At 52.1% G+C, this 58,804-nt stretch overlaps 16 protein-coding genes across 16 annotated transcripts; 8 read left to right on the top strand and 8 right to left on the bottom strand.

Moving 5' to 3' along the window:
* Window positions 1–3,942: 3,942 nt before the first annotated feature.
* Window positions 3,943–5,436, top strand: UHO2_00001 (putative zinc metallo-protease; the record flags this gene model as incomplete). Its single annotated transcript, XM_041556621.1, has 1 exon — window positions 3,943–5,436. The coding sequence occupies one exon, from the start codon at window positions 3,943–3,945 to the stop codon at window positions 5,434–5,436; it is 1,494 nt and encodes a 497-aa protein (XP_041412555.1).
* Window positions 5,437–5,732: 296 nt separating this feature from the next.
* UHO2_00002 (uncharacterized protein) lies at window positions 5,733–9,446 on the bottom strand (the record flags this gene model as incomplete). Its single annotated transcript, XM_041556622.1, has 1 exon — window positions 5,733–9,446. One exon carries the CDS (start codon window positions 9,444–9,446, stop codon window positions 5,733–5,735), a length of 3,714 nt encoding a protein of 1,237 aa, XP_041412556.1.
* Window positions 9,447–11,061: 1,615 nt separating this feature from the next.
* On the top strand, window positions 11,062–14,124 carry UHO2_00003 (uncharacterized protein; the record flags this gene model as incomplete). Its single annotated transcript, XM_041556623.1, has 1 exon — window positions 11,062–14,124. The coding sequence occupies one exon, from the start codon at window positions 11,062–11,064 to the stop codon at window positions 14,122–14,124; it is 3,063 nt and encodes a 1,020-aa protein (XP_041412557.1).
* A 383-nt stretch (window positions 14,125–14,507) lies between these two features.
* UHO2_00004 (uncharacterized protein) lies at window positions 14,508–16,619 on the bottom strand (the record flags this gene model as incomplete). The annotated part of the gene is made up of 1 exon (XM_041556624.1): window positions 14,508–16,619. The coding sequence occupies one exon, from the start codon at window positions 16,617–16,619 to the stop codon at window positions 14,508–14,510; it is 2,112 nt and encodes a 703-aa protein (XP_041412558.1).
* Window positions 16,620–17,620: 1,001 nt separating this feature from the next.
* Window positions 17,621–19,203, top strand: UHO2_00005 (uncharacterized protein; the record flags this gene model as incomplete). The annotated part of the gene is made up of 2 exons (XM_041556625.1): window positions 17,621–18,303; window positions 18,456–19,203. The coding sequence occupies 2 exons, from the start codon at window positions 17,621–17,623 to the stop codon at window positions 19,201–19,203; spliced, it is 1,431 nt and encodes a 476-aa protein (XP_041412559.1).
* Window positions 19,204–20,682: 1,479 nt separating this feature from the next.
* Window positions 20,683–23,247, bottom strand: UHO2_00006 (uncharacterized protein; the record flags this gene model as incomplete). The annotated part of the gene is made up of 6 exons (XM_041556626.1): window positions 20,683–21,022; window positions 21,143–21,466; window positions 21,563–22,019; window positions 22,315–22,845; window positions 22,963–23,143; window positions 23,230–23,247. The coding sequence occupies 6 exons, from the start codon at window positions 23,245–23,247 to the stop codon at window positions 20,683–20,685; spliced, it is 1,851 nt and encodes a 616-aa protein (XP_041412560.1).
* Window positions 23,248–27,132: 3,885 nt separating this feature from the next.
* On the top strand, window positions 27,133–32,024 carry UHO2_00007 (Cys(2)His(2) zinc finger transcriptional activator; the record flags this gene model as incomplete). Its single annotated transcript, XM_041556627.1, has 2 exons — window positions 27,133–27,696; window positions 27,774–32,024. 2 exons carry the CDS (start codon window positions 27,133–27,135, stop codon window positions 32,022–32,024), a joined length of 4,815 nt encoding a protein of 1,604 aa, XP_041412561.1.
* A 1,050-nt stretch (window positions 32,025–33,074) lies between these two features.
* UHO2_00008 (putative MEF1 - translation elongation factor G, mitochondrial) lies at window positions 33,075–35,618 on the top strand (the record flags this gene model as incomplete). Its single annotated transcript, XM_041556628.1, has 1 exon — window positions 33,075–35,618. One exon carries the CDS (start codon window positions 33,075–33,077, stop codon window positions 35,616–35,618), a length of 2,544 nt encoding a protein of 847 aa, XP_041412562.1.
* A 442-nt stretch (window positions 35,619–36,060) lies between these two features.
* On the bottom strand, window positions 36,061–37,881 carry UHO2_00009 (uncharacterized protein; the record flags this gene model as incomplete). The annotated part of the gene is made up of 1 exon (XM_041556629.1): window positions 36,061–37,881. One exon carries the CDS (start codon window positions 37,879–37,881, stop codon window positions 36,061–36,063), a length of 1,821 nt encoding a protein of 606 aa, XP_041412563.1.
* Window positions 37,882–39,021: 1,140 nt separating this feature from the next.
* Window positions 39,022–39,366, bottom strand: UHO2_00010 (uncharacterized protein; the record flags this gene model as incomplete). Its single annotated transcript, XM_041556630.1, has 1 exon — window positions 39,022–39,366. The coding sequence occupies one exon, from the start codon at window positions 39,364–39,366 to the stop codon at window positions 39,022–39,024; it is 345 nt and encodes a 114-aa protein (XP_041412564.1).
* Window positions 39,367–41,565: 2,199 nt separating this feature from the next.
* UHO2_00011 (uncharacterized protein) lies at window positions 41,566–43,287 on the top strand (the record flags this gene model as incomplete). The annotated part of the gene is made up of 1 exon (XM_041556631.1): window positions 41,566–43,287. One exon carries the CDS (start codon window positions 41,566–41,568, stop codon window positions 43,285–43,287), a length of 1,722 nt encoding a protein of 573 aa, XP_041412565.1.
* Window positions 43,288–43,594: 307 nt separating this feature from the next.
* UHO2_00012 (uncharacterized protein) lies at window positions 43,595–44,290 on the bottom strand (the record flags this gene model as incomplete). Its single annotated transcript, XM_041556632.1, has 2 exons — window positions 43,595–43,935; window positions 44,020–44,290. The coding sequence occupies 2 exons, from the start codon at window positions 44,288–44,290 to the stop codon at window positions 43,595–43,597; spliced, it is 612 nt and encodes a 203-aa protein (XP_041412566.1).
* A 1,459-nt stretch (window positions 44,291–45,749) lies between these two features.
* Window positions 45,750–47,599, top strand: UHO2_00013 (uncharacterized protein; the record flags this gene model as incomplete). The annotated part of the gene is made up of 2 exons (XM_041556633.1): window positions 45,750–46,544; window positions 46,655–47,599. The coding sequence occupies 2 exons, from the start codon at window positions 45,750–45,752 to the stop codon at window positions 47,597–47,599; spliced, it is 1,740 nt and encodes a 579-aa protein (XP_041412567.1).
* A 334-nt stretch (window positions 47,600–47,933) lies between these two features.
* UHO2_00014 (uncharacterized protein) lies at window positions 47,934–49,846 on the bottom strand (the record flags this gene model as incomplete). The annotated part of the gene is made up of 4 exons (XM_041556634.1): window positions 47,934–48,014; window positions 48,111–48,386; window positions 48,478–49,605; window positions 49,706–49,846. 4 exons carry the CDS (start codon window positions 49,844–49,846, stop codon window positions 47,934–47,936), a joined length of 1,626 nt encoding a protein of 541 aa, XP_041412568.1.
* Window positions 49,847–50,988: 1,142 nt separating this feature from the next.
* UHO2_00015 (uncharacterized protein) lies at window positions 50,989–52,695 on the top strand (the record flags this gene model as incomplete). The annotated part of the gene is made up of 1 exon (XM_041556635.1): window positions 50,989–52,695. One exon carries the CDS (start codon window positions 50,989–50,991, stop codon window positions 52,693–52,695), a length of 1,707 nt encoding a protein of 568 aa, XP_041412569.1.
* Window positions 52,696–53,083: 388 nt separating this feature from the next.
* Window positions 53,084–54,703, bottom strand: UHO2_00016 (uncharacterized protein; the record flags this gene model as incomplete). The annotated part of the gene is made up of 4 exons (XM_041556636.1): window positions 53,084–53,247; window positions 53,327–53,423; window positions 53,519–53,606; window positions 53,691–54,703. 4 exons carry the CDS (start codon window positions 54,701–54,703, stop codon window positions 53,084–53,086), a joined length of 1,362 nt encoding a protein of 453 aa, XP_041412570.1.
* Window positions 54,704–58,804: the final 4,101 nt, after the last annotated feature.

The raw sequence follows: 58,804 nt of genomic DNA on the forward strand, positions 1-58,804 counted from the left end.
AACCCTAACCCTAACCCTAACCCTAACCCTAACCCTAACCCTAACCCTAACCCTAACCCTAACCCTAACCCTAACCCTAACCCTAACCCTAACCCTAACCCTAACCCTAACCCTAACCCTAAACTTGCCCACCTGTTGATTGCACTCCTGTCAATAGAGCTACTCTCTCCTGCTCTTCTCTCGATTGCGCTCCTCCAGCATAGTGTTCTGCTCTCGATCGAGCTCCTGTCGATTTCACTCCTCTCTTGCGCTCCTGTTGATTGCTCTCTTCTCTCTTGCGCTCCTGTCGATTGCTCTCCTGTCGATTGAGCTCCTGTCGGTTGCCGTCCTCTCGATTGCCGTCCTCTCGATTGCCGTCCTCTCGATTGCCATCCTCTCGATTGCCATCCTCTCGATTGCACTCTTCTTCATTGCGCTCCTCTCTCTTGCTCTGCTCTCGATTGCGCTCCTCCAGCATAGTGTTCGCTGCTTCGAATTGAACTCCTGTCGAATGCGCTGCTCTTGATTGTGCTGCTTCAGCAGAGCTAGCGCTCCTGTCCATTGCGCTCCTGTCCATTGCGCTCCTCTTAATTGCACTCCTCTCTCTTGCACTCCTGTCGATTGCGCTCCTGTCGATTGCACTCCTCTCTGCTGCTCGTCTCTCGATTGCGCTCCTGTCAATTGAGCTGCTGTTGATTGCACTTTTGTCGATTGCGCTCCTGTCGATTGCGTTTGTCTTGATTGCACTCATGTCGATTGTGCTGCTCCAGCAGAGCGGGCGCTCCTGTCGATTGCGATCCTCTCTCTTGCACTCGTGTTGATTGCGCTCCTCTCTCCTGCTCTACTTTCGATTGTGCTCCTGTTAATTGCACTCCTCTCTCTTGCGCTCCTCTTGATTGCGCTCCTCTTGATTGACTCCTGTTGATTGCTCTGCTCTCCATTGCGCTCCTCTCTCCTGCTCTGCTCTCAATTGAGCTCCTGTCGATTGCGCTCCTGTCGATTGCGCTCCTGTCGATTGCTCTTCTCTTGATTGCGCTCCTGTCGATTGTGCTGCTCCAGCAGAGTGAGCGCTCCTCTCGATTGCGCTGCAGCAGAGTGAGCGCTCCTCGCGAATGCTCTGATCTCAGTTGCGCTCCTGTCGATTGCGCTCCAATCTGCTGCTCGTCTCTCGATTGCGCTCCTCTGCATTGAGCTCCTGTCAATTGCGCTCCTGTCGATTGCACCCCTGTCAATTGCGCTCCTCTTGATTGCGCTCCTCTTTGCTGCTCTTCACTCGATTGCGCTCCTGTCAATTGCGCTCCTCTCCAATGAGCTCCTGTTGATAAAGCTCCTGTCGATATAGTTCCTGTCGATTGTGCTCCTCTCTCTTGCGTTCCTCTCTCTTGCTCTGCTGTCGATTGCGCTCCTCTCGAGTGAGCTCCTCTCTCTTGCTCAGCTCTCGATTGAGCTCCTCTCGATTTCACTCCTCTTAATGGCACTCCTCCTGATTGTGCTCCTGTCGATTGAGATCCTGTCAACAGACCTCCTCTCTCCTGCTCTGCTCTCGATTGCGCTCCTGTCGATTGGTCTCCTGTCGATCGAGCTCCTCTCTCCTGCTCTCCTCTCGATTGCGCTCCTGTCGATTGAGCTCCTCTCTGCTGCTCTTCTCTTGATTGCGCTCCTCTCCATTACGCTCCTCTCCAATGTGCTCCTGTTGATTGCGCTCCTCTTGATAGAGTTCCTTTCGATTGCGCTGCTCTTGATTGTTCTGCTCCAGCAGAGTGAGCGCTCCTCTCGGATGCTCTGATCTCAGTTGCACTCCTGTCAATTGCGCTCCTGTCAATTGCGCTCCTCTTGATTGCCCTCTTTTCGATTGCGCTCCTCTCTCTTGCTCTGCTCTCGATTGTGCTCCTGTCGATTGTGCTGCTCCAGCAGAGTGAGCGCTCCTGTCAAATGCTCTGCTCTCGAATGCGTCCCTCCAGATTGTGCTGCTCCAGCAGAGTGTGAGCTCCTCTCAATTGTACTCCTCTCAATTGTGCTGCTCTCGATTGCACTCCTTTCGATCGTTCTACTCTCTCTTGCGATCCTTTTGAATGCACTACTCTCTCTTGCTCTGCTCGTGATTGCGCTCCTCTCGATTGCACTGCTGCAGCAGAGTGAGCGCTCCTCTTGATTGCGTTCCTCTCTGCTGCTCTGCTCTCGATTGCGCTCCTCTCGGTTGCTCTCCTCTCGATTGCACTCCTCTCAATTGCGCTCCTCTCTCTCGCTCTGCTCTCTCTTGCACTACTGTCGATTGCGCTCCTCTCTCCTGCTCTGCTCTCGAGTGAGCTCCTGTCGATTGTGCTCCTCTCTGCTGCTCTTCACTCGATTGCCCTCCTCTCGATTGCTCTGCTTTCGATTGCGCTGCTCTGATGCTGCTCTGAGTTGTGCCTCTCCGACAGAGTGGGCACTGTCAAGCAGTGCGCTCCTCTTAATTACGCTGTCCAGCAGTGCGCTCCTCTTGATTGTGCTGCTCCAGCAAAGTGTGCGCTGCTCTCGATCGAGCTCCTCTAGATTGTGCTGCTGCAGCAGAGTGAGTGCTCCTCTCTCCTGCTCTGCTCTCGATTGAGCTCCTCTCGATTGCGCTGCTCTTGATTGAGCTCCTGTCGAATGCACTCCTGTCGATTGCGCTCCTCTCAATTGTGCTCCTCTCTCTCGCTCTGCTCTCTCTTGCACTACTGTCGATTGTGCTCCTCTCTCCTGCTCTGCTCGTGATTGCGCTCCTCTCGATTGCGCTGCTGCAGCAGAGTGCTCGCTCCTGTCGCTTGCACTCCTCTCGATTGCGCTCCTCTCAATTGCGCTGCTCTCAATTGTGCTGCTCCGACAGAGTGTGCGCTGTCCAGCAGTTCGCTGATGAGATTGCGCTTCTCAGATTGCGTTGCTCCAGCTGTGCGTTGCTCTTGAGCTGTGTGTTGCTCTTGAGCTGTGCGTTGCTCTCGAACAGTTCGTTGCTCTCGAGCTGTGCGCTGCTCAGATTGCGTTGCTCCAGCAGAGTGTGCGTTGCTCCAGCTGTGAGTGTGTTGCTCCAGCTGTGCGTTGCTCAATTTGCGCTGCTCCAGCGAAAATAAATTTGTTTGCGTTGCAGCACTTGAGCAGTGTAAATTTCGAGTGCGTTGGGGGTCAACGCAGTCGCGTGAATTTCGATTTTGGCAGAGCGCAATTGTGCGTTGCCCGCAAGCAAGACACACCGGCTAGGGCTAGGGTAGCAGAACACTCAGTATCTGATTGAAGGAAAATGTTTCATTTTCTGGACAGTACTGAAGAGAAAATGCTGACATGAGTAATGTAGAAAGGAGTTAAAACACTCCTCACCAAATATGCGAGGGTTTCATGGAGAAGTTAATCTGCCATGAGTTATGCGGACTCTAAGGATTATAAGTGAATGCTTATATCTGATGAGAACAATTAGAATTACACAGAATTATCTATATAACGGTCATTATATTGGTTAGGAAATTTTCAAAAGGAATGGTTACTGGTCATCATCATGAAAAGGACCTGAGAACACCATATCAAATTAATTAGATGCCGGGCAATTTTGGACGCGACTGTACTCTGTTTGAGATGCCAACGCATCTTCAACTAAACGACTCACTCGAGTTAGGCAATTTAACATTACTTTTTACCTCAATTTCTCAGCCTCTTTTTCCAACAATTTTGACGCGTTGTCAAGGGCGATAACTCGCCGTTGATGGAGAATCCTACACACTGTAGGCTGCACGAAGACTTTCGACACGAAGCCATCTGTCTCGCATCCCTTTGTTCTTGTTACCTGAACACGCCTGGTCGAAGTCGGTCCGGTTCTTCGTCACTACTATCACGTTCTATCCCCTAACGAAGAACAGCGACAATACTTCTCTTCCAAACGGTTACCACTTTCTGTTTTGGTAGTCTCGCATCAAGCAGCGATTCTTCCCGTTACACATCGCGAAAAGTTCTGCGACAATGCTGTCTTTCGTGCAGGAGAACATCGCACAATTGCAGTCGACGCTCGATGATCCGACAATCGAATGGAAGAAGCTTGTCCTGGCCCTTTTGTGGCTCGTCTACGGCTTCGAAACATTTCTCTCGCTTCGTCAATATCAGCTCTACAGCCTTGACACCCCACCAGCGACCTTAGCCAGCCATGTCGACCTCGAGACGTTCAAGAAGTCGCAGGTCTACGGACGGGATAAGGCTCGCTTTGGCTTATTTGCCTCTGCCTACAGTCAGCTCATTAGTGTTGCGCTCGTTTACTTCGACATCTACGCCTGGAGCTGGACCTTAGCTGGTACGATCCTGACCCGTTCTGGCCAGACCGACAGCGAGATCCCACGCTCAATCGTCTGGATGATGATCATGTTTATCATTCGAGAGATTCCCTCGATCCCGCTTACCCTCTATCGCAATTTTGTGATTGAAGAGCGACACGGTTTCAACAAGATGACCGCTCGGACCTTTATCACGGACACAGTCAAAGAATGGTTGCTCGGCTTTATCATCGGTGTTCCGCTCGTCTCTGCGCTGCTTTGGATCATCCGATGGGCTGATAACTCCTTCGTTTCCTACGTCGTCGTTTTCCTCTTCAGCTTCCAGATCATCGCCATGGTGCTATATCCAACTGTCATCCAGCCGCTTTTCAACAAGCTCACTCCCCTTCCGCAAGGTGCGCTTCGAGACCGAGTTGTAGCTCTAGCATCCTCTCTCAAATTCCCGCTCAAGCACATCTATGTCATCGATGGAAGTAAGCGATCTTCGCATTCAAACGCCTACTTCTTTGGCGTCATTCCAGGCGGCAACAAGCACATCGTCATCTTCGACACTCTTATCGAGAAGTCGACTCCAGACGAGATTGAGGCGGTCTTGGCACACGAGCTCGGCCACTACGCCAACAACGATCCGACCAAGCTGCTCGTCCTGTCCCAAGTGCAGATCTGCTTCACGATGAGCCTGTTCACCCTGTTCATCAACAATGTCTCCCTGTACCGATCTTTTGGCTTCCAAGTTGGTCCCTCGCTTCTCGAAAAGGCCGCCGGAACACCTTCGTCTCAGCTGCTCAACTATCTTCCTGTGATCATCGGTCTGGAGCTCTTCCAGCTTGTCCTCAACCCTACTGATGCTCTGATCAAGTTCCTGCTTAACTCGGCTGTTCGCCGAATGGAGTACGCAGCTGATCGCTTCGCTGCCACACTCTCGCGCCCAGGCCCCACCCGATCGGAGCTCGCTGCCGTCGCCGAATTCAACTCTGAAAAGGATAATGCAAGCGTCAAGGTCGATCCGCATCAGAAGGAAGAGTACGTTGAGCTTCTCGGCAAAGCGTTGATCAAGCTACACGTACACAACCTCTCGACCATGCACCACGACCCTCTCTTTTCGGCATACCATTATTCACATCCGACATTAGCCGAACGACTCAATGCTTTGCAAGCGTTACATCCCCAAATCAAGAAACAGAGGTGAGCTCGTTCGACTGGCGAGACTTCCGTATGAGCACATTGAGCCGCGGCAATGCGGCTTGTCAGAATGACGAGACATTGTTGCTCGAGCTCACGATCGATGCTTGCATCTTCAATCACTCGTGTACTGTACAGTACAGTAGCTTCACCTCTCACACGAACGTAAATGGTATCTCACATGCAGGACTTTGCCTGCCAACGAAAGCTGGATGGAACACATGTTGCGATGCTATCACGCAAGAGCGGTAAGTCTTTGAAATTCGAATCACCTTGAATGGCGGCATTACATAAAATACTGTTTTACCTGCCCGATGACTGAATAGCTGCCGCGTTCGACGTCGATGGACTCGACATCAAACCTCGTTCTGGCAGAGTCGAAGGTCTTGAGGCCAGCGAAGGATTCGGGCCACTAGACGGGATGCTGTACCCTCGCGTGTCAGGATCGTCCTTGTTTGAGATCGGTCTGGCTTGCTGCTGAATTGTCAAGGTGGAGAGATCGTTTCTCCGAGCTGTGGCTTCCGACCGATCGGGCTCTGTGACGGCAGAGAACTTTGACCGGTCCCAAACTGGCAAGGAGTGATTGGAGATGAGCTTACGCAGCACGCCAGAAGCTTCACGGCCGAGCTCCCAACGTGACGCTCGAACTTCGCGTTCGACCATCTCGAGAACACCGCGGGTATAACATTTGCAGTCGACGTAGGCGATATCGTCTGGTGTCTTGGTCGACATGCGCTCCAGGTAGTCGATACCCTCCGGCTTGAGAGGCGATAAAGAGCTAGGTCGCGCCGAAGCAATTTCTCGACAACCCATATCGCCTCCAATTTGTGTTCTTTCTGCCGATACCTGGCCTTGCAAGGCGCCCGGTGAGTGAGAGATCGATGTGTTGAGGGCAGCACTACCGCTCAGAGAAGCCGAATTGGGCCCGGCGGAGGAAGCCGTGCCAGCTGCAACTCCAACACCCGCGCCTGTCTCGGTGGCTGCTGGTCCGACACGCGGTGTAGCTAAAGCATGTCCGTACGCCCAAATGACTAGCGCACAAAGATACTGACTCCATCGGTGGTGCAATACTTCGTCAAGTCCTGTCTCCCTATCCGATACTTTACGAATGGCGGATCCACCCAAGAAGCCGGACCTACCTTCTGCATCTCGTAAGCCCGGGTAAAACGGTGTTGCTTCGCGTGGTTCGTCACCAGCCGCAAGAGATCCTCCAAACCGTGATGGCTGGACTGTGCCATACGACTCGGTGCCTGCACCTGACAAAGAAGTACGGAGGAAATTGACTGCGTACCAGACGGCGGCGCGTCCATCAGAGGTGCGCGCCCATTCTTTGACCGATTGTCTCGAGGCATTAAAAGTGGCACGATCAATGAAGCGCCCAAGAACCGAAGGGAGCCCGGCGTAGATCTGAATATCGATGATGTCGGCGAACAAGGCAATTTGAGCAGCAGTGACCAAGCTTGGTGTTGCGCGGTGGATCAGCCGAGTGCTGGACTCTTCATCTGCCTTGATGTAGGCGATGTCCATGCGGGCTTGTAAAGACGAGTAAGCTGCTGAGAGTCGGTCCTTCCAGTTACCGATGCCGTTGTCTGCATTCTTGGTGCCACCTGGCGAGTTTTCGGCACCGAGCAACACGTTCTGCTTCCATTGCAGGTCGTATGCGATACTCATGAGACCGTGTAGGAGCACAAAGCGCGGGAACGCATCGAGATCCTGCGGCGTCTTCGCAGGGCTGAGGCAAGCTTTCAGCGCCGGAATGAAAGGACCGGGAGGCTTGTAGCCCGTACGTTTGCGATGTCGGAACCATGCTTCGGGCGTGACCATGCTCCACTCCTCGTCGCCGCAGGGAAGATGCAGTTGGATCTGGAAGGCCGAGAGCGAGGGGATGTGTCGGAAAATGGTGGCATGCTGTGCGTCGAGCATGAATGCAAAGAGGGCAATACGCTTCTTCTCTTCCTCCCTGGCCCAGCTTCGCCATGAGCCCTCCGAGTCGTCGAGGTGCGATGGGTTCGGTGTGGAAGCATTAAAGACAGCGTTTCTGCGTGCAAGTGTTATGATGAAGTTGTGGAAGAGATGGGCCATTTCGTGTTGCGGTCGTGTACTCATGACCTTGCCGAAGCATTCGGTGAGGACAAGCGCTTGAAGCATGGGCAGCGTAGCACGAGCAGGACGGAAATCTTCGAGACTGACGATGGCACCCCAGATCTTCTGAGCGATGCGCACGGCGAGCTCATGAGCGGGGAGCCCGGCAAAGTGTGCGCCGATCACGACAATCGCGCTGAGGAGCATCGGATCAGTGGTGCTGGCGGCAAATGTTGGCTCATGGACGAGCGGATAGAGCCGATTGAACTTGACAAAGAAGAGGTAGATGTAGCACCTGAGTGCCGACGGCGTAAAAAGCGGAGAGTTGGGAAGCTCGCTGACTGATTGCAGGAAGATGAGAAGTCGGCGGTGAGCCACCGGATCGAGGTGATAGGTGACACGACTTGGGATGTCTGCCTGCAAGGCGGCAAAGTAGGCCAGATCTTCGAGCGCGTTTGGTGTCTCGACCTCACTACCCGACGTCAGAGCGGCTTCGGAGCCGATGGCGCGACCGAAGCTGGAGACATCGCCGGCACTGGCACCTGCAGCAGCGCCGTTTTGAGATCCATGCATATTGCCCAGAAGCCCACCGAGACCATCGGAGCTGCTGGGAGAGAAGCCTGATGTTTGAGACTGGGCGCCACGAGCGTTGCTGCCAGCTGTAGGCGGGCGACCGATGCTTCCACCCCAATTGGAACCACCGAACGGATCAACGCCGTCAAAGAGCCAGCCGTAGTGGGCCGCGTGGTCCATCATGGGAGGTGCAAATGGGAAGATGTCGTGGTCAGGTGGAGGCAGCGCAGATGGCGGCCTGGCGGGATTGGGAACAACATTGGTAGTATCGAGATCACCCATCGACATGGCCATTTCAGGTCGAGGCGCTTCGTTCATTGCCTCATTCCAGGCAGACATGTAGGATGCCGAAGGTTGCGGAGTGTAGCTACCTGCACTCTGATTGTTCGGCATAGTATCGCGCGGTGTTGCGATCCAGCCGAATGATTGGTGAGGCTGTGCCGTCGCTGATGGTTCTTCGCCGTTGATATGATCTGGTCGAAGGTTGCCATTCGCTGGATCGTCTGCCCAAATCGAGTCATTGCGATACGACGAGGCAGGATAAGGGGTAGTGTTCGAATGAGCGGCGTTGTTTGGCCCCATTTCGGCTGAAGGGGGTCTAGCATTGTCGATCGAGCTTGCTTGAGCTGCACGGTAGCTCGAAGCGGTTGCACCATAGTTGTGAGCTGGACGCGAAGTGGGAGGCGACATGGGGGGATTCGAAGACCACGTCGATGACGCTGCATAAGGTGCTGACGGGTTTGACTGCCCATGTGAGCCCGGAGAGTCGAGTGGAGCAGATGTGAAAGCGGACCAAGGAGAAGGGATCTGCTGCGGATTGGCAAGGGATGAAGGTTGCGGCTGAGGCGGCGGTAGATCTCGCGACTGGATGTTGGCTCTAGGGTCTGATCCGGGCTCCCTGAAGTCGATGTTGTCGAGCTTTGGACTTTCACTTCCTTCATCGTCTTCAGAGTCATTCCCTGCCGAGTCGTCATTGTTGTTCGATTTGGAGGGAGGCCAACGAGCCGTCTTGGATGTTGTGCCAGACCTGTGTCGCTTGTTGGCTGAGGCACCTGAGGATCCTTTGTTAGGAGAGGAAGAACGATTTGCATCGTCGCCGTCCTCTGCGGTACCATGCTTGTTTCGATTGGACCATCTGCCGAGCGTCTTGCCACGGAGTGCATGTCGTTCGAGATGACGAATGAGAAGGTCTTGTCGAACAAAGGTGCGATCGCATTGATTGCAGCAGAGGATACGGGCCTGATCGTGGTTGAGCTTGTGACGAAGGAGATGGTCAGGTCGAGAGTAGCTCTTTGTGCAGCCAGGCTGGTCACATGTGTACCTCATCTCCGAAGAGGAGGAGGCGGACTCTTTACGAGCCATGGCAGATCGAACAAAGAAACTGCCTCTGAGAGGAGATGGTGTAGTGGTGGGACGCGTCGACTTGTGAGCAGGCGAGATGGGGTCAGAGTGCTGCTGCTATTATATCCGCTCTACAGATGGGCTTGAAGGAATTTATGGGCAGGCACAGAAAGGTAGAAACGTAGGGTTAGGATACAGCGTGGGGACAGGTATGGCGTGCGGAGAGAGGAAGCGAAGGGACGAGAGTGACTGACAATTTGAGCTGGCCGACGGCAGCCCAACGACTTTGGGAGGAGAGCGTCGGAGGAAAGCGAAGCCGAAAAGCTAGTGGCGCCAAAGCTTGAGTAGGTGCCAGGGCAGTCAAGAAGCGGCCCTCGATGATGGTAAGGTGCGTGGGATGCTAGTGCAAGGCAAGGTCGCAGTTAAGCTCAGTGCCACGAAATGAAAGTTTAGTGGGACCTGTGTGAAGCGAACTGGACACAGCAAGTAGCAGATCACCGGCCCGACGATTGGTATGCGCAGATGAGGTCGTGAGCGCTACGACGCTCGATTAGGTAGACGCGAACGGCGGTCACAACAGAAGCATTACTTTAGAAAGGGCTAAGCGACGCAAAGAGCAGAAGTTTTATCGCGAGCGAGCTGGAGAAAGCGATGTGCAAGTATCAGGGCGAGGGGAAGCTTGGTCTGCTGATGGTCACGAGGTGACTGGATGTGAGTGGGCAAGACGCGGGCAATGACGACGTCGACGTGAAAGGTTTCTTCCGGGCTAGTCTCGGCAGATGAAGGAGTCGGACAGTCCAGGCCTGTTTGGCGACGAACAGAGGTGCGAGGGACAAGGTGATTGTGCAGCGATGCGACGGGTGTAGGTTTCAAGAGTCAAGAGACGAAAGGAAAGCAAACAAGAAAGGAAAGCAAACAAGAAAGAGCATCATTGTCACGTGCGCTATCTGAATTGCTTGCTTGTTGGCGAGCCAAAGGTTCGAGTCTCTGCGCCCTTTTCCCTGCGCCCTTTTCCCTGCGCCGTTTTCCCTGCGCCGTTTTCCCTGCGTAAGCTTGTTTGCTAGCCCGATTTCTCTTTCGCATCTTGAGTGGATCGGGCCGATTCCAGGTCAAGGCTCTCACACACGCTGCAGCATCGGATTGCGTCGGTCTCCACAGCAAGGGAGTGCTGTTTGGCCCTATCGTTGCTATCTATCCCTAGAGCAACGTTCAAGTTTCGGGAAGAGATCGCTTTCCTCTCCACGCTCATCAACCATCGTCGCTGCTCTTCTCTGAGCTGGCTGCTACAGTCGTCTTCACCATACTCGCGCGCACTCTCAGCTCCGTCTTTCTCACATCTCGGCCGCCAACGTGCCGCGGTACACCATCCCAAGTCTCGAACTGACCCGTACCACTGCTTGTTATTTCGGATCGTCATCGCCTTCCTTCGGCTCATATTGTTCCAAGCCGTCTTCTCTAAACCTTATCCGCAGGCTATTGTCGCCTCTCTGTTCACATCGACATTGATTGATCGCATTTGCCTTTGCTTCCGCCTTTGCATCCGGCACGATCACCTCGCTCCGCCAGTCTGTTGACGGCAGGGTTGCCGTTCTGCTTCCCAGTGCTCACAATCTTGCGCTGCAGACATTGATCGACCATGTCCAAGTTTCCCAATCATGGCCTCTTCGCTAGGACTGCTGCTGCCTCGACGCGCTCCTCCTCGATCATAGCCCATGCAAGCAGGCGTGCTCCACGACGCCGATCAGCTGCCATCACACCACTCGCCTCGCTTTTGCTGCCCAGCTCGAGTACCGCCTCTTCCTCTAGCGCCAGCACCAACATCAGTGCATCGCAACCATCTTCTTCACAAACGCCTTTCATTGGCCCTCTCACCCTAGCCGCTTCGCAAAACGCCTCGGCTCAGCAGACGCCCAGCAACACTGATACCCGCAACGATACTACCGCATCCTCGTCAAACCCATACAATCACCACGACCTAGATCAGCGATGCGCTCCCGAATCCTATGCTGAGCATGCTTTAAACAGCACGCGAGCATCCGATTCGCAATCCCGCGCTTTCGTCCATCTTCTCGAAAGCGATCTGACCTTTGCAGCATCCACACTTGCCTTGGCAGATGTGCCATTCTCTACATCAGCACACTCGCATCTCTTTGCATCGCCAAACACCCCCTCAGCCACTTTCTCAGCTGCAGCTCGTCATCTCGCAAGGGCGCAGGCCTCCGCTTTCCCGCTTCCTTCTCTAGACCGTGCGTCACCCCATCCCAATGCTTCAGCCTATTCATTACCCCATGCACGCGGCGTTCACATCTTCTACCCAAATGCAGCTGCATCCCATGCACTCAGCAGCGTGACAAGCTCGTCATTGGAGTCGCCTTACAATCTCTCTGGCCTCAATGGCCGCTCATTGCCGCCAAGCAAGAGGTCATTTCAAAGATCAAGAGATGCTTCACGGCAACCAGCCGATTACGTTCCCCTGTGGAACGCATCCACCGCCCCAGGGCCTTCCACTTATTCCCGCACTACCCAGCAGAGCGACTCGGCATTGCTCGAGGAGCGTCTTGAAAATCTTGCTCTACTTCCTCATGATGCTTCCAGCTCAGATCTTCTTCGCAACCCTGCCTTTGATGTTCCAACCAATCTCCTTGCCAGTGGCCCACTGCCTTCAGACTTCCGATCCAACAACCCTCTCGATCACGTTGACCATGCATCAGCTACGTCTTACAGGCACACCGCCTCAGCAGTCTCCCATCAAGCGTTTGCGGATTTCGGTCGTGGCCCTTCTCACTCGACGTGCGACTCACACTCGGATGCATATTTCTCAAGTCACCCAGGAACTGTCAACTGGACAGATAACGACAACAGGAGCTCCGCAAGGCAGTCTTCCTCTTCGTCCTCTTCCAAATCATCGTCGAGCTCATCATCTTCCAAATCATCTCGCTCACCAACCCCGACCATCTCAGCTCGTCCTCATCTCGCCACTTCCTCCGCCAAGCAGGACTCCTCGGGCAGTCACGGGAGCGGCTCGAGTACGCCAACGAGTAACAAGGGTCTTTCGCCTTACCAGATCGAGAACGCACTTCTCGGTCCGACATCGCTTCTCACAACCGCAACACATGCCGCCCGAGCCAACTACGATCAACGCCGCCGCGCCGCAGCCGCAGCACTAACCGAAACATCAGAAGCAGCAAATCAGCCACCACTATGGACAGCCTCTCTCTCTTCGCCCAAACATCGCAAGTTGCACTACGCCTTCCAGCACGGCGCCTATGGTATTCCGAAGCGCCATCCTTGGGCTGCTGTCCGTGGCAACGGCAACCGAGTTCAGCCAACGCCAGCCAAACCTCTTGCTAGGTCAGGTGCTGTTGGGATGCTCGCTGCAGCAGCCGACTTTCTCACAGGCTCTGCAGGCCCTTCTGCACCATCAGCACCGAAAGCGAAACTTGGCGGCGAGGCACTTGTCGCAGAGGATGGTCGACGTCTTGGTCTCAACTCGCCCATCCGCGAACATGGCAGGGTCGTCCAAGATCGCCTCCAGTCCGTTCAGGTCGGCGAAGATGCTTACTTCCTGCGATCAGATTCCATCGGTGTCGCAGATGGCGTCGGAGGCTGGGCCTCGCGCGCTGGCGCCGATCCCGCCCTCTTCTCCCGCCTTCTCATGCACTTCTGCGCCGCCGAGCTGAGCAAGTTCGATGACTTGAGCGCTGATGAGCTGGTAGCTCATGGCGGCAAGAAGCTCAAGGAATGGGAACAGCTCGATCCAGTCGAAGTCATGCACATCGCATGGGAACGTTGTGTCCGTGCTTCTCGTCGTGAAGGTATTCTCGGATCATCGACGGCGCTCCTCGCAGTCCTCAGAGGCGACGAGCTGCGCATCGCCAATCTCGGTGATTGCGTCCTGCTCATCATCCGTGCAGGCGAGCTTCTCTTCCGCTCTACCGAACAACAGCATTCTTTCAACTTCCCCGTCCAACTTGGTATGATGGGTCACACAGCAGAGAGCGTCACCATTGCTGCTAATCGCACCCTCGCTCGCGATGGCTTCCTTCAGTCTGGCGCCTCCGACGATCTGGATGACAATGCCCCCAACCCGCTTGGGACTACTACGCCTGCATCCATGGATGAAGCTCGAAAGGGCAAGCCCAACATCTCTCCCGCTGTCGATGGCGACGAAGCGGAAGAAGCCGAATGGGATGAACCACGTCGCGATGCTGGCCGTTGGTCCGTCAAGGTACAGAAAGGCGACATCATCGTCGTTGGCAGCGATGGGCTCGTAGACAACTTGTTCGATGAGGACATTGTAGAGGAAGTTCTCAAATTCGCTCCACCTCCTGTATCGCAAGTGTCCATCCCGGAAGACGACAAAGTCTCACTAGAGGATGGAAATCGCATCATCGAGGGAGAGGAGGACTATCGACTGCCGGATGACTTTGACCCCCAATTGGTGTCGGAAGCTCTCTGTTCCCGAGCCAAGGCTGTCTCAGAAGACTCTCGTGCTGTCAGCTCGCCCTTCCAGCAACGAGCCATGGAGGAAGGTCTCCACTATGTTGGTGGTAAGCACGACGACATCTCTGTTGTAGTTGCTGTTGTCGGGGACCCTTCCGAACGCCTCACCAAAGCCGGCTATTCTGTCGGATCAGAGCAAGGCGGCCCGATTGGCTCAGACCTTGGTCGAGGCGGAGCTGGACAAGTTCCGGTCTGATTGGCGTCCCCAGTGTCCTTTCGATCCGTATCTAGAGTCAGCCACCGCGGTTTCGCACCATCAAAGGAAGCACTGCAATCTCCTCCAGCATCTGCCATTGAAGCCGTAACTCGGTTTCCGGTATGACTGTTCCTGACGACGTAGTCACATGTACTTTTAGCCTCTACGCACCAAGTTTCGACCAGATCGACGCTAACTGCGACAGGTCTTCATGAAACCCGACTGCGATGACATGAGATCTCGGAGCAGAGTCAGATGTCAGAATCATTCTGCAAGCCAAAGGTAAGACAGTCTGGTGAGAAGACAAGAGAAGCTGGATTGCAATGCGTAATGACGAGATGAACGAACGTTGGGAGCCGAAAAGACGGGGAGATATTATGATACTACATGTAACCAGGGTTGCCCGTTGACGTGAGAAGATTTTGATTCTGTTGGACCCAATCGTAGACAGCTGAGCATTGATTGTAGTTTTGATCTCTTACTGGAAGTTTGGCGATCTGATCAGGCAAGACCTGGAACTGCATCAAGAGACCGATCGCCATGTGTGGCATCAGATGGCAGTGGAAAGGCCAGACTCCTACATTGTCAGCGACAAAGCGGAATGCCATCCAGCTGAAAGGTGGAACTGAGAAGACGTCCCTGCGCATTGGATTGACCCTGGCAGCCGCAAAGTTGGGCTGATCCTGAGCCTGGAAGTTGCCCGCTCCCTCGCCGATGAGGAAAGGTGAGTAGCCATGGAGGTGGAAGGGGTGGGAGCCTTCGTCGAGGTTGTTGATAATGACGTCCATCACGACGACGTCTGTGTTTGTGACAATCATCTCGTCGGGGTCGTTGTAGTAAGCATCGACACTGGTGTTTGACGATGAACGCTGGCTGGTCTCAAAGGTGTACGATTTCATCAGCGAGGCTTGAGCCGCCATCTCGGAAGTGAAAGTGGTCTGGTTGAAAAAGGCGTGCCAGTTGCTGTATGCGTCCAGGCCGAAGTTGACGACAAGTTTGGTTGTCATATTGGATGCGGGGGCATCGATCCTAGTGATGGGCACCAGCTGTGATGTGCTCAAGGTCTCCGTCACGTTGAGCAGAGTCGAGTTTGACGGGTTGGTCATTGGCTGAGCTGAAGCCGCGACGCTTTCGTAACGCATGATGGCGTACTGGTCCATGACGAGGAACGGATTGTCGTAGGCGAACATGTCATCCATCACCTCTGCGCGAACGGCATACGCTCCGACAGGTTTGTCCGTCTCAATGATCACCGAGTATCGCTGAGCGACCATGACGTTCAAGCTCTGAACTATGACAGGCTCGACTTCAATGCCATCCGCCTCAATCACGGTCATATTGTGACCGTCGACCGAGAAGCGGAAGGTGGCAAGAGAGCCAGCATTGATGACACGCATGCGGACACGTTTGTTGGCAGGGACCGTGAAGTTGTAGGCAGACTTGCCTTGCGGTGGATCCGAAATGCAGGTAGTGCCGTTGGGTGCGAGACCACAGTTGGAGAAGCCGAGTCCATTGATCATGCCATAGTCTGGTGTCGGCTCGTCACCTTGCTCGCCACCAGGCGGGCCGGCCTTTGATTTGGCAATAGCAGCGACAGTGAAAGAGTCTGCTTGATAGGCATCGTTTACCACGAAGATATGATCCTGGTCGTAGTCAGTTCTGACCGCAATGCCGTTGGCAATAGTGACAGTGGGAACGACACCAGCCTGGGAAGCCGCAGCATTGTTAGGGTTTGTCATCTTGAACTCTTCGTCATCACCATGAAGGATCAAGGGACCAAAGAGGCCGTCAGCATATGTGGGACCATAGTGCGAGTGCCACCAATACGAGCCTGACTGTTGAACAGTCCAGTTGTATGTGAAGGTAGTTCCGGGAGCAATGCCGCACTCTGTGATGCCAGCAGAGCCATCCATCTCGTTCGAGCCTCTCTGGTATTGACCATGCCAATGAATCGTAGTCGGTACCGGCATCTTGTTTTCGACATGCACAATGATACGATCACCGATATTTGCTTCGACCAACGGTCCAGGGTAGAGGCCGTTAACGAGGCGCATCTGCTTTGTTGTGCCAGCAGGGTTCGCCAAGACCTGCGTCAGCGTCCAGTTGAAGATGCGGTCTTGTGGTGGAGCATTTCGATCCCATGTTGGGCTCAATGTCAGCTGGGTTGGGTCGACGAGCTGCTCTCGAGGAATGAAAGCTAGGTTGCTCGCAGTCGCTCCTGGCACTATTTTGCTACTTGACGTCGCAGCACCGGACTGCGTTCTATGTTTGCGTGCGAGTCCAAGTCCGAGACCAAGGCCGAGAGTGAGAGCAAGTATGAAGACCAGCGCACCTAATGATGCCAGAAAGTTTCTTGGACGTGTCTTGCGCTGCTCTGATCCAGGCGGCTGAGGATGCGAGCCTTCTGAGCCTTTCTCTACCACCGAAAGTGATTGAATACTTCCTTCGCTCGCCATCTGCTGACTTTCGGGGCGGAGATGAGCCTTTGCGACCATGGTTTTTGTGTCTTGGAGCAGTTTCCGGAAGGTAGACACAGAACCGGTATAGTCTCCAAGATGAGCGTCACTGTGGAGGTCATGGGCTGATGATATCCATCGTTCGATGCGCACTTATGGAACTCTATTTGGGTGTGTCGTGGTCGTGTTGTGTGTAGAGTCGAGACTAGCTGAACAGAGCCTCAGTGCAACCCTTAGCAAGGCAAAAGGTGCAGAAGTCGGATGCATACGCGATGGTAGCTCTTCGACATGTCGAGACAGCCTGGCCAAATGCCAAGAGGTCCTTCTGTCAGGCTGCACAAGACAGAACGTGCTCAAGACCCCACATGGAAAGAGAGTAGCCCAATGTTGAATCCAGCGTCTGCTGCGACAGTCAACGCTCGAGCTTAGGTTCTCGCACGTTCCTTCATCCTCGCATTGTACCGGACTTTTTGACCTCATGCTTTCGTTGCCGCCGGCTATGCTTCTTTCTGTGACATTGCCACGTCTTTGAGTGCCAACAGTCTGTAGCAAAAAGCATGAATGTATAAGCTCAACTCAAGGTGCACGTTGCCACCCACCCGTGCCTGCTGCTCAACCAACTTTCGGCACTGGCACGATCTTCTCTTGTAAATCCCACCTTCCTGATTGGTCTAATGAAGGCAAACATATCGAGTTCGTACTAAAACAAAACATCTCGGGTGGGGCAGCGCATTGCGGTGAGAGAAGGAAAGGAGGCCGAAGCAAAGCTTTGTCAAAAGGAGCCTTGGTTTCCACATTCTGGTCGCTCGGTCGCTCGGTGCGCTGTTGTTCTGCATCTACAACCTCGTGCCTGGCCGCCTTTGCCAGTATTCTCAAGGCAGACGGTAGCTTTCCCCTCTGTGTCGTGATGCCTTGGGTAGCAGATATCCCGGCTCTCTTCTTATAAAGTCGTTAGTCGTTCGCCTGGATCACTAGTGTTTTGTTCCACTCTCCTCCAACACACACATTGCCCTCCTTCCCCCATAACAGCTTGTACCGGCATGAAGGCCACTGTTGCTGCCATTTCTGCCGTCTCGCTTGCCGTAGCTGGCATTGCTGCTGGCCCTATCGAGAAGCGTGCCAAGATCGCTCAGTCCTTCTCTCCTCCCTCAAGCTCTCCTCTAGCTCAATCTTCCAACTACGTAGGATGGAACAATGCCTCATACCCCAAGCACAACACTGTGCCCGGTAAGGCCTTCGACCGTATCATCCAAATCTGGCTCGAGAACACCGACTACGAGGCGGCGATCTCGACGCCTGCCATGCAGGCTCTCTTGCCTCAAGGTGTTCTCTTCGACAACTATTATGCTCTCACTCACCCTTCGGAGCCCAACTACATTGCTTCGGTCGCTGGTGACTTCTTCGGCCTTTCTGACGACAGCTTCAACCACATCCCCACCAACATCACTACTGTCTTCGACCTTCTCGACGACGGAGGAAAGGATGGCAAGCCTATCTCGTACGCTTGTTACCAGGAGAACATGCCCTATGACGGATTTACCGGCTTCAATTACTCTTCCAAGAACTACATCTCTCCTGGCGCGCCTGACTACACCTACTACGTCCGCAAGCACAACCCTTGCGCCATCATGGACTACGTTTCCGGCAACAAGTCTCGTGCACTCTACAACCGCAACTTTAACGATCTCGCTGCCGACATTGGCAACAACACAATACCACAGTGGTAAGTTTAATATTTTACGCTTCGCAGCATTGCCGGTGGCGACCCCCGAAAAATCGATATCGTACGTTCTGACGATCGAATCAACCTTCCTGATCCCATATCTGTCTTCCTCCCTATATGGATGATGTTCCCTCTTTCCCTACGTGCTATAGGAGCTTCATCACTGCTAACATGATTGACGATGGGCACGACACAACAGCTGCTTTCTTCTCGAACTGGACCAGCTACTTCCTCACCCCATTGCTCAAGGAGCCCAAGTTCAACACGAACCGTACCCTGATCCTCCTCACTTTCGACGAGAACGACAGCTACTCGGCTGCCAACCGCATCTTCACTATTGCTCTCGGTGGTGCTGTTCCGGAGAACCTGAAGAACACGACTGATCACACGTATCAGACCCATTACTCTGTTTTGTCGTCGGTGCAAGCCAACTGGAACCTCAAGTCGCTCGGCCGTGGTGATGTCAACAAGACAATGGCCAACGTCTTCCCCTTCTGGGCTGACACTTTCGGCTACATCAACACTCAGGTCGATGATGCTGACATCCCCCAGACCAACATTACTGGTGTTGCTCCTGGTCCTCTGTCAGACACCAGCTTCACACTTTTCTATGCTCCTGATGATGTCAAGGTCACTGGTGCCGGTGGCCAGCCGGTGCTCGTCAAGAGCGGTCTCAACACCTCTCAGACCCTTGCTACCCTTCCTCAGACCAATCTGACGGCTCTCGGTCAGAAGAACATCTGGAACACCAACCCTGGTTATGACAACGTGAACGTGTCGAGTAGCGGTGCTTCCGCTGGTACCTCCGGCGCCAAGACCAGCTCGGCTGCCAAGCCAGTCGTTGTCGGAAGTGGTTTTATTGCTGGTGCCGTCTTCGCCTTCATGGCTCTCCTCCTCTGAACGGACTTGTCACTCTCATGTGCTCTCTGGCACGCATCACGATTCTGCTTCTCATGTAAAGTTTGGGTGACAATCAATGAATTCTTGGTCACCGTTTACTCGCTATCCTTGCCAAGCATCTTGACATCTGCGAAAAGTGCTGCTGATGGACAGCTGTCGATTAAGCGTTACTCTCGACGCCGCTCGAAGTGTCTGAGATGAGCAGCTGGGCTCAATTGCTGACCAGCGTCGAGAGCACAGCGTAGCCTTTCAAGTCGACAATTTCGCAGAGGAGTCAAATAGCGCGTCAAGTAGTGCATCACCTGATCGTCAAAGAAAGGCGTGCGCGTCTGGGCTGGACCGATCGTTGACCATCGGGACCCGTCTTGCTCATCTTTTATCATACGCTAGTTTTAGCTCCATCATCAATTTATCACCCTTCAACAGTTTTTTTGTTGTAAGATTTGACTCTGATCGACACTTATGGGGAGATATCAGTTCCCAGTACGGTGTTCAAGCTTTTGAGCTAAAACACTATACTATATTGACATAAGGGAAGAACATAGCGGTAGCCTCAAGCTCTCCGCTCATTATCTATATACATTTGTGGTTTGTGGCTGGCTGATGGAGCATCCCACCTAATGAGGGAAGTAGCACAACGGAGGGGACCCAACAGTCTTCGATCTCCATTGTATCAGCCTGCCCGATCTCCTATCAGAATGAATCCCCCCGATCCATCGTCAGATCGTGCTCTGCTGGATCGTTATCTCCAACAATTTTTTGCCCCCATTTCCGGATGCAATTTGTCTGCCGATTTAACACCTCCGCATCCTCCGTTGTGCGAGGGCTTGCAGTTGAAGCATGTGACATCTCGGAGTATGCAACTTCTACTCCGAGGTCACATCTGAAGAAATGTTAAGAAGTATAATCCCGATACTAGGGGGCGATCGGGGAGAGTCCGAGCACGATGTCACTAGGGGGTTTCAGTTATCTCTGAGTTTTGAAAACACAATACTTTGAAAATATGTTTGGGCCCAATTTTTGATGCCCCAAGAAACTGCACAGGCCTGTGACACATGCATCTTGGAGTTTCACTTGACTTGCCTGGTAAAAACAATCTCTGATTCCCTACACCAGGTCAAGATCAAAGTGATCATATCAGATGTTGTTGAACACTATACTGAACAATGCCAAAACCTTTGATTGAAAAGCTAAAGCAAATAGCTTACATCACACCTGTTCTGATTGCTGTCTTCTGCGAGCCTCATGCTGTCAGTTTTGTCTCTCCTGCCATTCGGCAAAGGCCAATGTTGTCATTCCCATCCTTTGAGATTCTGCTGTTGTGTCCTCAAAAGGGCAGCCATGAGAAGCAAAGAGTGCAGTGAGCATCTCCTCCCTAAGATCCAGTGCTTTCTCCTGCCTGAACTTCTGGACTCAGTTCTGAGACATGCCCTCCATGGCAGCAGCCTGTTCCTGTTCGTATTGCTGCTGGTTTTCCCTTCATTGTATCCTTGCATCTTTGGTAGCCTGCTGATATGCTTCCATCCCTGATGTGGTCTCCAGCACCTCAGCTTCAGATAGAGTTTCTGATGCCTTAAGGTATTCTGCCACCTCATCTGGTTGATCATAACAGCTTGCAAATGTATGTGCAATGATACAAGCCTGGACCATATGTGCAGCTTTCTCGTGGTCCTCTTCTCGATACAGGTTGCCTCGAAATCCCATGAGACATTGGAAGCGGTTCTTGAGGTAGGCAATGCCATGTTCAGCCTTGACACAAATGCAGGAGAGTGAATAGTTGAAGTAGTGGAGATCTCTGCTCTTTGCAACTGCAGTGTTGCTGTACAGTCCAACTGTGTAGCTGGAGTAGCCATAACCAGCATCAACCCAGACAAACTTGCCTTCATCAAGATGCAAACGAGGCTTCGCAACAATACCACTGCCTGAAGCCCAGACTCACACATCATGTGATGACCCAGGATGTCCAACCACTGACTCGACAATGTGCAAGGAATGAGGGAGGAAGACAAGGGCAATGTTGAATGTATAATCACCCTTGTATGAGTAATGCTCGCGAGCATTGAGTGCTGGCTTCCAAGCAAGATTGATGTGTGTACCATCTACCACCAACCATCCTCTAGACCATTCCTCGACTCCACTCTTATCAGCAACCCATGCTTTTGCCTTAGCACACTCATCTTCAGTTGCAAAGGTTACTACCTCACTGTTCAGCTCGTATAGGCCTGCAATAGTCCTATCTGTCCACACATGAACTGAGCCCCAACTGCAACCACAGGCAAATGCAACATCACAAACTCCACCACCATTTCCTGACCATCCAAGCCAATATAGACCAACTGCCACTTGCTGCTGAACACACCGAAAGCTTGATATTGATCTGAAGGCATTGGTTGTGCTGAGTCTGTAAGTGAGAGCTTGGAATGCATCTGGGGTCATGTGAACAGCCCCTCGAAAGAGCTTGCGGTTGATGACAGCATATCGATCAAGCATGTTGATGAGGGGATCCTTTCGTTGCAGCAGTTGAAGGCATTCAACTGTGTATCGAGACTGGCTGATGATGTCGTAAGTCCTGATGAGCATGAATGAGATAGCATGATCAAACATGTCATCATCAGAATCTTCAAGGTCATCATTAGGGTGCCAAGTGGCATCGACATCCATCAGATCAAGTTGCATCTTGGATTCCACCATCAATGAGTGCATGATGGTGGTCTCAATGTCATCCAGGAGGTGCTGTTTGTCGGAAGTGTGCACCATGGTTGAAGTAGAGGGCCAGAAATAGGAGAGGATGATGTGGTCCGAAAGAGAGTCCAAAGCTACAAACACAACACAGCTGAGTTCTGCGCAGCTGGGTTCTGTGCAGCTGATTTCTGCACAACACGCATGCTTGGAACCGGGGCTACACCAATCAGCATCTTGTATGTGGAACAATTCATCACATTGAAGCAATCTACATTTGAGAGATTACACGGAAGACTGGGTATGGGGTATGCTAGTCATACATATTGAGAGCTAGCTTTACAGAGAGCAATGGTACAACAAGTCAGAAACACAGGAACAGAACTTGGAGAACTCAAAAGGAACACCATTCTTGCCAAATGGTCTACTCACGAGCTGAATCACTATTGTCCTGCTGATCCATGGCAAGAACCAGTGGGTCAAGATCAAGATTGCTTTGACTACTTCCAGCAATGTTGCCAAAGGGTAGATTAGGGTTCATCATCTGCACCATCTCCATGAGCCAACCACGCTCTTCAGTTTGCATGTGCTCTTGTCTCTCACTTTCTTCCCTGGCAAATTGAATGCACATTTCCTCCCTCTTCGTGCATTCCTCCTCAACCTTGATTTGTGCCTGAAGCATGTCTTGGGTGCAGGCCTGCACAATTTCCGACAGCTCTTCTCGCTTGCTCTTGGAAGTGAAGGGTCGAGACTTCTTGGGTGTTGTACCTGTGGCTGGAGAATGGTAAACAGAGTCACCATCACCATCATCCACTTCATCAGCCTCAAAAGCGGTGCTGGATGAGCACTGGTGGGTTGGAGTGTCTATAGGGGTAATGGTGAAGGGGGTGGGGCCAATCAAAGACGGGTTGGATGAGGAAGAGAAGGGTGAGCAGGATGAAGATGAAGCAGCAGCTGGGGTGGCTGCAACCGAAGAAGAAAAAGATGAGATAACTCTTGCTCCAATGGGATCATTTTGCAACTCCTCAAGAATGGATTCCATGCCAGGAATGTTGCGTCACTGAGGGTAGTGAGCATCACTGGCATCATCCATGTTCACATCAGCATCAACCGAGTTATTCTGAGAGGAGGCAGGGGTGGCATCATATGGGTGACCAGTGAGAAGAACAACTGGACCAGTCTGTGCACAGTTGGTCATCATCTTGTGCCAGTGCTCAAACCAAGGGCGGCTTCGAGCAATCGATTCACATGTGGCATAGTCCTGCAAGTTGATAAAGAAGCATAGACAGAGATATAAAGTATAAGAATGTTGGCACACTTAACATGAATCAACTAAGTTGTACTTACCGAGCTGTTGTGATCCATGTCTTGAAGAAGTACTCCAGCACCGGTCTGCTGCAAGATGGTCTTCTTGATGTTGTTGTATTGTTCAGTGAGCCAGCAAATCTTAGTCTTTACTCAACCAGCACCACCAACAGTAGACTCGTCTGGGAACAGCTCCTGCCATATCTGCCTGCAGATAACATCTTTGTTTGTCTTCAGACCCTTTTCCTGTTCTGCAGTCAAACATCCTGGCAATAGAACATGTTGGTAATGATCATTATTGTAGATGATATCAATGAGGTTATTTATGTCACTAGGTGACCAATTGAAGTAGGCAATACAATCTGTTTTGTTGAACCTGCTGCCACAAGTACTGGCTTGATGTCTGCAAGTTGCAGAGATTCGAGTTGGCTGGGTAGAGGTTTGGCGAGGCAAAGAACTGGCAGATGTGGTGGTGTTGGAACCAGAAGGAGTGGAGGAGGACAAAGGGGAAGCAGGAGAGGTTGCTGGCTGAGTCGACTCAGCCCCAGCCAAGTGCTGGAAGTTGCAGAAGGGTGGCACTGATGAGAGCAATCAAGGTTGGACTGAGCTGACATTATTGTGTTGTGCTGCGAAGCAGTTGAAGACTGCTCTGATGCTGGAGCCAATCCAGAGGCTCGCTGCAAAGCTGTGAATAGTGTAATGTTGTTGATATGGTTGTGAGGGGATGGCATGTCCATGTCCTGGCACTGACAGGGAGGAAATGCTACTGGAGATGGTGATAGAAGTGAAGCAAGGACAGATGTAACTCAAAGCATGAGAAAGTGTAGACAGTGTAGAAAGTGGAGGTCAAGGGTTGTGCGCAGAATTGTGTTAGAATCACATGATATCAGCACATGACAAAAACTCCTGCTGAAAACTCAAATATTCAGAAACCCAGGCTCACAGCAAAAATAAGTAGGGGTTTTCAAAACTTCTGAGCTTTTCTTTCCTGGCAGAGCTTACTTAAGCAGTGAGCTTTCAAAATCCAAAAAAACCATGAAAACTCAGAGTTTTGAAAACTCAGAGAAAACTGAAACCCCCTACTGCTGTTTTGGAACAGAAATGTGTATACTCAATTGACTGAAATGAGAGTGTGGTGAGGGCCTCGAGCCCCCCGCTAGATATATATACAATTGTGCGGCACATGCCGAAAGTGGGAGCACTGCTACTTCATGATCCATCTTGACAAGGAGCGGGACTGTGTTGTACCCGATCTCCGTGTAGATCTTCTCCTCCGTGTCCCGATTACCTTTATGTCAGCACGTATCATCATATTGGATTGTTTCCCTCGGCAACATCCAATCGCCAGCCTCGCTCACTCGGGTTTAACGCGTTCCCCGGATCGATTGTCGGACATCAAGACACCGGTCAGTAAACAGCCGGTGTAACCTCACTATAGCATTCACTCATGTTTTCGACCTCACCATGCTAGACATGATATATGCATACGAAGAACATTGATAAGTATATAAACAGTCGCACCGTCCTGTAGATACCACGCATCATTATCGCAATCGAAAGCTGTGATCATCGACCTTGACGCACGATTTGATTGACTCAGAACGAGGCTCTTCAACTCTTCAACTCTTCCCCCCACACGTGCCGTACGTCGAGGAGACAAGGGTTGTGACCTTCTTCGGTGTCTAGCCGCGGCTACGCTTGACCGTTGGCAAGGATATTAAGATAAGAAAGGATGCCGATCGACATGCTCGACCCTGTCCGTATTGGTTGTGCAAGAAGGGATCTTTAGAAAGCGACAGGGAGCTGAGCATGTCTGCGAAGTGGGTCAAGCTTGGCCAAGGTGAACGGCACAGCACTTTGGGACTTGTTGAGCTCACTCTTTTGCTTTGAGCTATTTGACTCGGCGATGTCGTTCATCGTGCTTCTGTGCAGGCTGTGTCGAGTCGGATAGATCGACAGGGGAGGCTTGAGTCGAGTGAGACCAGGGACTTTGTTGCAAGCCACAAACCACAAGGCGTCCAAGGAGCCTTTGCTCAACACCTCCATCAGAGTCGACGCACCACGTGAGTTGCCTCACTCATACTTCATCTCTATCGAGGCATTGTTCCATCAGCCCGCCATCATTCATCAAGCGCCTATCGCGCTAACTATCATTCCCGCTTTGGTTCAACCTTGTGCCACAGAGAATTGCCAATCGACATCCGTATCGGCCATTTCACATTGGCCAGCAGACGAGATGAGCCAGAAAAGCATAGACCCAAGACGCCGATCTAGCCGTCTGCACGACATGCGGTAACGAATACTCTTCCCAACAGGGCCCACCTGAAGTGTCCTGTTTGCTATGGTGGGTACAACACTTCATGTGGCTTACTTGTGCTCAGCCAGGGGTTGCAGTTACAGTTTTCGTCAGGCATCGTCGCTCTCGCTAACCCATCCTGGCATTCTTGATCATTGTCTCGACAGATGACCGGCAGTATCCTTGCCCAACAGGTCAGGCGTATAGCTCACAGCGTCAACTTCTGCCCAAGATTACTTTTCACTTCGTTCCTGAAGAGTCGGACGATCGCATTTTAGGCCTCAAGCTTTATCCTCCTGTTGCTATCGGTCAAACTGCCATCCTACTCCTGACAAGATAGGGTGCTGTCATCTGGCACTGCTGCGGCTTGGTTTCAGTGGAGCTTGTACAGCAAGTTTGCAAGCTTAGTCCCACCGGCAAAGTCGCCGCAATCTTCATTTCCCATCCTCACTTGTTCAGCACGAGTCTCAGTTGGGCAAAGATGCTCGACTGCAACGTCTTCATTTCTCGACTCGACCGTCAATGGTATCAGCGTGGTCTCGACTCCAACTCATCCGCATCCCGACCTTGCCGCCCGCAAGCAATACGTCATTGAGATTCAAGAGGATCGCTCCATCCCCCCACAAATTGCCTCGGTTACACTTATCCGATGCGGAGGTCATTTCCCTGGCTCTAAGGCACTTGACTGGGACCGTGATGCGGAGAGCCAGTTGTGCCCGGATGCCAAAGGCGTCGCCGTCTTCTGCGCTGATACGTTGATGGTGATGCCAGACGGTAAGAGGTTGAGCTTTGCATACAGCTTTCCCAACAACAACATCCCACTTGCCCTCTCACCATGTCGAGAAAATCTGGATGCAGATGCGTCCATTTCAATGGTCAGCCACTTTCCGAGGCTGGTCGGCTCGTCAGATCCTCTCCGACTCTCGATCTAGGATTCTTGGCTCTGCTGGATACTACATCAAGATGGAAGGTCATCCAGTCGATACCTTCAAGCAACTAAGAGTATCCTTGCCAGGGCCATCATCAAGCTACTGCCGCTCTCATACAACCTCTGCAGCGACACCCAGAGCGTAACCTTATTCTCCAAGGTCCTGAGCTTCCTCTCGTCTCTCTTTCTCTCGGCCTGAAGGCTTTGTGCGCAGCAGGACTCGACCTGGACGCCCATCACACCTTGCTCCTCCGCCCACATCGTTGCATCACGAAGCAGAAACTGCTCCATTCATGGCGCGTAGCGCGATATGAAATCCTTACCTCGTCCATTCGATCTCGACGACGCCTCCTTGTAGCCCCACAGCCCCGGCATTGCCTTGCATACAGGCTCGGGTGCCTTCGCCGGTGGCGTGATATGCCAGCCAAACACGAGAGCCGCAGTGTGCTGCTGAAGCGAGCGCGCCAAGTGCGCCTCTCTCTTTCGATGATAGCTCCTCTGGTGGGCCAAATGACCCTGGTGGGGTCGTAAAGTCTAGAGCCTGTCTCTCCTCTTACACGCTCACATTGGTCCCGCCCCCCACCATCAGCTCCACACGTCCCATTCTTGTTTAAATGGCACCCTTCTCCATCGATCCTACTTTCGCTGTCCCACATTCAGGGACCGATTCCATCTCGAACTGATCCGACCCCGGGTCATCGTCAGGCTGCTCAGCTCCATCATGCCTGCCTTTCGTGGACACGACTCCGCTCGCAAATTTCACTGTGATGTACCAGGATGCTCAGCCTCATTCGTCAAGCGTGCACACTTGCGCCGACACGAGATGACGCACACCCGGCGACGTGACTTCCACTGTCCTGGCTGCAACAGAGCCTTCTCTCGCAACGATAGCATGGCCCGTCACCTTCGTCGTAAGCATCCACACCTATATCACTCGCATGAGACTGCTTCCGCAGGTACGACGGGCGTAGAACGCGTTTTCACTGGATGCACCAACAGTACCACCGGCGCTTCAACCACGGGAGATACCTTTCCTTCACCAACAGAGTATAGCACACTCTCTTTGCGATCGCCTTTCGACCACAGCAACAGTAGCAATACACAGCATTATCGAGCTGGTGATGCTGCCACCCTTCACCATTCGCTCGGACGGCTTGCAGCATCACCTGACGCAAGCTATCGTGGTGCTACTCATCACTCGCAGGTATCAGTCGACTGGCGCGGCCCCAGCACCTCGCGTCTTCCGGAACCACAGGCACAACATTCTGCTGCCTATTTGCCTCAGGTATGTTTCAGTCGCACCCGCCTTTGAACTGTATCATTGCATCTCACTGACCACCTTTGACCTTTTCATGCCCGCAGAATGATGGACTGCCTGCATATCAAGGCCGATTTGACTACGCAGTTAAGGTAGAGTCGGACGATCAAGACCGCATCGGTTCTCAAGCCTTCTTCTCGAACCCTGCGCCAGCTTTCGACGACACCGACCGCAGCTTTCCGCCAAGAAGGCACTTCAACGAGCATGAGACCTCTTATAGGACCGATTGGATGCAGCAGTACGCCCAACCCCACCACCAAGGTGGTTTTGGGGCAAGAATCAATTTACCAGCTGTTTCCACATCGCCCTACCAGTGGGAGCGACAAGCTGATGGAATGTCCTACCCTCATCCTAGCGCTTCAGGAGGCTGGATGGCTTCACAACCCTCACCCATGGGGCCCACCGTTCAGTTCGCTGAGCACGGCCAACGCGAACCTGCTCGTTGGATGCAACCAGGCGCAGGCTATCCTCAAGCAGCCTTACCGTCTGGCGCATCTCCATCCATTCCATCTATGCAGTCTGGAATAGATGAGAACACCGGTGCCGACCTCCTCCAATCCGAATTCTTTGTCGGAGCGATGCGACCAAAGTGCGAAGACGCCGGCTGGACCAATCTGGATCCTTGTGTGCTCACAGCACAGCCATCAGAGCGTGTGCGTGTCGAGTCAGCGCCCGAGTCGTCATCACAGCAATTTTTGAAATCGTTTGCACCTCCCGCACCGGGCCTCTCGCCGTCCGGTGGCTCCACCGAGGCTGCCGACTCATACTTTGCCGTCGACTTCCGAGCCTTGTGCGATCAAGTTGCACCTTCCGAGCCCCCGGATGCAGGCCAGATGGAGCAGATCTTGGCCGATCTTGGCATTGATTTTGCTGCAAATCAATCAGCCACAGTCGACGCTTCGCAGACCTTCTCTTCGCATGAAGCCTTTGCAAAGCCTCTCCCTTCATCAGCAGGAGCAGCCCCGTCAGTTCCGTCACAGGGAGCAATGCCAGCACCTTGGACGTCCGATCGACTCGCTCCATCTTCCACCAGCATGCATATTCATCCCATGTCTCAAGCACAGTCATCGCAGAATTCGTTCTACCTTCCCTCACTTACCGCCTCGCAGACCGAATACCTTGGTCCCAGTGCAACGTCTCACAGACGAACCATGGATCGTGTCTTCAGCTCTGCCTCGATGTCTTTCGAGTCCGGCTCACAAACTCGCGATCATCATCATGAGACGCAGAGCCTTCAAGGCGATGTCGGTGGAAACCATGGCAAGTCGATCTCATTCTCGATTGCAGACGCTGGGTCACAGGAGGTCACCACGGGAGATGCCGACGCAGAAACAAACGCAAATTTCTACAAGCCTCATGACTCGTCTCCTCCGCACAGGGCTGCTCGGGATGAAGAAGGCGGCTGGAAAGTTGCTCGCATCGCAGAGTCTCCGCATCAGTCTGCTCAAGCGTCTGCTTTGCCTCGGCCGGCCTCTGCACAGGGAACGAAGCAGAAGGACGCCTCGAAGAAAGACGGCTGTGAAGAAGCAATGCTGGTCGACAGTGCGGCATCGATTGTGATGGGTCCACCGCAAGCGGCTATAGATCAGTCCGGCGCCTCGAATGAGAAGGCCGAGATGGACATCGACGTGCCACCTCTGCCAGAGGATAGCCGGCAACGCAACAGCTCAGCTTCGATCGCTAGCTCAGCTGTCAGTGGTGATCAGTTGCAGCTCGTGGTAGAGCGGTTTCGAGCCTTTGCACAGCTGTGTCAGGACCACATGCACCCATCGGCCGCCATGCTCGAAAGCCTCGCACCGTTGATTCCAAAGGTGATCCACAGCGACGTGCCCGTCTTTCATCCCAGGATGATTGGCTCACAAAAAGCTCACAGCCCAGAAGAGGTGTATGCGCTTTTTTCTCTTGCATCGCTTCGAAGCAACGAGCCGCACCTCAGGGAGGAAGGTGACCGGCTTATTTGCTTCCTCTACGGTCTGGTGATGCTTTCGTACAAGCACACTCTCCATTCGGGTGGCGCATTGCATTCGTTCCTCAATTGCTTGCTTCTGGTCGGCGTACACGGCATGCGACAATCGAATCCCGATCTTTGGCTGAGGTTTGAAGAGAACCGCGAGTCTATTCTCTTGGACGTGCTCAAGGCGGAGACGCGGAACGCAGAATTGGATCAGAGCTTGGATCGAATCGACACGGCCGGACTTCAGGAGTTGCCCGAGGAAGAGCTCTTCGAGCTATGGTCTCGCTGGTATGATCATGAGAGCCGCAAACGATCCAGAATCTATGGAGCTATCGTAGATTCGCAATCCTCAAGCTACTTCTCGCCACTCAAGGTCAGATTGTCGTCTCGCTCAGATGGTCCTCGCTGCCAATTTCTGTTTGCGCATGTCTACGAGCCCTGTCCTGACGCCGTGTTTCTCGCCTGGCCGCCCAAAGTCTGGGCCACGCGCTTGGCCGGCAGTGCTTCGTTACCTTCATCTAAAGGGGCCGACATGGCCTTTCGCGACGGGCAACCTATCTCCATCGCCACATGTCTTACGGAGCAATTGCTAAAACCGCACGTCGCTCATCTGTATGAGCCCAAGACATATCCGCGCTTCCGTTCATCGTTCGATTTTGGCTCACAAAACCGCGCAGCAACCACCTTCAAGCCTTTCCGCCCCCTCAGCGACCAACAGAACCAGGATCGAATCGCGAGACCGACGCCTTTCGTCGAAGGTGCCGATAGTTCAACTGCATCAGAATTCTCGAGCCGGCCACAATCGCAGGCCGAGGATTCAGAGAGCAATGCTGCTGAGCCAGAGACTCGCACCGTGTCTCAGTTGCACATGTTGGCGTTGCTCGAATCCGTGCATGGTGCATGGATGACCGACAGTGGTTGGTATCAGACCCCGGCGTGGGGCGCTGCAGCTTTGCCCGAGCAACTGGCCATTGACGATAACGAATTTGACGTCGAGACCGCAAGCCTGGCAGACCTACCTGGATGGCGTATTGGACGCACTTTGCATGCCACTCAAGTAGCCCATGCTTTAATGAACTGGTCCGAAATGTTCAGTGGCGGAAACGATGTATGTCGGAGAAGTGGCGCGGCCGCTTCGAAGCTTGGACTCAAAATCACCGACGACGCCTATCAAGCAACGATCCGATGGCAAGCAACCTTCCTCTCCCTTTGTGTTCCTCTGCACTCGCTATGCTTCTACCTCGACGCACGCAAGCGCGCCGTCGCTACGGATAAAGATCGACGCCAGAGGATCTCGTTCTTGCTCCGGAAATGGGTCGATTCTCCCTACTGCAGAAGAGCGCTGGTCCACGCCGGTACGATCTTGACGCTACTCTGTGCGGCAAAGAAAGGCTCTGCTACCGAAAGGCTCGGTCCTGCTTCGGCTCATGCAGTGTTCATGTCGCTGCTGATCTTGGTAGGTACAAGCAAGCTATTGAACGAAGAGGGTGTGCCTCCAAGGCAGGTCGCCGAAAATTCCGCATCGCGGTGCGAAGAGCTGGTGCCAATCCGTCAAGTCTGGACGAGCTTACTCGGCGTGGGTCAAGGAAGCGGATCAGAGCCCAATGGGGGCAAGGATACCACGCTAAATGACAGAGTCAAGGACGGCGTCAAGCAAGACGACGGGCTCGATACTGAAGAAGATTGGATGCGAGTGCGATTCTGGCATCGCAAATTCCAATATCTTGGTCTTGCAGGAATCTATCGCGAGCGGGAAGCAAGCTGTGAGGTATATTCGGACTGGCGAGGATCCATATCGGCGGGTAACGGCGGCGCCGAAGGATTGCCGTCGATAGGAGGGCTGCGAGCTGCACATCTAAGACCAAGATGGTCCAGTCTTATCGGAGAAGTACGATGGCCTGGACCTCGACGCGAGACAATTCACGCGCAGCGCAACTCGGTCGAGGATAGCCGGCAATCCTCACAAGGCCAGCTTGCAGGTCTGCAGCCCAATGGTACTCGCAACTTGCCACGGCTGCAGCTACGACCTGCCACGAACAGCACAAATGCCTTGCAGGAGACAAGGCGATGGATCTTGCAAGGAGCCACGCACAACGCAACATTCTGTGGTACGCTGCTTTGGCGCGCAGAGGCAGTGAATAGTTACGATAAAGCGGCATCGAAGGTGCTAAGTCGGGAGCAGCTTCGCTCGCTGGTGATCTGGGTGCGTGGCGACAATCCTGCCTGGTGCTACAGCCAAGAGTACACGAGCCTCCTTTTGGGAGCGCTGCAAGAGCCGCATGCTGACCATTCCAGCACGTCGGCGAATGGCGAGAGTCAAGCTGCGCAGAAGAGCAGCTGATGACAAGCGATCCATGTTACACTAGCTACACGAAAAGATGATCATGCTCCATCCTTGTCTGCCGCCTGTTATTGCGGAACGTGCTGTTGAGGAATGTACAAGCGAAGAGCGGCGAAAACGGATAGCAATTGCAAATGATATGTAGAGTAACTAAGTACAAAGCAATGAGAGGCATATATACCTCTCCCGATGACCAGTGTGTGCGTGTGTGGAATGAAGCGATGCAGAACGTTGCGTGATAGCACAATAGGAACAGGAGGGTGTTGACATAGATCTGAGCAACGGTGGTGGGTGATGATGAGTAACGATGGTGAGCAAGGTTGGCGGAAATGTTACAGCGAAATTGAGGTCATGTAATTTCACTTGTTTGGGTGAAGTTGTTGTTGAGGAATGCACGGTCAGCGAGCGATAGGGCAGATCGTAATCGTTGGCCTCCAGGAGAACTAAGTACAAAGTGATATCAGGAGTATATGTGCTTCTACGGTCGGTCTATGTGTGCGTGAGTAGATGAGGTGACACGTATGACTGCGTGCCATTGTTGAATGAGATAGGGGTCGTTGGTGGGCGATGACGAGCGTTGGTGGGTGTTGACAGGTGGCGACGCTGAGCGAGGTTTGCGGATATGTTAGAGTATGATTATGCAGTCATGTGATTTCACTGTTGTGTGTCTGTGAGGAGACGTGGATCGAAGATCTCCTTCGCGAAAAGTAACCGTTCCCGATCTCGATTTATCTCGACCGATCTCAACCGATCTCGGAACTGCAAGGGAAAGCGGTTTTTTCCGACACTACAGAAAAATTTGAGATTTTTGGAAGAAAGGGTTGCAGCCGAGCTTTGAAAACAACAAAAAACGTACAGCAGACCGCAGAACAGCTCAGCCAGAGGATGCTTACCCGATCGCGAAGAGAGCAGACACGTTTGAACACCACAACCTTGACCAACACTGCTCCTAATCGTCATCTCAGCTTCGTCTCTCCTATCATCATCATCATCATCCAACTCGCTGCAGCGTCGCGCTAGCAGGTCTTAGCTCGACCCTCCTATAACATCATGGTGGCCATTCCACGAGTTGTCGCCGCTCGTTCGTTGGCTCGACAGCTGGCCAGGCAGAACTTGCGAACCACTGCACTACCTAATGCCTCTGTTCGCATCGCTGTTGCTGCTGCGCCCTTTAGCCGCACACCGACATCATTCCGCAATTTCAGCATCTCAACTCGCCGTAGCGCAGCAGCTGCGGCTGCCGTCAAGGCTCCTCCAGCACACGATGCCACCGCCCAGGCAGCACACGACGGCTCACATCAACCCATGGCCAATCTCACCGAGGCCGATCTTGGTCGTCTTGTTCGACAGCGCAATGTCGGCATCTCAGCACATATCGACAGTGGTAAGACCACGTTGACAGAACGTGTTCTCTTCTACACTGGTCGAATCAAAGATATCCACGAGGTCAGGGGAAGGGACGCCGTTGGTGCCAAGATGGATCACATGGAGCTCGAGCGCGAAAAGGGAATCACTATTCAGAGTGCTGCTACTTACTGCAGCTGGAAGGCTACTCCACCTACTGAGAAGGCCAGTGTCAGTGGTGATGCCGCTGACGTCGACAGCAAGGATTTGATGGCAAAGAAGGAGGACTTTCACATCAACATTATCGACACCCCAGGCCACGTAGACTTCACAATCGAAGTCGAGCGTGCGTTGCGAGTTCTTGATGGTGCCGTCCTTGTACTTTGTGCTGTCTCCGGTGTTCAGTCACAGACCATCACCGTAGATCGACAGATGCGACGATACTCGGTTCCCCGTATCAGCTTTATCAACAAGATGGACCGTGCCGGTGCCAACCCGTGGCGTGTCATTGGTCAGATCCGCAACAAGCTCAAGATGCCGGCTGCTGCTGTCCAGGTCCCTATCGGTGCTGAGGACGACTTCAACGGTGTCATTGACCTCATTCGATGGAAGGCCGTCTACAACGAGGGTCCTAAGGGTATCGAAATCCGAGAGACCGACGAGATCCCAGCAGAGTACCTCGAGCTTGCAAAGGAGAAGCGTGCCGAGCTCATCGAGCAGCTCGCCGAGGTCGACGACGAGATGACCGAGATCTTTATCGAAGAGCGTGAGCCTACCATCGAGGAGCTTGCTGCTGCCATCCGCCGCACAACCATCCAGTGCAAGTTCTCGCCCGTCTTCCTTGGCTCTGCTATCAAGAACAAGGGTGTCCAGGCCATGCTCGACGGTGTTTGCTCCTATCTTCCCAACCCTGCCGAGGTTCCCGCTACTGCTATGGATATGAGCGCTTCCGCCACCAAGAAGGCTGCCGAGAAGGCTGCCAAGGCCGCTGGCGAGGACGAAGAGGCTGCTGCTGAAGCTCGCAAGAACGCCGCACCACCTGTTCTGCCCCTCTCGCCCGCCTCCGAGGCACCGCTGGTCGGTCTCGCTTTCAAGCTGGAAGAAGGCAAGTACGGCCAGCTGACGTATATGCGCGTCTACCAGGGCACCCTGAAGCGTGGCAATCTCATCTTCAACGCTCGTACAGGCAAGAAGGTCAAGGTGCCCCGATTGGTACGCATGCACTCGAACGACATGGAAGACGTTGACGAGATCGGAGCTGGTGAGATCTGCGCCATGTTTGGTGTCGAATGCTCGTCTGGCGATACTTTCACTGACGGAACCACTCAGCTCAGCATGACAAGCATGTTCGTTCCCGAGCCCGTCATCTCGCTTGCCATCACACCCGAGGGTAAGGAGTCGCAAAACTTCTCTCGTGCACTCAACCGATTCCAGAAGGAGGACCCCACTTTCCGTGTCCATGTTGACAAGGAGTCCAACGAGACCATCATCTCCGGTATGGGTGAGCTGCACCTCGAAATCTACGTTGAGCGAATGCGACGAGAATACAACGTGCCCTGCACCACAGGCAAGCCTCGCGTTGCTTTCCGCGAAACCGTCGAGAAGAAAGCGTCATTTGCCTACACACACAAGAAGCAGACTGGTGGTGCTGGTCAGTTCGGTCGAGTCATGGGTTACATCGAGCCCATGGAGGTCGATCCCGAGACTGGTGTCGACACTGCTTTCGAGAACCGCGTCGTCGGTGGATCTATCCCCAACGGGTACATTGCTGCTTGTGAAAAGGGATTCTACGATGCTCTCGAGAAAGGTGCTCTCTCAGGTCACGCCGTCACTGGTGTCCGCTTCGTTTTGGAGGATGGTGCTGCGCATAGTGTCGATTCGTCCGAACTTGCTTTCCGTCTCGCCACTGCTGGTGCCTTCCGCGAGGCCTACCAGAAGGCCAACGCTGTCATTCTCGAGCCAAAGATGACGGTCGAAGTCGTTGCACCCATCGAATTCCAGGGAGCTGTCATTGGCGCACTCAATCAGAGGAAGGGTACCATTTCCGACACCGAGATCAGGGAAGACGAGTTCACGCTCACTGCTGAAGTTTCGCTCAACGACATGTTCGGCTACAGTTCGCAGCTTCGTGGCTTGACGCAGGGTAAGGGTGAATTCTCGATGGAGTACAAGTGCCACACGCCCGTCATGATGAACATTCAAAAGGAGATGCAGGAGGCTTACCGCAAGAAGCAGACCGAGAAGAAGTAAGAGGCTCGCCTCCAAACTAGGATTCAATTTTGTTCGTTTGTTTTTGTACTCGTGTTTTCGCATAGACTTGATTCGTTCACCACAACTCACTCTTGTTTGCGTTTGGAGATCAGACTGTGCGCTTCCTTTGACTGTGTCGATGCTGAGTTTCAGGGTGACAGCGCATGATCCGACGGCTTGCAAGCAGAACTCATTCGCGCACAGTAAATTCACACAATGGTTTGGCTTGGGAGAGAATCTCGGAACGTTTTGCCGAGATTGGCAAAGAGAATAGAACAGTAGCCGGCAAGACTCGACTTGTCATCAAAAGAATGTATAAAAGAACAGTAAGATGCGAGACGAAAAATAAAAATAAAAAAGGGGGTGGCGACAGAATCGGCGCCGGGCGGCCAATGAGAATGCTGGAAAGTGTCCATGGATGACGATGACATGAGTTTCAGAACTATACCGCGGGGTTAGGACCTGGGAATTTGGATGGAGGATTTGTGCAGCCGTCAGGGTAGAGCCTATTCCTGGGCCAGTTTTGCTGGTATCCGCCCTGTTTGGCTGTTCCACCCCAGATGGTCAAGTTGGGGTTGGTATAAGCTTCAATGTGACGGTTGATGTAGTCTTGGGTGGGGAAGTCTTCGGGATCACATCCGATATTTGTTTGACCTTCTGGCTGGTAGACTCGAACGTAATCGATGAGCATCTTGCCTGGGAATCGTAGATGTTCCCAATCGATGAAGCCGAACCCAGACGAGATGGCCAGGTTGATGAGGATGTACATGGGCTCTTGTGGCACTGGTCTGCGATCGATGCCGACGCGTGGATCAGCTGCAAGAGCGCCCGAGTAGAGCGACCATGAGCGTCGGCCGTTGTTGATCCAGTGGATGTAGCCGTCATAGCCAGGCTTGTATTGGAAACCGTAGACGGAGAAGTCGCCACCGCTGTACTGGTATGCCGTCTGGAGCGTGTCGGCGACACCACTGGCCGACTGCTGCAATACGTTTCCTTGATACTCGTTGAGCTTCACTGTTGGCTGGAAGAATTCGTACTCTGTGCCAGTGGTATTGATGAGTTGGTAGCCGTAGTTTGCAGGCATCCACTGACCGGATTGGGAGACACCGCCTCTGCCATTACCAACCTGTGCTTCGATGACGTCGATTTCAGGTGCTGCACGACCGACAAAGTTGCCGTTCGAGTCCTTTGGTCCCGGGTGGTCCTCGCCCGGACATGTGCAGGCAGAGAGACGTTGACCAGGCTGCCAGCTGATGGATGTGGTGTCGTACTTGTTGTTGAAGACGGTGTCACCACTCCTGAGGGCACCTACAGGGCCGAGGCCATCAGGGTCGGTCTGGTTTCTGAGTGTTCCGATATCGCAAGAGCTGTATGCATATGGCCATGTGCCTTGCGTTGTTGCACCGTAGTTGGCTCTACCAAGGTTGCCCATAGTCCATACTGCTGGCCACCAACCGGAAATGGAGCTGCTTCCGGGAAGTTGGATTCGTGTTTCAATGTATCCACCTGTGAAGCAGAACTGGTTCCAAGTGGTGATTTGACCACTGCGAAAGTTGAGGTTGTTGGTCTCGACCTGATCGGCGGTGATGACCAAGTTGCCGTTGGCGGTGGTGAGGGCTTCGGGACTGTACCACTCGTAATCGCCTGTTGGCCAAGGCCAAAGGTCGACTGCTGTCCAGAAGGGGTCGTCGCCGGGGTAGAAGGATCGACCATCGGTGTTGAACTCGTCACTGAATACGAGCTGCATCTGTTGCGATCCGTCGACGGACATCTTTGAGCGTACTTCTTGCGGGGTGTCCGGGTCAATCAGCGACATTCGCATATTGTGCATGTTTGGCACTTGTCCGGAAGCGTTGGTGCCGCCGAGGTTGAAGCCGCCTTTGTTGGCTTTGCTGCGAGCTAGACCGCCAAACTCGATGAGTGGATAGCCGAGGAAGAGTGTGAGGATGCCAGCAATCAGAATGGACATGGCGGTCAGGTCGAGAACGACTCGAGGGTCAAAGTGACGCTTGATGGGATTCTGGGCCTCGTAGTCGTGCAGTTGGTCATTTTCGATGACAAAATCGTTGAAGGGCATACCCTCTTGTGACTTGGGACCTTGCAAGTCGAGATATGGTGAGTCGGCAGAGCCCTTGGTAGAAGAGTTCTCGTCTGGAGAGCTTGGTGGTGAGATTCGAGAGAGCGGCGGTAAGGAGCTTGCCGCGGCGAAAGAGAGATGGGAGAACGCAGAGCCGCTCTCGAGGCGTTGCTGTGTTTCCGACATGACGACAAGTCGTCTTGAGCGGATTGATCTGTCGGTGATCCGAAAAGCTGATGTGATAGCTACGAGGCAGTCGGATCGGAGATGAGAGCTACGTCGAGGCGACAAAGGAGAATCTTGTTAGAGCAGCCATTTGACGGCGGTGAGAATAGGATATGAGATGATGGTTCGGGGTCAAGCCAAGCTGTTGAGCGAGGATAGTGGACAAGCAGCCTTGGGGAAGCAGCAGAAGGCACAAGGCAGACGGGATGAGAGGAAAAAGTCAGGGTAAGTAGGGAATCGGAAGAGCCGGTGCCAAAGAAGATGCTGCTGCGCAATCACGCAACTGCACTACACCGTCGCTACGAGAAGGAGCGTCGCTAATAGAAGAAGAGGCGATCCCACGATTCACTTGGCCTATCGAGCAAGGCCCAGAAGAAGAACAGAGTCGCAGGCAAGGGTTCAGACCCCCTATCTTGTCGCTCAATATAGATAGCAATGTAGTGAGGGAAAGGACCAATGACGAGCGTCGACGATGAGTCTCCTTTTCCGCCATCCTTGTCATCGGAAGGAGCCGACTGGGTCTTCTCTACGCTCGACTTGGTTGATAAGAGTTACCGTTGGCCCATGCGAACCCAAGCCACAATCAGAGACTCTCAAAGTTCTAGAGGAGGCTCTGCCATCATTTGGTTCGGATGGGCCGACGTTGGAACAAGGAATCCAACCGTCGTTCGCCTCGCTTGAACAAAATGCAGATCGAACCCCAGTTTTCTCTCTCTCCAAACGCATTCAACATCAACGTTGCAACAACGGCAACAACGGCAACAACGGCAACAACGGCAACAACGGCAACAACAGCAACAACGGCAACACCGCTTTGCAATTCAAATGGATCGTAAAGCGCAACCGCCGCTGTTGCCAAGCAGTTGAGAGTCGAGGATGGGGGAGGCGAGATTCGAATTTCGCTTCCCTCACAAAATTGGTTGGTTGTAAGGCCGAGTTGATTAAGCGAGCGAGCTACTTTGACGTCAGCTGCGAGCTGAACTCTCCTTAGTTTTGACTGAATGACAGACAGACAGACAGACACGGCGGCATTCTACGCCCGCACTTGCAATATTATTTTATTTTATTCTTTAACCCTAATCCCCGCCCCCTGCCCCTATGTCATGAAAAGCGTAAAGATGAGCAAAATGACCCCCAAATCGTTGACTGCTGCTGCTGCTGCTCGGCCATCACTTGCTTGCTCTCTTCTTGAGCATTTTCAGTTTCAGCCTCTCCGACTGCTAACTGATCGTCGGGAAGCCTCCGAATCTCATCACTCGGTTGAGGTGAGGCGACTAGATGTGTTTGTCTCTCATCAACATGATAGCTCATCTTGAACTTGTTCAACTGCACCGCGATCTCATCAGGCAACACCCTCCCATCCTGGATTTGCGCTCTCGAGAACTCTGGAGTGGAAGCGAAGGAAAGAAAGAATGAGGAGGGAAAAGGTGATGCACGTGCTTTCATTCAAATTCAAAAATCGCGGTAGATGACGTGCAGCGAAGCATGTCCACGATAAGCTATGGCTGACGCCCGGTCTAGAACTTCTCACACGAAACGTGCCTGCCTTTGCTGGTCAAGAGAAGCCATCTCGCCAGGGGAAGGTGACGAGACTCCTGATGAATCAATGAACTTCCTCGTCTTTTAAACAGTCGTCAAGAACGGTTTGCTTCCATCCAACTCCACTCCCGCATGCCCCGAAGAGGAAATGACCGTCATCACCCTTTTGCGATGCAGAATTTTGAATTTTGCAATTCCAAGTTGATCCTCACGATCGGGCAGATCTCTCAAAGTAAGCGAGATGGCACACAAGGATGCTGGTTTGTGAAGTGATTGTGCTGCTTACTTGGTACAGTGAGCCCTTGTTGGACGATTCTTTCCTTTGACCTACATTTGTAGCTCTCAACGCTCAATGGAAGAACTCTCTCTGCGATTGAGCTATCACAGGGAGCACACTGTGTGCGTGTCTTTCGACTACAAGAAGTTGATGGGCAGGACTTCCATTTTCCATAGAATCAGCTCTCTAGCTGCGACAAGCGGCTCTACAGGAACAAGGACCCTTTGGCGTAAGTGTTGTTCTCTTACTCTTTCTCTGAGGCCAACGCTGCCGACAGGGTGCACGCGCAAAGGCCCGAGATGTGGGGCCCAGAGAGTGAAGGCATTCAAGAAGCTTGATTGGGCAACAGCACAAGGCGTAACCGGCGGTTTGATGACTGATGCAACCAATGCCGAGACTCTGTAAAGAGATCGATCTCGCAGCGGTTGCTTTATTAATGCTGCTTGGATCGGGCTGGCCGGCACGAATATAGTGCAGGCGGGTCAACAACTGGTCCAAATTTCGAACCCCGATCCGTCAAGCTTCGAGTGATCTGGTGCCAATGAAGGCATGAAATCTCAAATGCATCTGCGCTATGACGGTGTGAGGGCCATGGTGCCCCATTTTTATTTTTATTTTTATTAATATTAATAATAATATTATTATTTTTCCCTTGCTGCTTTTAGCTCCTTTGTCGTTGCTCCCTTCTGTGTCTGCTCAAGCCTCGCACTTGAAACAGAGGCCAAAGCGCGCAACTCTGTGTAAGGCCATTGCACTAGACATCTGCTTGCTAACTTACGGTACAACGCTTCACTTGTTCAGAGACACAAGCTGATGAAATCAAGGCCGGCTGTCCTCGGTAACGATGCGATTGTGTTGCAGATCGGTTGCTGATCAGGAGATGCATGTCGCCGACTTCATGTGATTTTCAGGAGAAATTTTCGAGAGAAATGCTGGAATACTGTAAAAGCAGAATGATTGCATGCTTTTTTCTTTCTTTCCTTTTTCCTTTTTCCTTTTAGTTTTTTTTCTTTTTTTTCTTTTTTTTTTCTTTTTTTTCTTTTTTTCTTTTTTTCTTTTTTTCTTTTTTTCTTTTTTTCTTTTTTTCCTTTTTTCTTTTTTCTTCTTCGGCTGTGCAGCCGTGGAATGCATCGAACCGTCGGACTCTTTCACGAACCGCTGGTCTGAAGCGGAACAGCAATTTCGCAGCGTTTCACCGCGGCAACACTTTGCTTGGTCGATCTACCGTACACTGCGCTTAGGAGTTCCGAGGGAGTGTCACATAAGTTTCATGCAGCCAAATGTGACGTTTCAGAAGATCGACTTTGGCTTCTCTCTGCCGTTTCAAAGCGCACTTTTTTCTTTTCTTTTTTCTTTTTGGCCAGCATGAGCCCTGTATTGTGTAAGAACACAGAACTTAGACACAGCCCACACGCAGTTCGTTGCCGGACTTGGCTGTGCTCACAGTGTGACATCCTTGTCGTCGCTCACATAGCTTATACTTGGCACAGTAGGCAAACGAGCCTTCGAGGACCCTTTTTGGCTCACACGCGCAAGCTTTGACAACGTTGAGCCCTTCCCTGTTGCACCGTTTGCTATCACTGTCCTACGTTCACCCTTGTTTCTCAACCCAACCTTTCTCGTGCTTCCATCCCGCCCAGCGACACAATCAGTGTGACTTCATCTACGTCTATCGCACCTCATCGCGCTGTTTGACTTTCGCGACCTCGACTTCTTTGGGGTTAGGGTTAGTGTAGCTTCCTCTTCCGCCTTCTCTCCCTCTTCCTCGCCAAGAGAAGCTCACACCTGCACCAAGTATAGCTCGAGCATCTGCTCTTTCATCCATCACAATGCCTGTTCCCTACGGCGCTGGCGTCTCATCCAACAGTCCACCTTCCAGCTCCTCCACCAGCATACATGGTAGCAGCTCCTATCAGCATGAGAATCTCATTTTCTCTGGCCCCAACCCGAACCCTGGCGCTGCAAAGTATCAACTTGCCAACAGCGCAATGACAGAAGAAGAGGATGACTACCTTCATTCAATTGACACCAAATGGGACTCTTCATCGCACAGCTGGAATCTGCGAGGTTTCCTCAATATTTTCACCCTCACCTTGCTCGCTCTTAGCTTGCTCATGCTCTTCCTTGGCTATCCCGTTCTCATCAAGGTCAAGAACATGTATGACAATGACACAAAGGGCGCCTTTGGTCTTGGTGGTACCAACGGTTCCGGTCAGGTACCCGCCCTCGACATTGTCTCTCTGATCGATTCCGACACTCCTCAAAGCGCTATCAAGTGGACAAGCGGATATGACGAGTCATCCTACCATCTTGTCTTCAGTGACGAGTTCGAGGTCGAAGGAAGGACTTTCTGGCCAGGAGACGACCCCTACTGGGAGGCTGTTGACCTTTGGTACTCGGGTACTGGCGACTTCGAGTGGTACTCGCCCGAAGCTGTCAACACCACCAACGGAGCTCTGGTCATCGCGCTCGAGGAGCACGAGCTTCACAACAAGAACTTCCGATCAGGTATGGTTCAGTCTTGGAACAAGTTTTGCTTCCAGGGTGGCTACATCGAGTTCAGTGTCAAGCTTCCAGGTGGTCCCAGCACCAGTGGTTACTGGCCCGCCGTTTGGCTGATGGGCAACCTCGGCCGCCCCGGTTATCTTGCCTCCACTGAAGGCACCTGGCCCTACTCGTACAACTCGTGCGACACTGGTATTTTGCCCAACCAGACGTTTGTCAACGGCACCGGCCCTTACCTTGCCATCAACTCAAAGGGCACGTATGCATACAACGGCGATCTTTCCTACCTCCCAGGCATGCGCTACTCGTCTTGCACTTGCTCTGGCGAGGAACATCCCGGCCCCAACAACAACGTCGCTCGATCCGCGCCCGAAATTGACATCTTCGAGGTACAGGTGCAGTACAAGGATGGCGAAACTCACTCGTACGCGTCCCAGTCGCTTCAGGTTGCGCCTTTCGATGATGCTTACGCTTGGGGAAACACAAGCGCCGATGCGACCATCTACAACAGCGATGTCACCGAGTTCAACACCTACACAGGTGGCCAGATCCAAGAAGCTGTTTCGTCGGTTACTCAAGTGCCCGATCGTGGCTTCAACTTGACCAGCAACCAGTACATCAAATACGGAGTCGAGTTTTCGCCTGACTTTAACTATGATGGAAGTGGATCCATGACCTGGTACGTGGACGGCAAGCCTTCTTGGAGTGTCAACCCTAAGGCCTTCCCACCGCGCAAGGAACTCGACATCGGACAGCGCATCATCCCTGTCGAACCGATGGCCATCGTTATGAACTTGGCCATCTCGGACGGTTTCCAGCGTGTCAACTTTGACAAAGGAGGCATCACATTCCCGGCTTTCATGGCGATCGACTATGTTCGAGTCTACCAGAAAGACGGTCAAGCTGATTTAATCACTTGCGATCCCGTCGATCATCCCACAGCCGACTTCATCAAAAAACACCAAGAGATTTACTACAACAACAACCTCACACAGTTCCCACGCGACAAGTTTACTTGGCCTAAGAACAAGTTGACTGGCTGCTGAGAGCATTCCTCCACCCCTCCACATCAACCCAGGTATCTTGCTTGTTTGTCTCTCTTTCGTTCGTTCGCAAGCAGGCCCCACCTTCATTCTGCACTCATGGACAACTTGGGCTTTCCTTTCTCTCCTTCCGTCTCTGTAATCATAGAATCAGCACATTGCAACCCACTCAACCGTTCGGGAACATTTCATCTCTACCAGACCTTCTTCACAACGCATCACGTTCGCATATCCGCCTTCAGTCGCTGCTTGTCTCAGAACTGTGATGGAAAAAGGTATTGTCTATTAGAAGAATGAGCATCGAGCCAGTTTAGGGAATGCCAATGTACTCGAGGTAAAGGTTGTCAGTGGGAAGCATCATGGGAGGATCGTAGATCTTGTACAAGCTTGGCGACCTGTTACCCCAGGCGTCGGTCAAACGCAAAGCTTGCGAGTTGACGCCGTGGTGAAGATCGGACCAGGTGTCGACCATGGTGTACTCTTCAGATACGTCGTACATCTCCTCTGGTGGACTGCCTCCTGGACAACTCGAGGTGAGAAGCTGAGCGCCTTCACGGGGGATAGGCCAGAGATGGAGAGTACCGTTGGTATGAAGAGCGTAGCTGCCGTGTTGCCAGATCAGCTGGCTTTGGATGCATTCGGGTTTCCTTGCTGTTGGAATGAAAAGCGAAACATGTGGAAGAGCGTTAGCAAAAGGCTTGCACAAGAGTCTCACTGCTTTGAAAGGACACTTACGATTTGGTGTCACACGGTACTTGGCAAACTCCCAGTAACCATCACGGGTGAAACTGTAAGCTTGACCGGGCACTGCTGGCGGAGTGAAAGACCTTGTTCGAGGGTTGAAGAAGCCTGCGCCTGTGACGACTCTGCCGGAACCGGAAGACCAAGTGCCCTGAAGCATGGGTTCGTCACCAGCTGCGAGTACTGCATATCGCTGACGACCTGCCTCGACCAAGCTGAATGCGCAAATCCAAACTAAAGCTAAACTGGCGACAAGCAACTGCATTCTGAGATATGCTGTGTAAGCTGTTGCTGTTTTCTTTGCGGCCAAATGCTATCGCTGATGCCTTTCGCTATCACTGCCCGACTGAAGCCGAGTTGCGAAGAGATACTGGGTGCCAGATAGTAGCTGTGAGATGGTGGTGGTAGTGGTGGTAGTGGTGGTAGTGGTGGTAGTGGTGGCAGTAGTGGTAGTGGTGAGGAGAAGCGATGCGAGGTCAGGCCAGCAGTTGATTCTGGAAACGAGCAAGTCTCACGATAGAAGCACACAAGGATGATTATCACAGCCTATGGCCTAACGTGTCCGAATGTGACATCCTTACACGAAAGTTTCCAAACAGCTGAAATTGGCAGAGTCGTGCGTGGACAGACAGGGGGTAGAAGGGGGGGGGGGTTGGGGGGGGCACCGGCTCAGACGATGAATCGACTCCAAGTGGATCGCATGTTCCGTTGTGGAGGGAGACAGCTCTGACTGTAGGACCAAGGATCTTGGCAGTATCTGTACCGAATGTCAGTTTCAGCTGGTTGTTGTTCTGCGCTGCCTCGTGTGAGGTTAGCGTAGCGCCCTTGCCCTTGCCCTTGCCAGAGGCGCTATTTGAGAAGCCTGAAATGCCGAAGAACACTGTTCTAGTGTGCTACTGTTTCCAGTCTTGGCACTCGCCAAATTTGCTTGGCATCAAATTTCGATTGACCCTCACCTGCATGGATCTCGCACTGTGGAGAAAGATGGCACTTTCTGACACCAAAGCGAGACGCCGAAGCGGATAGGCCGCCAGATCACAAAGCAAAACGGCTCTTCCGATCGTCAAGATGAAACAATCGCTTTGATCTCGTGTGGTATTATCGTACGAGATTGAACATGTGTGTGTGTGTGTGTGTGTGTGTGTGTGTGTGTGATGCCGTTTGCAAGGAGCAAGTGTCGGGTGAGTGAAGCTGCTTGTCAGATAGATAGCGAGATGGAAAGCAAGTCGAGATATGACTGCAGAGGCTGTGCTCAAGCAAACGAAACTTGAGCCAAGACTTTCCTGTGTCCCTCGTCGATCCTTCTCCTTTTACTTTTCAGGCCTTCCGTGGCTTGTCTGCTTGTCTGCCTGTCACTCTACCATTGACTTGCCAACACACATACACAGTACACACTTACATACTCGTCAGACCCAACGTCCCTCTTGGTGTGAACGCGTCTTGCGCTCAACATCCTAGCTCTATCTCTCACTTTCCGCCCAACATTCGCTTTCATCCCGCTCCAAACAGCGGCTAGTGGTCTCTTTCCTTTCCACATCCACATCTCTTGGGCAACCAACTTCACCTTCCGACCAACACTTCTTCCCCTTCCCTTCCCTTCCTTTCCCACCACGACCCTCAACACCAACACGGACAAGGCATCCCAGAATCTCCTCTTCGCTGACTTGACATATATACGGATCAGAAGCCCTGACATTCAGTGACCGTCACCGAACCCGCTCACAATGGCCAACAGGTCAGCAGCAGCCTATCACAGGGCCGACAACCCGCCCAGCATGACCTCGTCACAGCCATCCGTGCAGACCGACTCAGGCAGCAGCTCTTCCTCACAAAAGTATTATACCATGTCCCGTCAACAAGGTGGCTACTCACAAGCACCAGGATACGGCAACGCGAGAACAACTCCAGCAGCACCTCTTCTCGCTGATGATGACGACGAAGAGGACTACCTCTACTCTGACAAAGGCCTTGACAAGCACTCGGGCTCATGTATCAGCACCCGAGGTCTTCTCAACGCCTTCACCCTTATCCTGCTCACCATGGGTCTTCTGGCACTCTTCTTGGGTTACCCATTAGTAGTCGTCCTCAGCAAAGTGTTCGACACCATCGACATTAACCCTCAGAGTGCCCAGCGTCTCACAGCATTAACACAGCGTGGTTTGATCGATCCCGACACTCCAGAGTCCGCTATGCGCCGCACTTCACCCGTCGATGGCACCGCCTGGCACCTTGTCTTCTCCGATGAGTTCGAGAAGGAGGGTCGTTCCTTCTGGCCAGGAGATGACCCCTACTGGGAAGCCGTCGATCTCTGGTACTGGGGTACCGGCGATTATGAGTGGTACTCGCCCGAGGCTGTCAACACTACCGGTGGTGCTCTTGTCATTGCAGTCGAGGAGCGTGAGACCAACAACAAGAACTTCCGCTCTGGTATGGTTCAGAGTTGGAACAAGGTTTGCTTCCAAGGCGCCTACTACGAAATCTCCGCCCGTCTTCCCGGCTCCCATACTGCCCCAGGTTTGGTAAGTACCGTACTAGAGCGCTTGCGACATTCGAGGTTGATTTCTACATTCCAAGTTGAAACTAACAATCTTCTTCCCTGCCCTCTCTGCTTCTTGATTCTTCCCAACAGTGGCCCGGTATGTGGACACAAGGTAACCTTGGTCGCCCAGGATACGGTGCCACCAACGAAGGCATGTGGCCTTACTCTTATAATGCCTGTGACACAGGTGCGCTGCCCAACCAGACTTGGGTCAACGGTACCGGTCCTCCCAAGGCCCTCGACGCACAGGGCCTCTTCTCTCAAGGCTACAACTACGAGCTCTCTTGGCTTCCCGGTATGCGTTTCACCTCGTGCAACTGCCCCGGTACCGAGCACCCTGGTCCTAACCGTAATGTCGCCCGTTCCGCGCCCGAGTTGGATATTCTCGAAGCCAAGATCAACGTTGCCGGCGGACATGGTGAAACTTCGCAATCTCTGCAAATGGCACCATTCGACGTCGACTACTACTACGGAAACAGCTCGGCAGATGGTGACGTCCGCATTTGGGATGCCAACACACAGCTTAACGACTACAAGGGTGGTGCTATCCAGGAAGCCGTTTCTGCTCTCAGTCAAGTTCCCGACATCGCGTACGAACACACCGTCGGCGGACGATACGTCACCTTCGGTGTCGAGTATGCTCCCGACTGGAACGAGAACGGCGATGCTTATGTCACTTGGTACATGGACGGTCAACCCACCTGGACGCTGTACGGACAAGCGATTGGACCAGTTCCCGAGCTTGACGTCAGCCAGCGTCTCGTTCCTACCGAGCCAATGTTCCTCATTTTGAACGTTGCCATCTCGGAATCTTTCCAGGTTCCTGATTGGACTCTTCTCGAATTCCCAGCACACATGTACGTCGACTACGTTCGAGTATACCAGCGCGACGATCAGCCAGACCGCGTTGGTTGCGATCCTCCCAACCGACCTACCTACGAGTACATCGAAAACAACAAGGAATTTTACTACAACCGCAACATTACTGAGTTTCCCAAGTCAAAGATCCCAAGGAACCGTCTCCAGGGCTGCTAAGCTAGATAAGCAACAGCCGCAACCATCTCTTGCATTCCTTTACACAGTCTCAGCATACAGGTACATTTGGTTTTGTTCGTTCCAATGCATTCAGTTTTCTTTCGGATGAGATCTTGCAATGTTGACTGGGAGGAAACCTCATTGAGATTGTGAGCTCAGACATTGTAGTGAGTGGGTTGAGACTTTCGATTGACAAGGAACTTCCGACTCACACGTAACAGCGAGTGCATTGCAACTTTCAATTGACGAGAAACACGGGACTGATACGAAACAATGAAACCCAAGACTATAGAAAACTTCGAACGGACTGCAAGATGGAAGGGTATGCTATCTTCTAAGCCTTGACGAGGTCGTAGCCGGCGTATCCGGCCTGTCGGCACTCGACCAGCTCGCGAACGTACATCGGGATGCCGCCCTGTTGTTTGGACATAGACATAAATTGAAGCTCGTCAGCAAGTCTATTGCGCACGATGGAGCAAAGAAAGAGAAGGGGGAGGGTAATGGTGCTTACGGTAAAGTTCAAAGCCTGGACCGGCTTGCCAGGAATGTTTCGGCCCATATACCAACCATGCGATTCATGGAAGAGCGTCTTGGCCGAAAGCTCGTTGATGTGTTCACCGAACTTGGCCTCTGCGTCTTCCTGAGCATCAAAGTATCGGATGTTGTTGTCACGCATGTACTTGATGAAATTGCACACCCACTCGGCTTGGATCTCAACGGTTGATGGACCGTTCGAGTAAGCTGTGGGACCGTGGGGGCCGTACAAGAAGAAAAGGTTAGGGAATTTCTGTTCGGATCAAGATGAAGTAAGAATTGAGACAAGTGTGTCAGTGATGATGTCGAGTAAGAACATAATGTTTGAGAGCATAATGACTTACAGCAGTGTTGAGACCGTTAAGCGAGTTGCAACCCTGGCACCACTTCTCCGTCAAGGCAAGACCCTTCTTTCCTCGAATGTCGATCTGCTTGAAGCCACCGGTGTGAGTGTCGAATCCAGTGGCGAGGATGATCTGGTCAAGCTCGATCTCTCGTCCGCTGTTGAGTAGGATGCCCTTCTCAGTGAACTCCTTGATGTCCTCATCGCTACTACGCTTGATCGAGACAATCTCGACGTTGTCCTGGTTCATCACCTCGTAGTAGTTCTGCTCGAGTGAAGGTCGAACAGTGCCGAAAGTGTGAGGCCATTCTTTGGGACACAGGATTTCGCGCTTCTTGGGGTCACTGATACGTTCAGCGACCTTCCTCTGCCAGAACTGGTATGCGTGCTTGTTTGCCTCCCTATCGCTGTAGAGGTCGTGGAAGGTCTCCAGCCAGAAGTGGAAACCACCACGAGCCCAGAGCTCCTCCCACAACTTCTCACGATCCTCGCGAGAGACCGACATGGCATCACGCTGATCAAAGTCGTAGTGGAAGCCACCAAAGGTCTTCTTGCGCTTCTCAAAGATCTCGGGGTAGATGTCTTTGAAGGCCTCCTGTGCGCTGGCGTCGAGCTTTTGTTGTCGCATGGGAAGAGCAAGGTTAGGAGTGCGGACGAAGACCGTGAGACGGTCTACGATGGGACCGATCTCCTGGCTGACCTGGATACCCGAAGCACCGGTGCCGACGACAGCCACCTTCTTGCCAGTGCAGTCGATGGACTCGTCCCACTCGCCAGTATGAATGATCTGACCCTTGAACTTCTCCATGCCTGGGATCTTGGGGATGTTGACCTTGGCAGCGAAGCCGAGGCAGAAGATAACGTGCTGAGCTGTGACCTTGCGTGCCTGCTGCTCGCTTGGGCCAGCGGTGACGGTCCACAGCTGGGCACTGTCGTTCCAGTGAGAGCTGCGGACACGGTGGTTGAAGCTGCAGTCCTTGCGGAGATCGAGCTTGTCATCGAGGTGGTTGAAGTACTGGCGGAGCTCTTTGTAGTCGGGATATTTGCACGAGAAGTTCCACGACTTCCAAACTTGGGGGAAGGAGAGGCCGTAGAGGGGTACCTCGCTGTCGACCCTTGCGCCAGGGTACTGCTCAGACGTAAAGAAATATTGTGAGATGAAGAAGGGACGAGGTCGTCAGCAACGCAGTCTGTCGAATATTGATTGCAGTGGCGAACAGATCACTTACGCAGTTGAGTCTCCAGATACCACCAAAGTCCGAAGCAGCGTCAAAGAGGTGCACCTTGAAGCCAAGCTTACGGAGCACGTACAGATGGTAGATACCTGCAAAGCCACCTCCGATCACAACAGCGTCATAATGCTCGGCCATAATGAGTTGAACTTGGTCGTGCGATTTGAAAGAGTGATGAAGCGATGGATGAAGAGTTGTTCGTGATGTGCAGTGTGTGAGAGATAGGGCTTCGGATTCTGCTGAGGTGAGAGGCAGAGACATCCAGCTTCTTTATACGTTCGGGTGGCGATGCGGCTAGATGAGTAGCGGAAACAATCCTGGACTTGGCGAGCAGTTGGAAGGTCCGACAGGGTTACCGCGAACGGCATGGCTCGCCAGGGCTTGAGAAGCGGAAGGGTGCCGACGCACGGTCCTGAAGCATCTCCACACTCTTCAGTGCCACCTTCTGTTGCTCTCAAGAGCTGGCTTCTAAACGACCGAGCTTAGGATCTAGAATTAAGTTCCACTGCAACTGTCGAAGCGAACAACATTAATTCTATCCTTGTAAGCATTCTGGCCGTGGGACTCGACAGAATCGACGTTTGAGAATGGCTGCGATACGAATGAGGGAGGTAGAGAGCGGCGTAGGGGTAGATAGACGTGCGACGTTCCGGAGGTGGGTCATCTGATCTCCTGAGCAGGGCGAGACGACCTAAAAGTGACAGTGAGGTGCAGCGGATAAGCGACAAGCGCCCGAAAACAAAAGAAAAAAAAAAAAAAAAACAAAAAAAAAAAAAAAAAAACAAAAAAAAAAAAAACAAAAAAAAAAAAACAAAAAAAAAAAAAAAAACAAAAAACAAAAAAACAAAAAAAAAGTGTGGGGTACCCCAGCTCACCATAAAATCAACGCGGGGAATTCCTCGTGTCTGCCATGTGTCAAAATTTGCATTTGCCTCTCCGCGGTCTTGCGTCACTATAGTGGATCGAGATCATCAGCTGTGTGCGTTAGCAGCCCAGGCTTTGCTCGGTAAAACATTTTGTTGCGTAGACAGATCCAAAGCCGTGATTTCGAAAGAGTCTGCCTCGAAGCCTAGCCGATATCTACTCCGGCCTAGATGCTACCCGTTCTAACCGGCGTCCTCACGAGGGACCTCTATGTCAGGTTTCGAAGCGAGTCTACACTTGCTGCTTTTGTGTCTCCCTTAATCTTATCCTTCCTTCCTTCCTTCCTACTTCCTTCCAACACTATCGCACGATCATCAACTTTCTCGCATCTATCGATAGCAAACAAGCGAAGCAACATGATCTTCACATCGGCCTCCGAGCCCGTCAAGGAGCTCCCCGACAACCTCGACGTTTACGGTTTCATGTACGAATACTTCCCATCGACTCGACCCGACATGCGCAACACAGGCCTCCCACTCTTCATCGATGAAGAGACGGCTCAGAAGTGGAACTTCGAAGAGTGCAAGGAGAACACTGACCTTCTTTCGGTAGCGTTGGCAGAAAGGTGTGACATCAAGCCTGACACTCGAGCAGGTATCTATGCGACCAACAGCATCTACTTCCCCATTGCGGTGTGGGCTACACACCGCCTCGGAGCCACCGTCTCTCCAGCCAACCCTGCCTTCATGGCAAAAGAGCTTAGCTTCCAGCTCGAAACTTCCAACTCGAAACTTCTCTTCGTCAGTGAAGATCCTGTCTCGCTCAAGAACGGCTTCGAAGCAGCCAAGCTTGCCAACATCCCGCGCGATCAGGTGGTCATCCTCCAAGAGCCTATCACTGTGCTCAAGTACTCCGAGTCCAACTATGGCCGAGTACAGCGTAAATCGCAAGGCGCATGGACGTTGGCAGGTCTAATCGAGGAGGGTCGCGATATCGTCAAGGCAAAAGGCGAGAGCGTCCTTGCATCGACCCGACACAAGTTAAAGCCAGGAGAAGGCAAGACCAAGATTGCTTTCCTTTCCTTCTCTTCCGGTACAACAGGCTTGCCAAAAGGCGTCGCAATCCAGCACTACGCCGTCACTTCGAACGCACTTCAGACTATGGCGCACAACAAGGTCGGCAATAAAATCGGTTCGCCTGGACGCTTCTGTCCAGGCAAAGATGTCTCTCTTGGCGTCCTTCCGCAAGTCCATATCTTTGGCCTTTCAACGGTCACGCATTTTGTGTTTTTCGCTGGTATAACGAATCTGGTCATGAGCAAGTTCAGAGGCATAGAAGCGATGGTCAAAACGATCATCAAGTATAGAATTAGCGTATGGTGGTTGGTCCCACCACAAGTTGTCCTTTTCTGCAAGGACCCTAGCGTGCCACCGTACCTTGATGAACTCCGGAAAATCGCAAGATTTGCCATGGTGGGCGCAGCGCCCCTCTCGGATGATCTTAGCAAGCAATTTACCAACAGATTCCCAGAGCTGGATTGGGGACAGGGATCAGGAATGACAGAAACTTGCTCAGTGACGACAATGTTCCCTCTTGCTGAGAAAGCAGTGTTGGGCTCTGCTGGAAGGCTATTCCCCAACACTGAAGCAAAGGTCGTCAATTCGGAAGGCAAGCAAGTCGGCTATGATGAATTGGGAGAGCTATGGCTTCGAGGTCCACAGATCACACTCGGCTACACAAATAACGAACAAGCAACAAAGGAGACTTTCCTTCCTGGTGGGTGGTTGCGTAGTGGTGATGAGGTAAAGATCAACAAAGATGGCGACGTGTTCTTCATCGACCGCCTGAAGGAGTTGATCAAGGTCAAAGGCTTCCAAGTCGCTCCTGCCGAGTTGGAAGGCTTCCTGCTTGATCACCCTGATGTTTACGACTGCGGTGTAATCGGAATCCAAGATGAAGCAGCGGGCGAGTTGCCATTCGCCTTCGTTGCACTCACCCAAGACGCAAGAAAGCGAACCAAATCGAATGGTAAAGAGCAAGAAGAGAGCATCAAGCAGTCCATTCTCAAGTTTGTTGCTGATAATAAGGTTCGATACAAGCATTTGTGCGGTGTTACATTGTAAGTCCTTCCCAGTTTCCGCGCTGATTGCTGACTGTCGGTACATTCCAACTAACTTTTCCCACGCCTATCTCTTGCCTTTCACACGCTGTCGGAACCGTTCATACCCACAGTATCGACTCTATCCCAAAGACCGCTTCAGGCAAAATCCTTCGTCGTAAGATGAGGGAGATGGCAAAAAAGCTTCCTCCTGAGACCTTCAAAGAGAAGAAGAGGATTGTTTCCAAGCTCTAGTCTGCCCATCTCATCACTCTCGAGGCGGGTAGAATATATATTGGTTCAACAGAAATGCAATGATAGTACAGCTTGCCGGGCGCACGAGGATAAGGATGATATAGATGATATAGATGATATAGATGGTACAAGTGAGGAAGAGACTGCGATGCTTTGAGCTAGAACATGCGCCTTCGTTTGCCCAGACCAGGGAAACCGGTATTGGTTCCTGGAGGGTAGTAGCCTGGACGCTCGCGTTTGAGATAGTATTGTCGATGTGCTTCGCGAAGATGATTCGGTCGGAGCGGACCTTGTTCGGCGTGTGACGATTGGATTTCGCGAGCTGTGCGAGGATATTAAAACGGATTCAGTCAGCGCGGAGTCGAGAGGAGGGAAAGCGAAATGAGGATGGAGAAGCTTACCTTGCTCAATGATCTCACCGACAAAGATCTTGGCTACACCTGATACGACCATCGCAACGTGCTGGGAGACTGATTGCGAAAGAACGTGATTGACGAGCTGTAGTGGAGTCAAGATAGTGGGGATGAGGAACAGAGGTCAGAACACTGGCTTAGAGAAGCCGACACGGAGGCTGGATTGAGGTGGATACATACCTTTCGCACGCTCGCCTTGTTCAAAGCGCCTCGACGAGAGGCCATGTGTCGATCTAGCTGGTCCTCATCCATGACCATCGACAATAGACTGTGTCAACAGATAGTGTGCGTGCTGAGGCAAGGTCAGCTCATTGGTCTACATCTATCATCTATCGTGCAGTACAATACTCACCCCATGTTGCGTTGTTGCGCGGCATAGATGGCTTCCTGTGTCGAAAAGTGATCTTTTCCAAGCTCTTCTACACCATCGTCTGCTTCACCTTCTTCATCTTCGGCCTCTTCCTCTTCCGGTGGTGCTTGGCGAGCGGGTGCCTGTTCCTCTTCGTCATTGGCTTCATCTTGTGGCCTTTGACTGCCGATTCGCGACATTGCTGGTGTCCCTGCATCTCTGCCCACTGATGACATGCGCGATACAGATCTGGCCGTGGATGATCTTGCTTTGCTGGCTGCCTTTCCTCCAGCTTTGGGGCCCCCAGCTTTCTTTGATTTGGACTTTGTCTCTTTGCTCGGAGAGGCTGGTGTAGCGAAAGGCGCCGGTGATGCGGTCGCGGAAGGTGTCGGGCCCTTGCTTGCAATTTTCGCGTTGTCCTTGTCCGCTGCTTTCTTCTTCGCAGGCTTCTTCGGCTTCGGTGGTGTGGCGACTGCGCCGTCTTTAGACGACTCTGCTGCAGCGCTCAAGTCAGTGGAAGCCGCTGCTGCTGGCTTCTTCTTTGGCTTCTTCGGCTTTGTCTCTGCGCCACCTTCTGTTTTGGGCTTTGTCGGCTTCTTTGTTTTTGCAGTGATTGCTTTTGGTGTCGAGCCCTCAGCAGGCATGGGAGAGGAAGCTGCGGCTGAATTCGAGTCGTCCATTTCGATCTTAACAGCATTCCACACCGTCGCTGGTGATGGTGGAGGTGGTGGATATGCTTGCGGCGTCCCTGTGATATTCGAAGGTCCTGCGGCAGAAAGTGCGGTCGCTGGTATCAGAGGCATATTGGCAGCGATCTGAGCTGTCAATGCATCAAAGTCGGTCGCGTTCGACATGAGAACGTCTCCCATCGAGAAGTTGGTCATCGCGTCAAAGTTCATGTTGTTGTCGTTGCCAGCGCCAAAGTCGATGGGCATATCGAAGAAGGACGACGGAATGACGCCTTCGCCCGTATTGGCTGGAATATTGCTGTCTCCAGACGCCTGTGACGACGTCATGGTGAATTTGATATGGATTCGGAGACGTCGTGGATGGCAAGGTCGTGTTAAGTAGTGTCAAGCTTGCCGATTAGCTCCACTTCCAGAATGCTACACGTGATCTGTAGCTGTATGGAATTCAGTTGAAGATGCGTCGGCAACTCAAGCAAGATGCACGTGTCACGGCCGAGACACTGAGGCACAGGAGGCTTACTTAAGCAAGAAGCACAATGAGATACATGATTGTTGTCATGGCAACAGCTCAGTGGCACTCAGTATCATAGCAACATAGGAGTACAAATGAAGTGACATGTCCCACCTCGGATAGGACTAGAGTGGCAAATGGAGTATATATATGTGTTTGTCATTTAGGTTCACACTATGAAAACTAAGCATTACATAGAACATACAGCTGTTGTAAAGGGAGTCTGATCATGACCCCGATAACACCATGTATTAATTGTTATCTTCAATTGATTAAGAGTCTGAAGAAGCTATCACTGAGCCAACTGAAACTCATTGACAACAATGGTAGAAGACACCAAAATAAGGATCAAAGGAAGCAGAAAAGGCAAGAACACCCAGGTTCAGGTAGACAATGATGCCACAAATGAGAATGAGCCAGAGGTCATCAACAATGAAGCCGATGAAGACACTGATTCCAACTCTGACTTCAATGATGGTGACAAGCGATATAACTTTTGCACCCTAGCAAAACTCCTCGAACCCATGCCAAAGCTCATGTCACACAGCTATTATAGCTGGAGCACTCATGTGAAATCTTTCCTCTGATCTGTGCCCCATGCAATGAAACATCTCGAGGGAACATATGACAAGAAGCACCCAAAATGGAGCTGCTCCCTCGATGATGCTTTAATTAATGCCCTGCATGGAACAATCGACACTACTGGAGAACACAATGTAAATTACCTCATTCTAGATGTAATCAAAGAGTACCTTACTTTCAATCAAGTATGGAGAAAGATCAAAAATGGTCTCACAAACGAAGCCACCAAGATGCCTCACAGACTTGTGCTCATCTTGCAGCTCAATGATACAAAGATGTTTCACTTGGATGCCAGAAAGCTAATTCAAGAGATCCAGTCCATACAGACTGAAAGCAGCCTCCTCGGCAAACCATTTGCCAATGATACATTGTTCTTGGCTCTGCAGAAATGCACGATCCGGCATCCAGTGTATAAGGAGACAGTTGCTACCATCCATCAAATCGATTTCAACACCCTTGCCACTGCACTAAGCATCTGGCAGACTGCTGTCGAGAGCATCCCCATGCAAAAGATCGACCCCTGACAAGCCAGCGCTAGAACCGCTGGCAACGATGATCAAAACGAATGGACCAGAGAGACTGAAGCCAAAGCCAACAACAGCCACGCGAGCTCGAGGAACGCAGGCAGACCATGCCGAATCCGATGTTGGATCTGCAAGCGACCTGGGCATGGTATTAGCCAATGCGACGTGTCACAGGGACGGCTGGCCTGCGCAAGAGAGTGCGCCAAATGATCAGCGGCAGTTATGGTAATGTCACGTAATGGAGCAGTATATGAAGGGTGTGCAGAAGATCAACATATGAAGGGTGCACCAGATTGATCAGAGTCAAAAACCATTGGGGATCAATGAGATTAATTGGGTTGGCAGCGCACATGAATTATGAGATCGATCAAACCCCGGGAATCCAGATCAATCTCATGGGATTGGTCAGAGTCAGCCAGACCAGCACACTTCAACTAGTCAGCTGATCCGAACAAGTACTTGGAGCTGTGCTGATGTCGGAGACAGTCGGATCAGCATGCCTCAACTAATCAGCCGATCTGAACAGGTATTTGGAGCTGTGCTGATGTCAGAATCAGTCAGATCAGCATGCTTCAACTAGTCGGCTGATCTGAACAAGTATTCGGAGCTGTGCCGATGTCGGAGTCAGTTGGATCAGCACACTTCAACTAGTTGGCCGATCTGAACAAGTCGAGATGGAACTGTGCTGATGTGACCACATGACCAGGGGGTATGGTCACAAGGTTCAAAAGGGAATTCACAAGATTAAGTTGAAAGGGGGCTGTGCCGAAAGGGGGCATCACACATCAGACAGAAGGAGAGCATGTAGGCGAGAGGGCAGTGTTGCATAACCCTTATGCCAAGCAAATGGTAGGAGCACAGTATCGAAGGGGTTGATGCCAGCAGGGCAAGGCAGTGCCTAACAGGGGACAAAGGCCCCTCAAGAGGAGCAGGATAGGTGTCGAGGGAAAACACTGACCAGACATATAAATACTCTCATTCTACCATAGCATACAAGTGGATCGGTATCCACTCTGAACTCAACTTACTTACTCTATACTTACTCGGTTATGTATCATCGCAATAGCAGTGCTCTTGCAATGACTCTCAACATGTGTGTTGTATCACCATTAGTCAACAACTGTAGGCAGTGTTCTTCACACTAGTGGTCCAGTTCATTACTGTAGGCAGTGTTCTTCAACACCAGCAGTCCAGTTCCTTGCTGTAGGTGGTGTTGCTCAACACCAGCAGTCCAGTCGGTTATTGTAGGCAGTGTTTCACACCAGTGGTCCAGTAACTCCTGTCCTCTGTAGGCGATTAGCATATTGTGGTCCAGACAACATCCAAGAGCATTATCAACAGTACTATGAACACTTGTACTGTTGGGGAGGGTGTATCACCCACTCACCAACAAACAATGTCTGTGCCGCACAACCTCTGAACAGAGTGTTCAAGGCAGTCAGTTGAGACTTACTAGGCGATGATGCTTGGTTACGTTTAGGCAAATCATATCGAGTAGACCTTACTCAATCAACCTCAGCTAGTCTCTGGCGCGCGACCGCTTACACGATGCCTCGGTCACCATCCCCAAAGACTCCCGCCTCGCTAAACCTAAATAGGAAGTGTGGTGCTCCCTCACCCTCCCATTGAAGTGGCAAGACCCCCTGAACACAAAAGAGACAGCTCATTGGATCTTGGACTCGGGGGCAAGTTATCATATGGTGAACAACTATAGCATGCTCATCCATCTGAGAACTTGCCAAAAGCAGATAATTACCACCAGAAGCAAGGTCTTGGAAGCAGCAGCTATAGGAGATGCAAGCATATCAACAGATTACAGGGAAATCCCCCTACAAAATGTATTATACGTGAAGCACCTTAATGTTAACCTTCTGTCAACGAATTCATTAACAGATGAAGGAGCACAAGTGATATTGGACACAACCAGTGGTCAAATTTTTCTAACAAATGGCATGACACTTAAGATTGCAAAGAATCGTGAGTGAGGACTTTTGGAGTTCCAAGGCAACACATGGCAAGAAAGTGTGATGGCCACATCAACACCATTGTTTGAAGGCATTGATGAGGAGTTCGAGCATATTGAGAATGAGCTGAAAGTTTCAAAGCAACAACTATGGCATGAGCATCTTGGACACCCAGGGAGGGATAAAGCTAAGGCAATCATGAGCAAGTTAAAGGATAAGCATACCATGGAATTGGATCCAAACACTGCTCTGACATGTGAGCAGTGCATACAATCCAAGAGCACAAGTGCTCGAATGGGGCAAGGTAGCAGCGAAAGAGCCATAGGGCCCCTGGATCTTATCCATGTCAATCTAATAATAGATTCATCCCATGTGATGGAGTACACATGCACATTAGTGCTGGTTGACGATCATAGCAAGTATGTGTATGCACAGCCATTGACACAAAAGAGTCATGCATTTATGCAACTCAAAAGGATTGTTTTGTTCCTGGAAACACAGATGGATCAGAAGCTAAAAGTGATCCAATCTGATCAAGGAACCGAATGGAGAAGCAATGATGCATTGGAATGGTCGCTAGAAAGGGGCATAGAGTGGCAAACCACCATAGGATACAACAGTAAACAAAATGGACAGGTAGAGAGAATGAACAGGACCCTTGGAGAGAAGACAAGGACATTGCTAATGCAGAGGAGACTACTGAAGAAGTTCTGGCCATACATGATCAGAGCTGCGGCATTCAAAATAAACCTCACTCCGAGCATTGATAATGAATTCCCTTACCAAGCCATGTTCAGCAAGTCGCCAGAGCAAGCTTTAAGACTTCTATGAGTGTTTGGTTGTCTGG

Source organism: Ustilago hordei (genome assembly GCF_900519145.1).
Source record: "Ustilago hordei strain Uho2 genome assembly, contig: UHO2_contig_01, whole genome shotgun sequence".
Taxonomy (NCBI): domain Eukaryota; kingdom Fungi; phylum Basidiomycota; class Ustilaginomycetes; order Ustilaginales; family Ustilaginaceae; genus Ustilago; species Ustilago hordei.